Below are 72,089 nucleotides of genomic sequence, written 5' to 3'. Positions count from 1 at the left end.
TCAACGAGCTCGATCGCGCTCGTCTCTCGTCGATCGACGATCGCGATCGCGATCGTCGATCGACGAGCGTCGCTCGTCGGACGCTCGTCGGATGCTCGTCGGACGAGCGTTTCGCCGGATTTGATGTATTTTCTGGTAATGATTTTACCGAACCAAACACCAAAATTAATTTTCCGTAAAATGAATTTTGTGACAGCCAAACACATGAAAACGTTTTCCTTTCCGGAAAATAGCATTTCCGGAAAATAGAATATTTTCCGGAAATGATTTTACGCGAACCAAACACACCCTTAGTAGCTTCTACCTTTCTCTTCTCTGCCTTCCTTCTCTTTCTCTTAATTTTTTTTTTCTTCGTCTCCTTCTATCAACCAATAGCTCCTCTTATCTCTCCATAAATGAAAAAGCTCTTCTCACAACATTCACAAGCCAACTTCCTCTTCTTTCTCACATACCTCTTTGTCTCTCATCGCTCACAGCCAAAGCCTCCATTTCAACACTTGTTGTATTGACCCATACATCCAAAAGGACCACAACCACAAACAATCAACCGTGGTGAAGGTAAATTTTTTCATCCCTCTCTCAAAACCCCAAATGTTTTCAGTGTTTAATTGATTCTTTAATATTATGATTTAGTAATTACTGCTACTAGCATTATGTTAATGTGTTCGGTTGTTGAAAAAATTGAAATGTCATCCACTCATTGTAATTTGAATTCTAATATTTTGTTATTTAGTTGTTTAGATGTTTTGAATAGACTAGTCATTAGAATTGTAATTTTAAATATGCCTTTTGATTTGATAAATAGAGTTTAGCTGCATCTCCGTCTGTAAATTTGGAAAGTAATGATGATGTTGTTATTATGGATACTTGTACTAATCATCCTTCACTATCTTTAAGAATTACTTCAAATTCAACTAAGTTTAATACACCAAAATATGTTCTGAAAAGATATAAAAAAAACCACTTCTGATGTATGAGATGATTTTGTGGAATTGCTTATTGATGATGATGAGATATGTAAGACTATTTGTCAATGGTGTAAGAAAGATTATGTGGCAGATAGTCATAATGGAATAACAAGCTTATGTTGCCATCTTCTCAAATGTCCTAAATGAAATGAAGTAAAACAATATATTGAAAAAGAAGTGAATGTGTCACAAAGAAAGATAAGTCAAGTAGAGTTTCATGAGATGTTAGCTGAGGCTATTGTTAAACATAATTTACCATTGACATTGTTGAGTATGAAGGCATTAGAAGGATTTTCACATATCTAAATTCAATTGTTAAACATATTTCTAGAAATAGTACAAAAAATGAGGTTATTAAAGTTTACAAGAGAAAAATGACATTAGAAGTTGAAATCAATTCTTGATAGAATATGTTTGACTTTAGATTTTTGGACCTCTATTACAAGTGAGGGATATATTTGTCTTATAGCTCATTATGTAGATGAGAAATGGGAACTAAAAAATATCATCTTGAATTTTTGTCATATGTCACCTCCACACACAGGAACTCTTTTATCAAAGAAGATTTTAATTTTTTAGAAGATTAGGATATTGAGGAGAAATTATTTTCCATTACCTTAGATAATGCATCTAATGATGATAATTGCCAAACTTTCATTAAGAAAAGCTTAATGAGTGACGTTTATGGTTATGTGGTAGTATCTTTTTTCATGCGTTAGCCATATATTTAATTTTATTTTTCAAGAACGATTGAAAATAATAGATGCCTTAGTGATTAAGATCCAGGAAACTATGAAATATCTTAAAGAATCAAAGAGTAGAATGTGCAGATTTGATAAATGTGCCAAGATACTTGGTGTGAAGAGAACAAAAGGCTTACGTCTAGATGTGTTTACGAGATGGAATGCAACATATGACATTCTTGATAGTTCTATGAGATATTGTTTTGTGTTGAACTGTTTAGCATAGGATGATGCTAATTTCAAGCATTGTCCATCAAGGGATGAATGGAATATAATCGAAAGGATGACTCAGTTTTTGAAATCTTTTAATGAATTACAACTTTATTTTCTAGAATCAATTACCCCACAACAAATTTATATTTTCATGGAGTGTCTCAAATTGAATATCTCTTACTTGAGGAAATGGAGAGTCAAGATTCATTTATCAGTAATATGACAAAACAGATGAAATGTAAATTTGACAAATAATAGGATTGTTATAGTGTGGTACTAGCTTGAGTTATTGTTCTTGATCTAAGATATAAGTTAAATTTTGTGGACTTTAGTTTCAAGAAGATAGAGCCAATTGAACACATTGTTGAAATGAATGTGGAGTAAGTTCAAACACAATTGTATAAACTTTTTTTAGAATATGAATGTCTCAAGTCTATGGCTACTACAAATGTTTCATATTGTCTTGGGAGTTTTAGCCGTGGTGATATGGATGATCATGATGAAGATATGGAAGTATATTGAATTTTGTTTGGTATATGTTATGGTATTTTTTAATAATGAAATTATAATGTTGTTAGGTATTTTTTTTAATTGCAATTTTATGTAATGATTAGGAATTTGAGCATTATGAAAGTTATCATAGTACCAAAACAAAAAATTCTCAATTGGATTTGTATTTAAAAGAGCCTAGACTTAGCAAAAAGCAAAATCCAAAGTTGGAAGTTATCTCCTGATAAAAAGAACATTACAGTCGGTTTCTAGAGCTCTCTTTAATGGCACATGATCTCATTAGCATTCCTATAACTACTGTTGTATCTGAATCAAGTTTTAGCACAGGAAAACAAATTATTACTCCGTATGGATCACATCTTTTGCCTGAGAATGTGGAAGCTACCTTGTGCACTAAAAGTTGGTTATATTGATTTGAAAGTATTTTAATTTATTAATAGAATCATAGAAATTATACATTTTTAACTCTTTATTGATAAGTTTTGATTTGCTTTCATGGTACAATTAAGTTATATTAAAATATTATATTGTAGATGAAGATACTGGTGAAATTGGCTAACTTGAGCTGCAATTCGCAGGTATGAATATTTTTAGTGCTGAATCTACTACCAATGTTAAGTAGATTGAAATATAATTTTTATAAAATATTTACTTATTCTTCTTTACTTGAATTGTTATGTTTATTTTTAAAGATTTTTTTTTTTTTTTAAATTTAGTTTATCTTTCTATCTAATTTAACTTTATTATTATTTTAAATGCATTAGGAATTTGTGTACTTAAGAAGGCCGTTAACTTGACATGGTCTATGACATTTAGTTTTGTAATTTGTTTTTTTGTTCTATTATGGGAATGATATCATTAGTGAACTTTAAATTTGAAGTATGTAAAGAATTTTAGTCATGCTAAAAATTTAAAACTGTCTGAATTGCAAGGATATGGAAATCTTTATGTTTTTTGGTTTGTTTTTTTTTCCCTTCACATGTATAAAAGTAAATTAGTAACAAATAGTTTAACTATTTGATTTGATTCATTCTTTCTAAAAAGTTAACATTTATTTAGTTTTTTTTTTTTTAATGTGAAAAATATGGGCCAACCCTATTGACTCGACCCGTTTTCAACCCATTTAAAATGGCTCGTTTTTGGCTCGCAACATGAATGACCAGACCCAAACTCGATCTAACCCAACCGTTTGCCATGTTAGCATGCTTGTCTATGCATTCTCATCCTTCAATTGAATCCAATCAATTATGGATATAATCTGATGCGAACCTCAATCGACACGCTTTGAGACCCAACAAAAATATTGGAATACTTGCCCAAGAAAGCTAAAATTCATATTTTTGATAGAAACCCTGACCCAACGTTTATAATCGAAACGCGAACCAAAGGTATAAGTGTAACACCTTGACCCAATGATTATAATTGAATCACGAACCAAATGTATAAAGTTTGAACGTCACAAGGAAGAATCCCTGATAAGTTCACAATTCTTGAAGAACCAAAAGAAGAGCAAAGCCTCACCCTTTTTTTTTTTTTTTTTTTCTGATTTTTATTCAATAATTCTCCTCTATTACAATGAGTGCATGCTATTTATAAGACATGACTGAAAATAGAAAATCTAAAAACGTACTAAATAATAAAACCCTAAATAAAAGTTGATTTGATATGAAATTAGCAAATCCAAAATAGGAAAATAGCTAAAAAACGTTCTAAATAATAAAAGTCTAAAATTAAAGTAGATTTGGTTCGAAATTAGAAGCTCCAAAATAGGACAAATATCTATTAACTGAAATGGAGCGGGAAAATCAATCAGTCATTAATCCACGCCATAAATCAAGCTCAATTAAGCCAAATCAGCCTTCAATAGCTTGAATTAAATTTATTATGCCTTCATCTTCCTTTGGGCCGAGCTTGGAATGTCCTGCGTTTGAATTAGCCCAAATCTCTTGAATCAGCCCATTAAGTACTTCTTGGATCTTGCTTTAGTAATAGGCCCAACTGGAACATGCAATGGATCCTTGAATGCTTGTTGATTCTCATCATATTGACTCAACCCGTTTTCAACCCATTTAAAATGGCTCATTTTTGGCTCGCAACATGAATGACCCGACCCAAACTCGATCTGACCCAACTGTTTACCATGTTAGCATGCTTGTCCTATGCATTCTCATCCTTCAATTGAATCCAATCAATTATGGACATAATCCCATATTATAGAACCATGTGTGTTATATGAGGCATCAACTGCAACAAAATAAAAGTATACTTCATGGCTGAATATAGAACAAAGGAGATGAAATCAAAGAAATCATACATGCAAAGCCATTGAGACGTTAAAAGCTCTATAACTCGTAAAGTATCATGGGATATTCATAGTAGGTCGTGATCATATCAATCTACTATTGATTCGAAAATCTAGCAATGCGACAAAAATTACATAAAACAACATCTATGGAAGTAAGACCAAATTAATCGTTCACGAAAACATAAAACACACACACAAACACTTATTTTACATTAAAAATTTTCTAAGTCATAAATGAAGTAATGCTTCTTATAGAGGAGAAGATCTCACCACATTTCTAGCTAAAGGGTGAGTCAATTTGATTGGCCTTCTAGTGACAAGAATTGAAAATCAAATTGAAGAAAAAAGAGAGTTCTTCTCAAGAACCCTAAGAATCACAATTTAACAAGAAAGGTTAGTAGAACATTGAAAAATGTTTGAGGAAAAACAAGAACAAGACTTTCCAAAAAGGGGTTTGTTAAAAAAAAAAAAAAAAATCGATAAAATTTTGCTAAAGTTTTCCCTTTCTCCTAAGGGTCCGTTTGGGAGTTTATAAAAGAATGGAATAGAATAATCATTAAATGAATGGAATGGAATGGATTTAGTAGGGAAAGGAATGGAATTTAAAAATCTTGTTTAGATGTTATAAAATAAAGGAATAGAAAAGAATATAAGTAACACCGTTTGGAAGTGACATTGAAAGGAATGGAATATAATCATTTTATAATAACATTACTATTATACCCCTCATTTTAAAGAACATAAAAAATAATCAATCAGAACTTATAATTGCTTTGAAATGTTAAGTATTTAGTGGATGATGTGAAACTAGTTAGCCACAATTGGGTCTATGTTAGAGTATTGAATTACAATATAATTTTGTCAAGGTGAATAGATTGCATCACTCTAATCAATAATTTAACAGATGAAGATAATGGCATGAAAAATTGACAATAACACAATTTCTTTATTTCAATTTGCAAATTTTTTTTAGGGGCTGCTAGTTTTAGATTTGATCTTTTTTGGTTGGTGGGCTTTACAATGGATTTGATAATTTAATACATCTCCATCTCCCAATTTCTTATACTGAGCAACAACCCTCTAAGACTAGAGGTGATAAAACTATTAACATATCAATTTCTTGATATAAAACTAAAATAATTATAGTTTAAGGAAAAATAAAATTTTATTGTAGCTAAAAAACAAGTTATGTATATTTCTATGTTGTAAAGTAATTCACGCATTACATATTTATTCTCAACAAAATAAATATTGTCTAAAAATGCAAACAAATATCTTTTTTTTTTTAAAACTCCGGTAATGAGTCTTGTCAAAACAAAACAAAATAACATAATCCATTCCAAAACTAAGGTTGGCCAAAAAATCCCACATTTTTTAATTTTTAGACCTAGACATCAGTGTCAATAAGACACATTTGCGCTCATGATCTGGGCAACCAAAGAACATCTCCTTATATGTTGGATTTTCCATAAAAAATATGTTGACCTCAGTCTTTGATATTGGATCTAAGTTCAATATGCCCAAAGCAGTGTGAACTTCTGCTCTATATGACTTTGAAAAGCACGTTGCCATAACCTCAGTCGCCCTATCAATTGCTATTGATACATTATCAAATGACTGGGAAACTACATTCCCGAATTCATCATCTTCTACCAGTCGTCTTTTCTTGCTTTTAGAAGACATTGCATCTTGTGATGACATTTGAGAATGTGCAACATTAATTTCTGGTGACCTCTGATCATCTTCCACTTCAAAGTTCTCCAAAGAAACTTCATTTTGAGATATCAAATTATCAATCTCATCAATAGTGGTTGATGCAGCATACCTTGCACGTTTCTCCTTTGCAATTTCAGCATGATCACCTTTTACTCTATCTTTAGCCCAAAATTGTACCATCTTAGAGTAGTTGGGCATAGGTGTTGTCATCCACTTCTTGGCTGCAGGTTTAGATTGTTACAAACCAAGACAAATGGTTAAACAACAGATATAATTATGTAATACAAAATTAAACTCACAAAAAATGGTAATTTACCACTATGAGTGGCTCCCAAACTTCTGGTTCAGCTGTCCATATATTTAAAGAATCATTCCATCCAAAACCACTCAATCCATCTTTAAATATGTAATAGCATTCATGAAAATTCTTCTTCAGTGTCTTTTGTCGATTTTTCACCTTATCCTTGTTAATCTCCATGTAAAATTTTTCAACCAATTCTTTCACTATGTCATCATATGCCTTTGAGGTAAAAGTTCCATTAATTCTACCACCTATGATCACCTGATGTAAAAAAGTATCCACTAAAGTATCATCCATAATACTACTCCATTGTACATCTTTGCTTGGATCTCCACCATTCTTCTTTGATATCTTATCTATGCTATAATTAATAGGACAAAAAACATATATAAAATATTGTGTAAATATTAATATTAATTATCAAAAGATAGAGAGCAATATTAAAATGAAAAGAGAAATTTGTATAACATTTAGGTCTAAGTAATTGAAACATAACATAGTCTTAAACGACATGACAACAATAAATACAAAAGCTATCACATTTGGACACAGTTTTGCTACATGGCTAATGTTATAGAATCTCTTATAATATCTCCTTACCTAGCATTCTCATCATCTTCTCTTGGAGTAAGGGTCACACGTTCACGATGAGAATGTAAAACCTCTTCATCAACTTTAGCAATAAGACTTTCATCAGAATACATCCATTAAATAATTATGAAGTATGTAACATGCTAAAATGATTTCATTTTGTGTGTCAACACAATAACTAGGCTCTGTAGTACTTGTTATGATAGGAAATCTCTTTTAAAGTACACCAAATGCTCTTTCAATAGCATTGCACAATGATGCATGTCGCAAATTAAACAATTCTTTAACATTTTCAGGGGGACGAATAAAGTACTCTTTTAAATGATAACGCACTCCCCTAATACGTATTTGAATTCAATTTACTTTGTGGGATTTTCAAATTATCATTTCTAGTTAAAAACACTCTTTATTATTCTCGAATCTGAAGCAGTTCCTTCCCAACCCAATAATACGTACGTGAATTTCAAATCAAATGAGCATGCCGCCAACACATTTTGTGTTTGGTAACCCTTCCTACCCCGATATCTTGGTGCATCCTCATTAGACACTTTGACACGAATATATGTTCCATCAAGTGCCCCAATACAATCCTGAAATTAAAAATATCTCTCAAAGACATTTACCTTAAAATATACTTATACTAAACTACTATCAAATATATAATATATACATGATATATTTACCTTAAAATATGGATTGAACCTACTACTCTGTAATATTTCAACTGGCACTTGGGTTCCATCAGGTTGTCGAAGGAACTGATCCTCTAACATAATTATTAATCTTAACACATTATGAAAATGGCAACTAATAGTCTCACCGGAACAAAAAAAAAAAGGACATTGTACGGATCTTCATATTATGTGATAGAGTGTAAAGAAACTTGGCAACTTGCTCTTCAACCGTGGCACGTTATGTGTCTTAAAGATCACCGTCTCTTCGCAAAATGTCACACAAACCTTGAAAAGTTTGTGGACCCATGTATATTACATCATAGCATTTTTCACTAGATCTAAGTCAATGCATTATTTCATCATGAACTAATTGTCTTTCTATGGTTGATTGTGTAAGAATGTGGGGAACACGTCTTTTCAAATGTTGCCTTCGATGAATAATGTAGCACAAATAACGGTATGAAGCATGAACCAAGGCTAGTTGCCACATATATTCCGAAAAAATTATAGTCTTAAGTACTCCATTATTCAAATTCATCTAGGTAAAAAAAAAAAATAGTTATGTTATTAGTCGGAGTCCTAGTCAAAGAAATTATAGGCACATGTTCTATTCATTATAAAATCTGGACACTTCACAATATGCTTTTGATAGCTTTTAAACTGTAAATTAAATATTTTTTTATATTTTAACATATAATTAAATATATGAACAAGAAACAGTATAAGACTTGAATACATTGAAATGAATATAAAAATTAAAACAAGATTTAATGTGGTTCGGCCAACTATAATCCTACATCCACTAACAATGCCAAAAAAATGCAATATTAATGACATGATTTATAAACACTACCAATGCTTATAAACAAACCTTACACATTCAACTCAAACTAAATCCCAACACTCTCTTTCTCTCTTTTCTTTTTTGGTTTTGATTTTTTTTTTTAATGAATCAATCTTAATCACAATCCCAATACATCAATGTATACATTGGCTCTCTTAAATTTAAGATATAAATAGACTCTCAACACACATCTTCTGTACACGTGCATTTTTCAGCCCAAAATATAGAAAACTTGTTCCTCACACAAACCCACACCACATTCTTTAAATAACCTTCTCCTAATGTAGAACTCTCCTTGTAAGAATACTGCGTTGAGCCAAAGCAATATAAGCCTTAGAAGCAATGATACATTCCTCAAATTTGTTCATAAATTTGGAGAAGATTGTTCACGAAACAAAGATAGAAAATATATGACAAGACATGAACTAGGAGGCAAACATAACAGAACCTGTAGAAACATAAGAAAAAGAAAGACTTACTTGTGAGTAGTAACCAAAATTTGCAGTAGTTAAAGAATAACGTGTAACTATGTTGATGAACAATAGTAGCTTCAATGGTGTCTCACGAAACAGCAATAGCTTCACTTTGTAGCAAATAGGCAATAACGTGTGGCTATGTTTTTTTTTTTTTTTTCTTACAGCTGATTGAGAAAAGAATGGCTGATATTAAAGGGGTATTTTAGGAGTTTTAACAAAAATTTCATTAAACCTAAATCCATTCCCTTCCATTCCTCCCAATTTTGAGGGGAACAAAAATTTGAGGTTTGGAGGGAAAAGAGAGGAATGAGCATTCCCTCCTAACCATTCCATTCCCTCCCACTTAGACTCTGCTTGGGAGGAGGGAATGAAATGAAATGGATATTTTTAGAATATTCTTTCCTCTCTCTTGTTTGAGAGTTTTAACGGAGGGAATGGAAAGTTCATTCCCTTACTTGGGAGTTTAAGAGGGAGGAAATAAAATGGGTAGGAGGGAATACTCATTCTTCTCTATTCTTTGAAAACCTCAAATTTTCATTTCCCCTGAAATTGGGAGGAATGGGAGGGAATGAAATTAGATTTAATGATTTTTTTACTAAAACTTCCAAAATACCCCTATATATTCAACCATTTATTTTAAAATAGGGGTCTAATAGTAATATTGTCGTATAATGATTCCATTCCATTCCCTCCATGTTGCTCCCAAACAAGATTACTTAAGATTCCATTCATTTTCATTCCTTTCCATTCCTTTATTTTAAAACATCCAATCAAGATTACTTAATCCCATTCCATTCCATTCTTTTCTATTCATTTCCCTTACTTAAATATATTACATTACATTCCATTCATTTCCATTCCCTTATGATCATTTCATTCAATTCCATTCTATTCTTTTATAAACTCCCAAGCGGAGCTTTAAACTCTCAAACAAGAGAATGGACCTTTCATTTCTTCCGTTAAAACTCTCAAATAAGAGAGGGGAAGAATATTCTAAAAATATTTATTTTATTCTATTCCATTCCATTCCCTCCTCCCAAACAGACCCTTAGAAGTAAGAAGTGCCTCTTGATGTTAGAAATTTTTATTTATTTTCTAATTATATAAATTATGTTTTTTCAGATATGGGCATAAGAATGAATAAGGTATGGTTTGAAGCATTTTTTAGTTGTGATTGCCTTATATAATCTAATACTACTAATAACCTCAATACATACCAAGAATAGGGCTTTATTACTTTATTATCAAGGGACTTAAAATTATTAACAAATATAAAATATTGTTGTAGACATCAAAATTTTATGATGTATTTACAGTTGTTTGATTGATCATGATCAAATACTTGTGGTCAAATTAGTTTGCATTTGATGACGTGTTAATAGTGGACAATCAGCAAATGAAATCAAGCCACACGTCAAGTTTTTGAGTTACCATGACTCACATATAAATGACACGTGTCCAAGCCATGTGGCAGTATTAAATGAAGAAAGCCATGTAGCAATGTCAAAAGAAAAGACTCACATGAAAAATTCTTATTAAATGAAAGAACAAATTAAATTCAAATTTAAAATTGTAATTAACTCTCAATAAATGTTGAGAGAATATTCCAAATCAAATGCCATGGAGTTGCTTTTAAATAAAGGCCTCTCAAATGTAAAAAGGAGGAGAAACTTAGAGAGAAAAACCATCATGATACTCTACCAAAATAGAGAGTCATCTTTAAGTCCAAAAGAGCACCCTTGCTCCTTCAAAATCAAGGCTCATTTCCACTTCTTCAAATCAAAGTAGGGATTTTCCTTCAATTTAGTTCGAGATCAAGTCAATGGCCCTCAACTTCAAATCAAAGCTCAAATACATCCAATCACACATCCAACTTGGAGACATCCAAGTACGATTCAAGATCAAGCTTCATAGCCTTTTAGGTCGTAAAGTTCTTTGGAGATCGAATAAGAGGAGTTTTATTGTATTCTTTTACTGTAAAAAGTTATATAGAGGACCGTACTCACATATATACAAATTAATATAAATTAATAATTTGTTACACTATTTCGTAACCATGTGATTTATCTTTTTTACGAATTTTGTGTGTACCATTGCAATGTTTACACAAAACAAGGAAAGGAAAACAAAGTGTTAAAATAAATATAAAGATAGTCACCTTTCTATTTATTATAATCAAAATACACTAATTTCACTTTTCTATGCGAGAGAGACTTAGAAAGAAAAGGACAAAGGAGGATTAGGGATATGCCTAATGCTTCCTATCCATCATCAATCAAGATCAAACAAAAGAAGATAAAAAAGTTGGCTCTTGAACCCCACTTCTGTTAAGAAAGAACATAAATAATAATCTTTCCCCTTGAACCTCATGATACATGCAATCCAACATGGCATGCAACCACTCTGGACCCCACCCAAATGACCTCACACTCAACTGACTCAAGGCCAATCCAAGTGATGTTAGAGGTAACATTGTTAAAAAAAGAAAGGTTGGGTTAACGAATGTGTTTAGGGCATTTGGTAATAGAGTATTTAGGAAAATTTTGATACCAATTTTATGAGAAATATAAAAATAAAAGAGTTAATTGCAAATTACACCTCTAAAGTTTGGGGGTATTTGAATTTCACACCCTAAAGTTTCAAAATTTAGATTTTATCCCCTGAAATTTTGGAGTATTTAGATTTTATACTTTGACATTTTAGAATTTAAATTTTACTCTCTAAAGTTTTGGAGTATTTAGATTTTACATCTCAAAATTTTGAAATTTCAGAATGTAAAATCCAAATATCCCCCAAACTATAGAGAATAAAGTCCAAACATCCCTAAAATTAGAAGGTAAAATCCAATTTTGAAACGTCAGGGTATAAAATCCAAACACCTCCAAACTTTAGGGGGTAAAATCCAAATTTCAAAATTTTAGAGTGTAAAATCTAAACACCCCAAATTTTAGGGGTGCAATTTTCAATTTACCAACAATAAAAATGTGTCAAAGAAGTCAATTATTTTTTTTTCCATAAAAATTTATAAAAATATTTTACAAATAAAAAAAATATTCAAACTTATAAAATAAAAATTTAGAGAAGTCTACGGACACAAAAAATTTGATAAAAAATTTCGCTCCCGACTATTGTGACATATTGTTAGCAGTATCATTACTCTTTGTAAGAAAAAATCTAGTAGTACAAACTATTACATAATTTTATTGTCACAACTATGATTTGACATAATATGAATAGTAAAGACACAAATCACTCACAATTTACTGTGTCAATATTATATCAAAAAGTCATGTAATAATTTGTGGTAATAGAATTATTTGCAATGCTTTGACATTTTCAATCAAAAAAAAGTATCATATAAGACTAGCACGTACTTGTACACTACTCAGAGTAAAACTAACTCCAAAACTAACAACCATCATCACTCTCTTCCACTAACCATTTCCTCAAAAAACTTCCAAATGGCTCACGCAAACTCCACCGTCTTCTTTGCCTCTTCTTCCTTTGCCTTCCGCCACCGATCTAGGGTTTTCGCTCTCGATTTCGCTCCGATACTCAAGGTTTTCGGAGTTTCGAACAAGTGCTCCGAACTTGGATTCACTTTCTCCACTAAAAAGTAAGTCACTCGCTCCTGTTCTTTCGCTGTTTGGATGCCAAGAAAAAAAAAAAAAACTTCGTATGTGCATGTGCATGACGAAGCTCCGCTTTGATTTTCGTAAGATTTCATTTATTTTTTACTTTCTCTGTTTTCTCAGCAGCCAAACGGTGATATAATTGTAGTCTATTTGTAAATCTTACTCTGTTCAAAGTAGCCGATCTGATTGGATTGTTTCTGTTCAAAGTAGGTGATGTTCATTTCCATCAACTTCAGATAGATTAGATTTTTTTTTTTGGCTTTATCTGTTTTCTCAGCAACCAAACGGGGGATATGTGTACTAGATTTGTGAATTTTACTCTGTTCGTTTGGATTGTTTCGGTTCCTATTCCTGGATTCTGAAAATTGATCAATTTTGTTTTCTTTATATCTTCAATCATGAAGCAGAATGTTGATCAAATTAAAAAATAATATACAACGACCTGGTGCTGTGTTTGATTCCTGAGAATATGCTTTGAAAAGTTTTCAAAGTTAAATAATTGATCGTCTGTTTGGTTGCTGAGGAAAATAAATTTTTAATTAGTAGTTACTGAGGAAAATATTAAGGAAAAGAAAATAAAAGAAGGATCTATACTTTTGTGTTTTTAATAAAGAGAATATGTTCAAGTAAATAGTGTTAAATATTTGTTCTATTCTTAGTTGACTGAAGTATTTGGTCTTCTATTGTCCAACTAGTTTGCAGAACCTTAAAATTAAAGGTTTTCAATTAATTTTCAATGCCTGTGCTGAAATTTAAAACTTGGATATCTGGGTCTTAGGATTTTAATGACAGCTGAATTTAGCTCAGTACAATCACTTGGTCCAGCTGAGTTTATATGAATTTATATAAAAAAAAAAGAGTGATATCAGAATTTGTCTGTTTTCTCAGCAACCAAACGGGCGATATGTGTACTAGATTTGTGAATTTTACTTTGTTCGATTGGATTATTTTGGTTCCTATTCTTGGATTCTGAAAATTGATCAATTTTGTTTTGTTTATATCTTCAATTATGAAGCAACATGTTGATCCAATTAAAAATAATATACAACAACCTGGTGCTGTGTTTGATTCCTGAGAATATGCTTTGAAAAGTCTTCAAAGTTAAATAATTGATTGTCTGTTTGGTTACTGAGTAAAATAATTTTTTAATTAGTAGTTACTGAGGAAAATATTAAGGAAAAGAAAAGAAAAGAAGGATCTATACTTTTGTGTGTGTTTTTTTAACGTTTTTAATTAAGTGAATATATTCAAGTAAATGGTGTTAAATATTTGTTCTATTCTTAGTTGACTGAAGAATTTGGTCTTCTATTGTCCTCTACTTGTTTGCAGAACCTTAAAATTGAAGCTTTTCAATTAGTTTTCGATGCCCACGTTGAGATTTAAAACCTGGATATCTGGGTCCTAGGATTTTAATAACAGCTGAATTTAGCTTGGTACAATCACTAGGTCCATCTGAGTTTATATGAATAAAAATAAAAATAGTGATATCAGAGTTTGTCTTGTTCAAACTCCAATTGATTTTTCTTTTGATAGGTCAATTTTTTTTAATAATTGAAACGAGGCTACCTTGTAACAATAGTCACGAAGTAGCCTAAAAAATTACAAATGGAAAACTATCTACATATGGATTGAATCTATGAAAGAATGGATAGAGTTACTATCTGTGAGACCCGGCACAAAGGACCACTCATAACGAGAACTAACGAAGGACGCTTGCAACTGATTTATCAAGTGCAAGTTACTTTGCTGAGGCTAAAGCAGAAGCTGAAATATATTTTTTATTCTTTTATTTTACCGACAGAACATTTGGTTATGGATCCTCCTAACTCTTCCTGTCACAATCTCATAAAATATTCTGGATGGAATAATATGAAACTTTGTTTATATTTTTGGATGTTTGTGATTTATTCAGTGATGATGTAGTTGTAATTGCACTTCATGGTTTTTGACCCCGTTAATCAGTATACTTGTTGTAATAATTCTCTAGTATTGATGTATATTATATGATCTTTACGTGGTCTGGGTCTGGGTCTGATTTTGACCCTGAATGATTTGTTATCTAATATTGCTTCATCTGTTATGCAGGAACATTTTGTATGCATCTACTGATGGTTTGAATGCAGTTGGTTCAACCTCATTGGTCAGTAACATGATTCTTTCCACTTCATATGTTATGTATTTGACTTGTTGTTAGGAAAACTTTGAGTATGAAAAAGAAGCATATTATCATGATTATGGAGGTAGAGTTTTGTTTTCATGAACATTGATGCAATGATTGTAGTTGCTTGTACAATTGATTAATAATGTATAGAATCCTTTAAACCTACAATTTTTTTCCATATTTCTGCTTAAAACGACTGAATACATTGTTTGTTCAAGGGAAGAGTACCCACCAATGGAACAACTTGTTATTTGAGTCTTTCACGGTCATCATGCTTTTGGTGTTGTGGGATGTACTGATATTAAAAGATTTAGTTGAGAATTTTATTTCCTCGCAGTTATTTACTTTTCACATTTTCTTGGGATAATGATAAATAACCCACCAGTGGGTTATCTGAAGCTGACCCAAATCAGATTTTGCATTTAAGGCATATTTTTACTAGGTTTAAAGCTCTCTGATCTAAAGGTTAAGCTGGGAAAGTCCGAGCTAGTAGTTGGTGATGTGAATAATCTGGAGGAATTAGGCAACTATTTTGGGGTGTAAAATGTCGATCTTACCAATGAAATATTTAGGTCTTCCTTTGGGTACCAAATTCAAAGCAAAGACTATCTAGAACACCATTTTGGAGAAGATGGACAAAAGACTGGCAGGATGGAAACAACTTTATCTCTCAAAGGGAGATTTAATTACCTTGATCAAAAGCACTATTTCAAACATGCCTACTAGTAGATGTGGATCACCGCATTGAAGAGTTATGGCAAGATTTAGTAAATGCCATTTTGTTAAATAAAATTTGTGAAGTTTTTAAAGCTCTTTTGGGGAAGTGATTAAGATTGTGGAGGAGGGTAGTAGATAAGAAGTATAATACTATGTGGGGTGGATGGTGAACTAATGTTGTTAATGGAGAGATTGTAGAGGAGTATGGTACTTTGTGGAAACATATTCAAAGAGATTGGGAAAAGTTTTTGTGATTCATCAAGTTTGAGGTGGGTGATGATACCAAAGTTAGATTTTTGTATGAAATTTGATGTGGTGATCTTTTGAAGGAGGCTTTCCTGGAGCTATTTCATCTTGTGCATGTAGGGAAGATTCAATAGCATGTCACATGCAGTATTGCAATGGCTTTGTTCTTTTGGTTTTGTATTATACATGACTGGGAGATGGAGATGATAATATTTGTTGGACATCAGCTGCATAAAAGGGGTTTGAGGTCAAATATTACTATAGAGCTTTAGTTCCTAATGGAGATGTGAATTTCCCATGGAAAAGTATCTGGAAGGCTAAGGTCCCAACCAGAGTTGCGTTTTTTTTTTTTTTTTTTGGGACAGCAGGAGAATCTTAACAATAGAAAATTTGAGAAAAAGGAATATTATTTTAGTAAATTGGTATTGTATTTGCAAAAGAAATTGGTAGACAGTTGATAGTTACTCATTTCACTGTTCTATGGTCAGAGAGTTGTGGACTATGGTTTTAAGCTTATTTGAGGTATAATGGGTGGTGTAAAGGTGTAATATATTTGCTATAATGTTGGCAAGGCCATTTTGGTTGACATCAGAACATAGAAATTTTTGAAAGGCAATTCCTCATTGAAATAGCTGTTTTTTCAGATCGTTGCTTGAAGATGACAATGTTTGGAGTATTTTATATTTCAAACTTATTAGATTCGATTGGTCATTGTAATTTCATAATTTATATGTGGGTGTACATATTGTATACTTCCTGTTTACTCGGGCTACACTCTTTATCTTACTAGAATTTGTTACTTACTGAAAAGAAAAGGAAATATAACCCACTAGTGGTTTAGGGTGATTTCACTTTACCTACCCATGATTTGTAACACTTTACTGACGAAAATGTTTCCCTTTCAAATTAAAACTTGGAATGCTTAGATTTTATTTATTTTTGATTGGTAAGTTACACCCACCTAGTGGGTCTTGAATTTATAACCTCACATTCCAATCCATTATTATGGGAGAAGGAAGTGCCAGTTGAGTATAGCTCATTGGCTTAGATTAATAAGGTAATAACAAGGCCTTCATGTGTGGAGAGTAAAGGACCAAACTAAAACGTATATGATGAAACCCTAGATAACTTTAATTTATTTTGTACATTTACAAAATAAATTTAATTCAGCTATAGTATTTTAACATTGCCCACGTAATTGCATCACTAGATGCATTGTTTGGTTGTCTTTTTCTTCTTCTTCTTCTTCTTCTTCTTTTTTTTTTCTTTTTTTGGAATCTGTAAGTATGGTCAACTTTGGAAGTATTAGGATGTAATCCTTTTGGTTTGGTTTTTCTTAAAGGATAAATTTCTGTAAGTTGGTGGGATAATTGTAATGCAGAAGTCCGAACAAGATGCTGATTATGTCCCTATGCCAAAAGTCCATATAGATCAAGATTCAGATTCTGATGCAACGATTGTACAGCTCAGCTTTGGAGATCGCCTTGGAGCTCTCCTTGACACGGTAAAGTGGCTACTGGCAACTTATGCTATTCACTCTCTGTGAAGAAACTAGTATAAGATAACGTACATCATGAATTTCTAAATTACTGTACATGAAACATACTTGGGGTTGCTATCACATTGTGAAGGAATGTGGGACAGGCTGAAACTGCAATCTTTTTTTTTTATGAAGAAAATTTTCTTAGTTGGGTTTCTTAAAAATTGCTAGCCAGTTAGATTCTCAAATAGGGCCATGTTTGATATGCTGGAATTCCACAGATTAATATCTATATATATATATATATTTTTTTTTTTTTTTTTTAATTGAAAAGCGGGAACTTAAAGGATTACTAGAAATTAAGCAAATTTGGTGGGCGTTATTGGTAGAAAACACATTAACTGAGCACCAACTGTGCTGTTCTTGCTTAGTAATTTAGAATCACTAATGAAGACCTTTAGTACACTGCCTGTGTACTTTCTTGTCCTTTTCCTTCTTCTTTTTATTTTTTATTTTTTATTATTTATTTTTATTTTCTATAAATATAAAAAGAAGTAATTCAGAATCACTAATGATAAGTAAAGGAGGCCTCATAGTAGGGTCATAACTGAGCATTGCTCTCCCTTTTTGATGAATTTAATACTAATAGATTCTTGAAAACTGTTAAAGCTAATGAGTTTCCTTGGTTTATTATGCTTGGGCAGATGAAATCATTGAAAGATTTGGGATTGGATGTGTCAAAAGGAACTGTTGCCACTGAGGGATCTGTCAAACAAACAAAATTTTTCATTAAGCGATTGTAAGTTAACCCTTCCCACCTATTTTTTATCCTTGTTTACCATCCCTCAAGCTGTGGTAGATAAGATTAGAACGGATCCAAAGAAATTTCTTGTGGGAAGTTCTGAGGAAGCTTTCAAATTTCCACTTGTTGCTTGGAATAAGGTGTGTTGGCCAGTTGAGGTAGGAGGTTTGGGGATACGGAGGATTGGCTTGTTTAATCAAGCCTTGCTTGGAAAATGGTTATGGCGGTTTGGATGTGAAACCAATCGTTTATGGTGTCAGGTTATAGCTACCAAGTATGGAGAGACTAGTGGAGTCTGGTGCACTAGAGTTGGTAGAGGTTCGCAGGGGTGTGGAATGTGGAAGAATATTAGAAAAGGTGCAGAGAGTTTCTTTGGTTATGCGTTGTATGTGGTGGGAGAGGGTCTTCGTATTCGATTCTGGTATGACCTTTGGTGTGGACACATTCCCGTAAAAGATCTTTAGCCTGATCTTTTCTCTTGTGCTTTGGGTAAAGATGTCTAGATTTCTGAGTTGATTACTATTACATCAGATGGTGGTAGTAGGAGTTGGAATATTCAATTCCACCGGGCTCCTGATGATTGGGAGGTGGAGAGAGTGGATGCTTTTTATGAGCATATTTATTCCAAAATGCGAAGGGGTGTGGCGGTTGATAGTTTGTTTTGGAAGTTAACTCCGAATGGTGTTTTTGATGTGTGCTCATTTTATAATTCCTTATCTGCTCCTCCTACCATTTCTTTCCCTTGGAAGTGTATTTGGAGTTCTAAGGTACCTAAAAGAGTTTCTTTCTTTTTATGGACAGCAGCTCGGGATAGTATTCTTACTATTGATAACCTTGTAAAAAGGAACCTGCCTTTGGTTAATTTGTGTTGTTTGTGCCGCTGTGATGGAGAAACAGTGGATCATCTTTTACTTTATTGTAAGTTCGCAAATGCCTTGCAGAGTGAAATTTTTTTTGACGTTTGGTATACAGTGGGTGATGACAAGGACGGTTGTTTCTCTTCTTTGTGCATGGGAGAATTATTTGGGGATACACTCTTCTTTGATTTGGAATATGGTGCCAGCTTGTTTGATGTGGCTAATTTGGAGGGAACGAAATACCCGCACTTTTGAGGATGTTGAAAAATCTGTTGATCTTTTGAAGTCTCTGCTAGTTGGGACATTGTTTGGGTGGTCTTGTATTTGGGGTTTTATGCAATGTATTTCCGTATTTGATTTTCTACAATCTATTTCTGTTCTTTGTGACTTTTTTTTTTTTTGGTATTTGTATTTGTTTCAAGTACAGCCTGTTCTTCATTGTGAACATGATGTACTTTTTATTAATGAAATATCTATTACCTATCAAAAAAAAAAGTTATCCCTTACATGGCGGTAAAGGGAATTTGTTAATTAGTCAAGTGGTTAATTTTTCTTCATCTGCAACCAAAATTCTTTATTCTTTTCCTCTAATTTTCAACCATTAGAGACAAATATCTCTCTTCTAAAAGTAGTATGTGCAATTAGTCCAACCTGTTGCAAGACAAAAAATTTGTTGTCACTTCTAGATTGGATGAGGCTAAAACGTAATTAGTCAAGGGCCCTGCTTTAGCTTGTCGAAGACTATAACGTAATTTTTTTTTCATAAGGGGGATCCTAAAACCTATTTTGTGTGGATTTTTTTTAAGCATCAGAAGCTTTGCTCTCAAATTGATGTCAATCCTGTAGTTGTGCGTAATACCTTTTCTTTGTATATCTTTAGGCTTCTTTGTGTTAATTATTATGTACATGAAGTAGTCTTTTTTCAATAAAATATTATTACTTTTAAGAAATAAAATAAAAAGTCAAGCAGGTCAGCAACAACGGTTGGACAAAAACATGTATTTTAACCAAAATTCAATGGGTAATTGAAGCTAGTCAGTTCACATTCTTAAAAGTCCTGTCATACTGCAATATATCCATAAGTCTAGTCAGTTCATCTATTGGATGTTGATATATAAACTTCTGAGCCAAACAGAATATTTTGAAGCTAATAGTGTAGAGAAACTAGTTGCACTTTCACATTGTTCTTATTGTTTCTATTCTTAAACCCTTTTTTTTTGTTTGCATCAAGAATTTGTGAGTGGAGATTAATAAGACGCTTTACATAATTTTCTATACTGACAATACTACCAACACTAGATATCAGAATACAGAAAAATTCACATCAGCCCAATGGTCTACTTATTGTACTGGTACTTGTTTACTGCAAGTTTTTAGCATTTACAGATTGAATTTGGTTATGCTAGAGACACTGGGCGCAAAGTTGAAGATCCTGATATGTTAGAGAGGATTCGACTTACCATCATTAACAATCTTTTGGAGTATCATCCCGTGAGTACACTCTACAATATTTAAGTTCTATTTTTGTTTTATCCTTCGGAGTTTTGAGGGATGCAAGTTGGAGAGAATTTTCTTCCCCCAGTTATCTTACATTTCTGACAATTGGTTTTTCATCAGCAAGTGTCAATTTTTATTCTTAATTTCTTGTAGGAATGTAGCGTGCAACTGGCTCTGGGTGAGGCTTTTGGAATAAAAGCTCCAGAGAAAAAGGTGATTTGTTGAATATCCTTTAATATTAGAACCTTATCTTCTTAGTAAAATTTCTTTTTTATGCTTCTCTACATTGGACATCTTTTTCAGAGATTGAGCTTCCAGTACGGAAATGCATTTCATTCAGGTCCATGGTGAAACTATGTAACTGAACTACATTGGTTTTGATTCTAACGTGCAAATAATAGATTTCTGTCATTGTGGTGTGCAAGTATTTTTGGTTAGCCAATGAAATTGTTATTAGAAAAAAAAAATTGAGGCTTGGAGTGGAATAAGCCTTGGCTTGTGTCTTCCGTATAATTGTGGTAGAGACGTCTACCTAGTCTCATGGGTGATAGTGTGAATCAATTGATGGCAAAAATGGTTGAAAACTTGTATGTGTATTTACATACATACATGTACATGAGCACGTGTACAATTCCTTTCATGATTGTCACTTTGAAAGCATTCTATATCCACAGATGTGAAATAAAGAAGAAATATATTGCATGCTTGACTGTAAATGCTAGAAGGGACACCTATATGTCCATTTACTCCCCCAGCCCCTCTCTCTTGTCTTCAAGTTCTGCTACTACCCATTCTCATAAGGAAAAAGTTTACTCCAAACCGGTTTGGAATCCTCTTGTATTCCCATGTTTGGTTGCAATTAACTCATAGGAGCAGACATTTGGATTCCTACCAAACCTCACTTTTGTGGGAATGTGGATTCACTCTTATAAAGGTGGGTATCAATATTCCCATGGCATGAAAAAGTTATATTTTCTTTAAAGTGATAGTTTTATCCCCTCTTTAATACCCTTTAACTATCAAAAATATGAATCTCCACTCATTTGCATGATATCAATGCACATAGGGAGGGCATCATTTTGATTAATAAGGCATGATGTTTTGATAAATAATGAAACGAGAGTTTGAAATTATTATTTTGGTCTTGTACGTGTCATTCAGAAATATTTGACTATTATTTTGTGAAATTGACTTTATTCATAGCCGATATTATCTTTCTCACTAATTATTTGTAGGGAGCCATATAAAATTGATGTATACACTTGATATTGTATTTATAAACCCAAAAATATTACAAAAAGAATAAATAATTCCTATAAGATTCCTAGGAATAAACCAAACATGGGGATCTCATACATCCAGGAATCTTATTAGATTTTTAATTTTTTTAAAATTGAGAATCTTATTGGATTCCTAATCAAACCAGACTTGAGTATGTTTACATCCCAAAGCATCTAGATTATTAGGCATCACATTCTTAGGAATATAGATGTTGGGGAGCAATATTAGATTATTTGAACCAAATGTGACATTTTAGCTTATTACTGGTCTTTTTTATTTCCCATGTGCCATGGATGAGGCATATTTAACAAAATATATTTAGTCATACGATATTGATCAATCAGAGGTTTCACGGCTAGAATCTAGCGAGCAAAACTAACTTCTATTTAATGTGCCTTTTGTACTGTAGAAATTTCAATTGAAGTTATTGATTTGTTCTGCAGCTTGATATTGATATTGCAACTCACATACAAGTCAAGGAAGATGGACCTAAGAGGAGGTTTTACTATCTTTTAGCATTTTGATTAATTGGTCTTTTTCTAATTTTTTTTTTTCTCTTCTGGTTCTATCTTTGCATGACTCACCCAGTTGGGAGGTCATGATCTGAATGAAGTTTTGACACTTATTTGAAAGAATGGGTGCATTGATGTATCATCTCATAATGCATCTTGCTCTGCAATTTACAGCTTACTTTACATAGAGACCGCAGATAGACCTGGATTACTGGTAGAAATTATCAAAATCATTGCTGATATTAACATTGATGTGGAATCAGCAGAGATTGATACAGAAGTATGCTTTCCTCTCTCTCTCTCTCTCTCTCACACACACACACATATTTTGCTAGATCAAGTTCTCATCTCTCATCTTGCAGGGACTGGTAGCCAAAGATAAGTTTCATGTCAGCTACAGAGGGGCAGCATTAAACAGTTCCTTGTCTCAGGTAATTAGTTAGGTATCAACATGCTGGACACTTGGAAGTTTCCTTCCTGTTGTTGAGCAATTACTAATTTTTTTTTTCTTCAACTTGTATTTTCTAGGTTTAGAAAAAGTTAGATTTTATCTTTTAAAAAATTAAGCCATTTTTAAGACACTTATGATACAATATATTTGAATGTGCAGGTATTGGTGAATTGTCTACGCTATTATCTCCGAAGGCCAGAAACTGACATAGACAGTTACTAATACGAACCATTTCTTGGCTGTAAACCCAAAATAACTGTTCTTGTACTAAATCATCCTTGAGCTATAAAAGTCCCCTGTTTAAGGTGTGCTACCAGATCATCTTTGAGCTATAAAAGTCCCCTGTTTAAGTTGTGTTTCAAGAACTTCAGCTATGGTAATCTAATTGCATTTTGGGATACTTTGCCATTAACTCTGGTCTAGTTACTTTGAAAATGAGAAGTTGTAAATAGTATGTAAAATATTGGCACTAGCCATTTGTGCAGTTTTACCCTCCAAGGACAACTTTTTCCACAACTTGCTGTTTTGGCAAATTGTGATTACTGATTAAAGCAATATTGCTTTCACTTTATCTATCAATGACAACTTAAATTATGCACCAATCATAATGAACCATATTAATAGTTATGCAAAAAGTTTGTGAAAAATGATGTGTGATGTCTTAGACATTGATTTGCCCAAGCCCCAATACGCATGCTAACTTGCAGGAACAAAAGGATGAAAAACTAGTTGGTGCGTTAGTGTGGTGTAATTAGGACTCTAAATCTGGCTTTCAAGCATTGGTGCGTTAATATTTGCTTTTGTTTTTCATGTTTCCCAATTTAGACGTAGTAAACAGGCACAAGGAAAACTATACAGTTTTTGTGATAATAGCACACATGCGTGCATACAGATTTGCTCTTCTTTTATTATTATTTTTATTTAGTTTTCTTTTCCGAAAGGGAAAAAAGAAAAAGAAAAAGAGAAGACACAGTCGAGTTTGTTTGTTAGTTTGTTAGTACATTGTCTCTATCTGCAGCATATTCTTTTGCATCTAGGAGGTATTTATATAATTTGTTCGGAAGAAAAGTATTAAATGCATACCTGCTATATAGAAAGTTTATCCCAAATGGAAACTCCAATAATAGGTAAACTAGCAAAGTTGTAGGACCTATTCGGTTCTAACATGACATCTCCATCTTCATCGACCTTGAGTAGGCTCTATTCATGTATGGTTTGAATAAAGTGTTTTCTCAGTTGAAAAATGAGAAACCTCAATCTCCGGTCTCAAACTTAAGTTTTGCATAAAGCTTTTATCTCATGTTTTTGTTGCATGCAGTGGAAACATAAAATCCTTTTTTTCATATTGCTAGTGTGGATGACCATAAAGTATCTCAAAGGGAGTCATTTTAGTTGTTTGGCAAGAAATATTATACTCAATATCCATACTTTGCCCATGGAAGCCGAAGTACCCATTATTTATGTCTTGAGCTTGCAAAACCAAATAAGTAGTATGTTGTGTTGCAAGCTTGAGGGGAGTGGGCGATCTGGCTGTGGGTGTTTTGACTTTTGAGAGGAGAAAGAAAAAACGAATAAGATGATAATGAATATTTTAGTAGAATGCGTGACAAATGAGTGGGATGAATTCTATATTTGAAACGTATGTAACAAGCTTCGCTTTATTAAAAAAATTTGTTTATTTATTTTTTTATTTTATTTTATTTATTTATTTATTTATTTTTTTATATATACAACTAAATTTTAAACTTTAGCACATATCTTTGGAAAAAAAAATACCAAGACACCCCCCATGAACTTTGGACTAGTGGCCAATACAACCCTAAACTTTTATTTTAACTAATTTTCTCCTTGAACTTTGTACATATGCCTAATTGAACCATCTATTAAGTTTTTTGTTTAAATCACTAATGTCACTCATACGATTCCATTCTGACCGAAATTCAAGATTCGGCTGATATGGATGCTGAGCTCGGTGAAGAAAAAAAAATAAAAAATAAAGAAGAAGACAAAGAAGAAGAGGAGATGACGATAAGAATAGAGATTAGAGGAGAACTGGAGAATAGTTTGTTTTTGATGTCTGATGAGTGATGAGAGTGGAGATAAAACTTGATAAATGTGAGATTTGAAAGCTCATTCCTGTGGGTACCTGTGAGGTGAACATGTGGTTGTGAACTTTTTTGGGTTTTTTTTTTATTTTTTATTTTTTTTTATTGTTTTATTTAATTTCCTTAAAGCTTGCACGCCACACAATTTTTTGCCATTCATAAGCAATAACATTGTTGGAGAAATTGAGACAAGAGAGTGGCTGCATTGCTGGAACTACCCTCTGTCTCCCACAAATTCAAGTTGAAGTCGTCAGTCGTCACTACCCTCTTTGCTGAAACCGGTGTTTTTGGTTATATTTGTTGTTCGGGTATTTCTTTGGTGAGGAGGAAGGGAATTTTTTGTGTTTTGGTTTTTGCTTGTAGGAGGTTGATAGTGAGTTTCCTTCTTGAGATTTCTTCTCTGTATTTGTTGAGAACCTCTAGAATTGTTTCTTTGGGTTTTTGTTTTGGGTATTAATGGAGGGTGGTTTTCTGGTTGTGGAGGCTGTGAGTGGGTCTTTGATAGTGAGAAGGGAGGATAAGGTTGGTGGTGGTTTCTCTCTCTTCTTCAATTTGTTGGACGTTAGAGATCTTCAGCAAATTCATCAAATTTTTGTACTATTTGGAGAATGAACAGTGACTTTTACTTTTATTTACCCACTTTTTCAAATACATTCCAACAGATTCTCTATCTCACTTAAATATTATTTTTTCATTCATTATTTATTCTTTTTTTAACAACTACACATCTTCCAACATTTTTTTATTCAACACATAATTATTATAATAGAAAAAATGTATTTGAAGAATGAACAGTAGCCCATCAGACTTGATGGGCTACTGTTCATTAACCAAAAAAAAAAATCCAGCTATACCGAAGCTGTTGGAGCATATACAGTACACAAAATCTCCAAATTTTAGCTAATAAAGCCGGATACCGATGCTCTTGGAGATGCTCTTAGTGATTTAAACAGCAAAATTAACGAATGGTTCAATTTGGTAGCTGTATAAAGTTCAAGGATTAAATTGGGCTAAAATAAAAGTTCAGGGGTGTCTTGGTATTTTTTAATTTATCTTTAAATATATTATTTTTATTTTAAAATAAATGATTACTATCAATTTTTTAAAAAAATATATTGAATTAAATGGACTTTAAAATAAATTTAAAAAATCTATATCTTTTTGTTTGACGGACAAAGACATGCATGTGAGGGTGTTCTCAAAGTGTCCATGTTTGACAGGCTGTAGGAATGGTATTATTCTTGTGAACTACTGTAACCAAAAAAAAAAAAAAAAAACAATGTCATTCTTCTTTTTTATTTATTTCCCCCATTTGTAGCAGTTGGAAAGTTCATGGATTTAAGTCAATTTTACAATATTACATTAAAAAAAGAAGTGTTTAGGTGAGGGATTTGTTTAGCATACCAAAATCTTTTGATATACGCGTTGTGCAATTATGTAAGCCATGAACACAACTCAACATCACTTTAATTAATCAGTCAATCAATCCTCCCACTAGAAAATGCCAACAGGCCTAGGCAAAAAAAAAAGCAATGCTATCCTCTCTGGACGTGCTAGTCTTTGTCCCCAAGCGAAGTCCACCATGAATTAGAAAACCACTGTCTATCTATACTCTATATATATATATATATATATATAGCAAGAAATTCATACTTATTATTCATCCAGTAATTAATAGGCTTATACTTCTCTCCGATTGGGGCAACAATTTCCTCTCAAAGACCATTCTTGATCCATAACCAAAGAATGCAAACAATGATCCAGAAAATTACACTTTTTTTAGCTTTTGTTCTCCTCCACAACCATGTAGTCTTTGCTTCTGACCCTGATCCAGTCCTAGACTACTGCGTAGCCATCAAAGAATCTGCAACTAGTAACCCCTCATGCAAGAACTCATCAGCTGTCACAGTTGAAGATTTCATATTCTCAGGCATAAAGACTCCTGGAAACTATCGGAAAACTGGCTTCGCATCTGTGGCAGTAAATTCAAATGTCTTTCCGGGATTAAACACGCTTGGTATGTCATTTGTAAGGGCAGACTTTGATGTTGATGGAATCAATGTGCCACATTTCCATCCTAGAGCAACTGAGACTGCTTTTGTGCTGGAGGGAAGGATTTATTCTGGATTCATCGATACTAGCAACCGGATTTTTGCCAAAGTGATCGAGAAAGGCGAGGTCATGGTGTTTCCTAGAGGTGTAGTACACTTTCAAATGAATGTTGGAGATAAACCAGCGACCATTTTAGGGAGTTTCGACAGCCAAAACCCAGGATTGCAGAGGCTCCCAACTGCAATTTTTGGTTCTGGAATTAAGGAAGAGCTTTTGGAGAAGGTTTTCGGATTGAGTTCTAAGGATATTGCCAAGTTGAGGAAGAGGTTTGCTCCCCACTGATTGAGCTGTGCACTCAAGTCAAACTTGTTTAAAATACTTCAAAAGTGCAGCATATGTTACGAGCTAAGTTATGTCTGCAAAAAATAATGTAATAACAGCATCTATATAATATTTATGACTTATAATTTTGGTGATTATTAGTGGACAGTTATGATATTTGGTGCTGCTTAGTGATTGTTATTATCCAGTTTTTTGAGACATCCGCAGGTTATTTCAATTAGTTGCTAGATTGATTGTTCTTCTTGATGTGGGGTACAAAACAATGCTATAAATTCAAGTAGCAAGATGATACATTGGTTAGGAGTGTTTTACAAGGCAAGAAATTCAAATGATTTTCTTTGAAGTTAAACTATACCATACCTATCAAGATTTTCATAGCTTTTTTAATTTACTTTTTTGGGGACTAAGATTTTCATATTTTACTCATTACATTGGTTACTCTGTTTTTATTCATCTTCTTATGACTTTGAAAGTAGGGACAGAGCCTAAACCTCAAGTTAGGGGGCCCAAAAAAAAAATCATTATGAAACTTCAAATAAACATTAATTTAGAATTAACAAACTGTTAACAAATATAAAGACACAAAATTGTTATTTCCTAATACATTATAACATTATAATGCAATCATTTATGAAAAGTGAATTCAATATGTTTTTTTAAATCTTCAAAATCATTTGATAATTTAATCCGAACTAAATGTCTCAATGATGTTCCTTTCAATAAATAACATCAAATCGTCTGTCAAAAACTCATCTTTCATTTTGTTGCAAAGTTAGTTTTGATGACATTTATAACTAAAAAGGCTGGCCAGTAGAATCTAGAAGAGTAAGTACAAGTGGGTAGTATTCTAATTTTCTAGTTCTCACTATCAAGTGGGTAGTATTCTGATTTTCTAGTTCATACTGAAGTACCGTACCACTAATAATAATAACAATAATAATTATAATAATAGTAATTAATAATTTTCATTGACATTTAAAATAAAGGGGTAATTATAATAAATTCACTCGTGGTTTGACCCAAATTCACAAGCTTATCTGTTTGAAAAATGTCACTTTACTCACCTGACATTTGATCAGTTAGCACCACATAATCATCCACAGATTTAACTTTCATCTTTATCATTCCCATTGCTTATAGTTTTCTTTCTCCAGACTCTTCCTCTCAAATCTCTTTTTCACTCTCTCTCTCTCTCTCACTAACGCAAAAATCATATCAGAACTCAGAGTACTCTCTTCAACACTACGTAAACAGAGGCATAGAATTTTCCTCACAAATCATAGCCATTCTCTGGTGAAATTGCTATTGACGATTTTGCTGTTGAGTTAATTTTTATGGGCATGCTAATTTTTTGGATTTTAGCAGTGGTGGAGCCACATGTAGACCCGGTGACCCCCAAAACTTCTAAATATTTTTTAGTTCCCCATATTATATAATATACTTACAAATATAGCCTAACAAAAAATACTACTTGACCTCTCAATTTTTTTTTTAATGTTTAAACTTTAGCGTAAGTTATAATCCTCCCAAAATATATGTCAAGTGTATATATATATATGGGTAGTATATTTTTGTGTGTATAAAATGTAAAAATATCTCTCCAACTATGATTTCTTTCTTAATATACCATTTAATTTTCAATTATTTTGATCATGTGTGTACAATTTTTAATTGATTTACTCACAATCTTGATGCAATATACTGTAACCAAATTGTTAAAAGGTAAAGTACATGATCATGAGATTTGAGAATTAAATATATAGACACATTCACAGGCAAAATTTGCCAAATAGTAGATTTTTAGAAAAATTTTTGCTACATAGTATGCGGATGAAACATTTTAGTTAGTTGGACTATTTTTGAAAATCAAGTTTAAGAAACTCGAGTTCCAACTCTTAGATGAAGTCTGAAAAGGACCCAAAAAAAAAAAAAAAAAGTGGAACTCGAGTCTAAGAAACTCGAGTTCCATTTGTACAGAACTCAAGTTTCCTAAACTCGAGTTCTGTGTGAAAAAACTTGGAACTCGGGTTTCAGAAACTCGAGTTCCATTTTTTTTTTTGAAAACAGTCTAACTAACTAAAATGTTTGACGCGCATACTATTCACCAAAAAATTTTCTAAAATCAGTCTGAATAGCAAATTTTGCCCACAATCACACTTATATAATATTCTTTTCAACCAAAAAAGATTTCTAATCAATAAATAAAATGTAAAAGAAGTGTTGGAGTAATTACATACAATTTATAAGCACACCCCCCAGTGGTGGCACCACGTTAAGCTCAGGGTGTTCCTAGGAACACCCTGACCTGAAAAAAAATAATTGTATATAATAATTAAAATTTTTTATTTGTTTACCCTTAAAAAAAATTAGGAACACCCTTAATCAAAATTAGAAACACCCTCATGCCTGATGCCCCCAATCACAAGAGCCAAAAAAAAAAAAAAAAAAAACAAACAAACAGATGGCAAGCCCAACATCAAGCCCACCTGCAAGCCCAATAGATTATAGAGGTAGCAAACCCATGGATTCTCAAAAAAAAAAAAAAAAAAAAAAAACCAAACCCCAATATATGTTGCAAATCACTAAATCAGAAAATCACAAAAGCAAACCTAAAGACAAAAACATCAACAGGCAACGCTGCAACACAAGCTAATAGACGAATCGGGCATCGTTGTATCGGAGATTGGTCAGCCAAGCTCTAGTCCAGAGCACATCGCATCGAGATTCGGGCATCGGAGATTGTCGATTGGTCACGTCGCTCGCTCGCCGATCGAAGATCGCTTGTCGCTCGCTCCTCAGACTCAGGCCTCCTTGCTCTGGTGCTCCCTCAAGATATTTCATTTTACTAACTTCTCTCTCTTTTTCTCTCTCTCTCTGTCTCTCTGTATCTCTCTCTCTCTCTCTCTCTCTCTCTCTCTCTCTGAAATCACTGAAATGAAATGAATGAGAGTCTCTCTCTCTCTCTCTCTCTCTCTCTCTTTATTCTTTAAGACTAACTTTATTCGATTCTTTTGAATTGTGATTGGCTGAAGCTTTAACTTTATTAATATTTTGCCCTGTTTTTGAATTTTTGGCTTTATCTTATCTGTTGGTGTTGGTGTTAGTGAGATATTAATTGTCTTTTAGTGTAATGTGTATTGTGCAACTAATAAACAATAATTTAATTAACCAATAATTAATTGGGGAAAACAACTAATAAACAATAATTAATAATTTAATTAACCAATACATTATAAAAGACTAACAAATTAAATTATGTTAGGCTAAACAATAATTAATAATTTTATAATTAATGAAACAACAATATAACAAATTATAGTTTATAAAAGACAAAAGAATTAATGAAACAACTAAACAATAATAATTAATAATTTTATTAATATTTCAAATGAACTTATAGTTTATTATTTATTCTTTTACTACCCTGAGAAAAATTTCTAGGAACTTATAAGAACACTTTAGGAAAATTCTTAGAGCCGCCACTACCTCCCTCCTTCTCTCTCCAAGAAGATCTTCTAGCTCTGCCACTAGATTTTAGATCCATAAATTTTTTTTATAACCTTTAAGAGAGGCAACAATATTGTTGAGGAGGACCGAGTGCAATTTTATTGCACAAACAAAATTGAGAAGGGTCCTAGCCCTATGCTAAAGAATGACTATATCACTATTTGAAAATATTATAATTTAGAGCGATGATAATTACACGTTACTTAAAGTACACAAGGTACAATTGTACACACAAATCACTTTTTGCATGGGCATCAATTTTCTCCCTAGCACCACTGTCTCTCTCCCGTGGAACAATATATGTATATATAGGAAAAGCACTACTAATTGCCACCGGACAGTATGATTTTAGAGAGAATCATAAAAGGCTACGCTAAAAATCCCCACTTTTAGTGCACGTTCCAACCTCCAACCCACATTATTATTCTCGCATGCTGTTTTGATTGGAGAAGCAAAAGGTTCTCAAAGTGAAGTGTACAGCAAGGTAGCTACCACTACAAAAGGTGAATGATAAATAAACAATATGATTTTTGTATGGATTTTGTTAATGAGCATTCATTTAAGAAATACTTCTAGGAAATTTTTATATAGAGAGAAAACATTTTTGATTGATTTTCACAAAAAAAAAAAAAAAACAATTTTGATTTTTTTGACAATATTTTATATATTTTTTCATAAAAGTGGTGTCCAAGTTTTTATTTATTTATATGATTTATTAATAAATGCCCTAAATGCATATAGACCCTTTCTTAAAATTTATACATAAATACACATTATAATCAAAACAATTTCTTTGTTATCAAGATGAAAAATAATCTTTTTTTTTTCAAGAACTCAAAAGGTGAGGTAAAGAAAACATTCATTCTTAAATAGCATTAATGTATATTAGAAAGTGACAATTATGCCAACGAGGTTGGTTCAGTTGGTAAGGTTCAAATGCTTTGCCCAAAAGGCCTAGGTTTGACCGTTTGAGAGCCTCCCCTCACCTAAACTTTTATTTGACCAAAAAAAAAAAATTACAAATATTATCAAAGTATATTTGAAATTGACAATTATTACATAAACAAACTTTATTAAAATCCAAAATTTCTCATCTTGTATCTTAAAAAGTATCACCTATCTAAAAATCTAAAAATGATACCAAATTCATAAGAAAGAGGACCTGTGATGGGAATCAAATCACTAAATCATATCAATTCAAATCAAAGCAAGAAAGAATAAGAGTCATGCCTTAGTGGTTTCTACATAAGATCATTTTTGTTGTGGAAGGGTCTTATCCTAATTTTTTTTCCTTTCAATGTTCAGACTAAAAATCTTTTTCAAATCCTCTGTTCTTGACAGGTTATGCCCTCAGGAAAGATTGAGATAAACTCTAGTAAGTTAGTAACAGTTACAATGTGGTTGAGTTGTTTTGGTGAAAAGAAGTCAGGTGCTCAGAATGTTAAGGTGATGGGAGGGAAAGATTTTGAAGATCCTGGATTATGGTTTTGAAGTAGCAAATAGAGAGGATAAAGGGGGTCTCATCAGCTAGTGTATGGGATGGATAGTTATGGGGATATGGTTGAGTTGTGGTAAATTGGCTGGATTGAGAGGTCAAGGGTAGAGTGTTAGTATATACGTTAATCTAGCTTATTGGACTTGGACCCAGTGTTACACAAAGAATATATGTTAATATACAGATTTTTCAATTTCTCTCTCTTTATATTCTTAACAAGTAGGATAACATAATTGTGGAATGGCAAGGACGGTTGTAATTGAGCCAATAATTTGCTATCAAAAGCAGTTTTGGGATTAAGGATTTGTAGAGTCTGTTTTATTTGTTCAAGAGTTGCAATATGTGATTCTAGTGAAAAACAGCACCATATCTTTGTACATCCCAAAATGAATATATATATATTGTCTATGATGTTAATAAGTGCTGTTATGAAGTGATGCTTGCTAATCTACAAAACTCTTTGGCCACAAAAATGAATAACATTTTATGAACTTATAATCAGTGGATAATCATAATGGTGCTAGTGTTAGCTATATAAATATGCTATTATATTAATAACAAATTATGGAAAATTAACAAGGAAAATATCATAATAGGCCTCAGGTTTATACATGGTTTCAAATTATGTATCAAGTTCTTAATTTTGTCAAATAAGGTCAATTTTGTGAAATTATTTTTATTTGAAACTTTTTATTTTATTAATTTTGTTATTCTGGGTAGAAATAGAATAGAGAAAAGCGGAAAATTATTCATATTATGAAGTTTCACCTAGATCTTGTTCACATAAATCAATTTGGTCATTATTGGACAAAGAGGGTAGAGAAATATAGATCCAATTAGAGAGAGAAAGCTTCACATATATTGAGAAAGAGATTGCTAGAAAATCAAAATTAATTATGTGAAATACAAATTTTGTCAATAATTTCTTATTTATCTTTGCTTGGTAACTATCTAAAATAATAAAAATGAATAACACAAATGAAGATGAGCTTCAAATTGAATCAGTTTCATAATTCTAAGATTCTAATTGACAAAATTAAACACCGAACACTTAATTTGAAATAGGATATAAAGTATAAACTTTTGAGATTTTTATATAACTTTTCCAATAAATCATGTTCATAGCATCGTACCTGTTAAGAATATAAAGTGTGAGAAAGACTGAATAGTCTGTATATTGATGTGTATAAAACAATGTACAATAGAGAGCCTTATATAGGCTAGATATGTGTGCAGTACAAGTAAAAGGAGTAAACTACAAGTACAGTATACTGGGCTAAAGCCCAATGGGCTAAACTAGTCTAAGCTATACACTAACATCCCCCCTCAAACTCGAGGTGGCAAGGAGGAAGCCAATTGGAGTTTGGATATAAGATCTCGAAGGCGACCAGGCGGGTGAGTCTTGGTAAAGATATCAGCAAGCTGGTCAGCAGAGGAGATGGAGAATAACTGGAGATTTCCTTTCTTAAGATGCTGGCGAGTGATGTGGCAGTCGATCTCAATATGCTTAGTGCGTTCATGGAAGACATCATTATGAGCAATGTAGATAGCACTACGATTGTCACAATAAAGAGGAGTGGCAGTGGGCTGTGGAGCATCCATGTCAGCCAAGAGCCAGCGAAGCCAAACAAGCTCACAAGTGGTGTTGGCAAGGGCACGATACTCAGCCTCAGTACTAGAACGGGAAACCACATCCTGCTTCTTGCTGCGCCACGAGACCAGAGAAGTACCTAACAAGAAACAGAAACCTGTGATAGAGCATCGATCAGTTGGATCACCTGCCCAGTCAGCATCTGAATAAGCATGAAGCTCGAGAGAAGATCGAGAGGAGTAATGCAGACCATGATAAAGTGTGCCTTTGACATATCGGAGAATCCGAAGAACAGCAGCATAGTGGACAGAACGAGGTGCATCCATGAACTTACTAACCATACCCACGGCATGTGAAATATCTGGACGAGTAACAGTGAGATAGATCAAACTGCCAACCAACTGACAATAGCGAGTAGCATCGGATATAGGTTCACCGTCCAAGGGTGTGAGCTTTGCATTGTATTCCAAAGGAGTGGAAACAGTCTTGTTATCAGTGACACCGGCTTTGGAGAGAAGATCAGAAGCATATTTAGCCTGGGAAAGATAGTATCCATCAGAGGATGAGGTAACCTCAAGCCCAAGAAAATAGCTGAGAGTGCCCAAATCTTTCATCTCAAAATGCTGACTAAGGAAGTTCTGAAGAGAGCGGATACCTGCAGAATCATCTCCAGTAATAATCATATCATCAACATAAAGAAGAATAAGAGTGATACCAGCAGAGGATCTTCGAACAAAGAGAGCAGTGTCATGAGGACTCGAAGTGAAACCCTGTTGAGCAACAACTGAGCTAAACTTTTCAAACCAAGCTCGAGGAGCTTGCTTGAGGCCATAAAGAGCACGGCGAAGGCGGCAAACTTGATTGCCTGAGTGTGGATAGCCAGGGGGTGGTTGCATGTACACTTCTTCATGGAGGTCTCCATTAAGGAAAGCATTCTTCACATCCATTTGATAAAGAGGCCAATGGCGAACAGCAGCCACAGCAATGAGACATCTAACAGATGTAAGACGAGCAACAGGAGCAAATGTTTCCTCATAGTCAATACCATACTCCTGAGTAAATCCCTTGGCAACTAGGCGAGCCTTGTATCGTTCAACAGATCCATCAGCCTTGGTCTTGATCTTGTAAACCCATCTACAACCTACTACAGACTGACCAGGAGGCAAATCAACCACATCCCACGTGTGATTCTTATGAAGGGCATCTAGTTCTTCATTCATAGCTTGCTGCCAAAGAGAGTTAGTATGAGCCTCACGATAGGTGTGAGGTTCATAGAGAGTGGCAAGAGCAAAAGAGCAATGATAATCAGTGAGATAAGGGGGAGGAATGCTTACCCGAGTGGAACGACGAAGTTCAGGACCAATAGGAGACTCAGGAGAGGGTGGTGCCACAGGATCCAAGACAGGCGGGTCATATGCCGAAGACAGAACCGGAGATGAGTCGTCTGGAGAGGCAGTCGATGCTGAAGAATCCTCCACAAGTTCAGGATAGAGAGGGAGGAAAAGATCAGTAAAAATGGGAGACTCTGAGGAAGAAGATGTAGGAAACTGCTGAAGGCTCGTGAAAGGACGATGTTCCCAAAACTCAACATGACGGGAGACACGAAGGCGATGAGAAATGGGATCATAGCAGCGAAACCCTTTTTGAGACACACCATAACCAAGGAAACAACAGAGACGAGTACGAGGTTGGAGCTTTGTTCGTTCATGAGGAGGAAGAGAGACAAAGCAAGCACAACCAAAAACCCGAAGAGAGGAGTAGTCAAGAGTTTGACCATAGAGAAGCTCAAATGGTGATTTGTTGTGTGTAGTTGGTGAAGGAATACGATTAATAGTGTGCACAGCAGTGAGTGCGGCCTCACCCCAAAATTGCTCAGGAAGAGAGGCAGAAATGAGAAGGGTGCGGACAACATCAAGAATGTGACGATGTTTTCGTTCTGCACGACCATTTTGTTGAGAGGTGTAAGGACAAGACCGCTGAGGAAGAGTACCATGCCTGTCTAAAAAGGATAGGAAAGATTTATCATTATATTCTTGAGCATTATCTGATCGAAAGACTTTAACGGTGCGATTGAACTGTGTTTCAATCATTTTATGAAATGTTTGATAAATAGACACAAGTTCAGACCTATGGTGAAGCAGATAAATCCAAGTATACCGAGAAAAATCATCCACAAATATGACAAAATATTTAGATCCCCCCTCAGTGGGAACAGGTGCAGGACCCCAAATATCAGAATGTATAAGATCAAAAGGAGCAGAAGAAAATGAGTCACTTTTATTAAATGGCAATTTTGTTTGTTTGCCAAAATGACAGGAAGTACAATCAAATTTTGAAAACTGAACTGAACCTAAATGACTTTGAGAAGCTAATAATTGAAGACGAGATAAGGATGGATGACCAAGACGAGCATGCCATAGATCAGGTGAGGAGGTGGCAGTGGTAGCAGCTGCAGAAACAACTTGTGAAGGAATCTTCAAGTCATGAACCTCAAACATGCGACCAACCTTACGGCCTGTCCCAAGCACTTGACCCGTCCGGGGATCCTGCACATCCACACCATGATTAGTAAATAGAAGATCTACGCCTAATTCGCAAAGTTGACCAACAGAAAGCAAATTGAGGGATAACTTTGGAATATGAAAAGTGTCACTAAGGGATAAACAAGGAGAAGAGATTGTTCCTTTATGACTAACGGGCATAGGAGTTCCATCAGCAGTGTAAATGGTGATTGGATGTTCTAAGGATGCCTTATCAGAAAATTGGGATTCATCAGGAGTCATATGGTTACAACATGCAGTATCAAAAAAACCAAGGTTGTTTACCTGAGGTGACAGAAAGGGCAGTGGAAGTGCGGGATAAAACCTGTTGAACTACTGCCTCAATATCAGCCGTAGTAAGTGAGGAAGCCAAAGATGGACCTGTAGGAACCGATGGATCTGAAGGACATACAACAACTGCCTGAGGAAGAGAAGCTTTATTCTGCTCTTGCACAAATTTCTGTAACTTACGACAAACAGAGATGTCATGGCCTTTGGCACGGCAAAACTTGCAGTGAGCACCTTTGGAAGACTGAGAGGTGGGACGCCCGGAGTTTATTCGCGGAGGAGCAGTGAATGCAATAATGGGAGGCTGTGGTGAGGGTGTAGCCAAGACATGATCAGATGATGTCATGTGATAAGTGGGCCGACGATTCTCCTCAGAAATGAGCTCCTTTATTGCAGCATCAAGAGAAGGAGTAGGAGACCGACTAAGTAGAGAAGCCCTAGTAGGCTCAAAATCCTCACGTAAACCCATCATGAAGTGCATAAATCTACGGTGATCCCGATATTTGACAAAGAGCTCAATGTCCTTAGAACACACCAGTGGAGGATCTGCAGCAGAGAGTTGTTCCCACATAGTAGAAGTCTGAGAATAAAAATCAGAAATAGACTGACCTGTCTCTTGGCGCATTTGATAAAGCTTTGATTCAATGTGAAACTCCAAGCTTGAATCATTAGTGCAGTTATAACGATCGACCAAAAATTTCCAAGCAGCCTCAGCAGTTTCAAGACGAGGAAGAAGATTATGAATGGAGGGAATAGAGGTATAGATAAACCAAGATAAGATCTTACTCTGAATACTCTCCCATTCTTCTAGACGTTCTTCATAATCATCTGTTGTAACAGCAGTCTTGGAAGACTCTTCAGCAGCTGTGGCTTTGGACTTAGGGTTTGGTACTGGCTTAGGAATTGAACCAGTCACATATCTCCACAGTTTACGACCCTTGAGAAAGACGGTCATATTCTGAGACCATGCATGATAGCTAGTAGGACCATCCAACATGATGGTGATAGGACGTATGATATCTCGTTCACTTTGTTGAGCCATAATGAAGAAAATGACCAAAAAGTGATATTTAGATACCTCAAATGCAGAAACGAAGCCCAAAATCAGAATCTACGTGAAAAACTGAGCAAGATAGGTCCTGTTGAAAATTTTGACTTGGTCAACGGTCAACGGTCAAGTCAAAGTCAACGGTCAAGTCTGGTCCAGTCAACGGCTGACGTGTGCTGACGTGGTAGGGCGACGTCATACTAGGGCTGACGTGGCAGTTCGCGAAACGAAGCTGGCGCGTGGGGCGCGTGTAAGCACGTGTGGCACGTGGAGGAAGTCTGGTCTGGCGCGTGGGCCGCGTGAGTGCGAGTGACGGCACGTGGTGGCGTGTGGCGGCGCGTAGAGCGCGTGCTCGTGAGGCAGAAAATTCAGGCGGCGCGTGGAGGCGCGTGTGATGTGTTTTCTGGCCGTTCTTGGTTGGGTTTTGCTCGGGATTGTCTGTTTTGTCACTCAATGCCTTTGCTTTGACAGTTGGATGAGCAGAACAATGAGATCCGAGATTTGCTGGGACTGTGGGCGTGACGGCGGTGACTCGCTTCTGACAGTGGCTACTGGATGAAGGCGAGGGCAGCGGAAGAACGCCGGAGATGTCCACAGGAACCAGAAAGTCAGAGGATTGGCTCTGATACCATGTTAAGAATATAAAGTGTGAGAAAGACTGAATAGTCTGTATATTGATGTGTATAAAACAATGTACAATAGAGAGCCTTATATAGGCTAGATATGTGTGCAGTACAAGTAAAAGGAGTAAACTACAAGTACAGTATACTGGGCTAAAGCCCAATGGGCTAAACTAGTCTAAGCTATACACTAAAAGTACCTAAGGTATAAATCATGTTTTCTATTTTAAGGATAATTAAATTTGATGCAATCATGTATATGAATTTAATCAAACTTTTAAGATAGGTTCTATAAGCAATTACATAAGACGAGGGGACAAAATTATGGTACAGTGCTTATAAGGGGCTATTACTTTAAATATGTTTTTTCTCTTAAAATTCAGTCATGTAACTATATTTAACTTAAAATACAATGAGAAAAAAGTTATATAGCTTAATGAGTAAAATTTAAAGAACAATATTTAAGTATTTTTCCAAAAAAAAAAAAAAAAAAAATCTAAGTATTGATTTGTGGATTTCAAAAGAATGGGGTCCACCCCATGCATCCCAGCTGATATGCGTTGACCAATTTATGTTTTAGACTTTAGAAAGTAAACGACAGACAAAGCCAACAAACTTCATTTCCACTGCTTTTGAAACTCTCTCATATCACAGGAACATGGCAAAGAAACCTGTCAAGTACTAGTGGTACAGGTACTCTGTCTCACTCACTCTCTGTGTTTTATGTACGTATGTATATAATATATTTAAGAATGTAATTCTGAATTGAGTGTTGGGTACGTACAAGGTGGACGCGTTCACTGACTCAGCTTTCAAGCAGCAGTGTGTTTTTTAGAAGAACAGAGAGATGAGCAATGGTTGCAAGCTGTGGCCGCTGAGTTCAACACCCCAATGACTTGTTACTTGACTCGGTCAACTGGGTCCGACTCTCTTGGCTCGCCCAATCCTAGGTTCCGTATCAGATATTTCACTCCATTCGCTGAGGTCACTTCTTATTTTCACTTCTACTTTTAAAAACAGTTTGTTTCCTAGTTCTATCTTTGGAAGATGTTCTTAGTCACATAGAATAATATGGAAGAAAAAAAAAAATACAAGAGACCGAACTTAACTAACCACTAAGGCTTTGTTGTTGTTGTTGCCTTAGGGGGTGTTCTTAGTTCATCTTATTTTATTTAAATTTTAGACTTTTGGATTAAGAATTATAGTCAAATGATTAAATTTGCTACTTCTTTTTAAAACAAGTAGCTATTTATCTTGTTTTATAATTTCATGCGGTGGGCTCAACTTATTTCGGTGAAGTCCAAGTTACATGTGAGATGAGAGAAAGTGTTGAAATAATAGTGTATTGGACAATTCTGTGTTTGGTCTCACTTATTTGAGGGAGTCTAGATCACACATGAGATAGAATGATAGAAGAAGCCAAGAAGGGTTAAATGATGATAAAAAAGTTTATTACTATACTTCTAAAAAAAAAAATTGTGATAGGGAGCATTATTTTACTTGTATGTGATTTAAGTGCATTATCTTTGTTAGATTCAATCATAGGATTAGATATAACTTGTTGTATTTACGATTGTTTGTTTACTCATAAAATTGAACAGCATATCATGATCTAATTGCATGCAAGTGTTTTCCTACGTTTTATATTGATATGAAATGATTAGTGCTGCATTTTGGGTTCTAATTGGCGTGTGCCTGCCTTAATCATTTATCTAATTGAGGTTTTTATAATATACTAACTGCTAAGAAATTATTGATCAGAAGTAATTAATACAATAAATATTTTGAATGCCTTTTTGCAGATTGAGCCTCAAACTCGGATCGAAGATCGGTCTTCCTTGCCTCGACGTGCTGCCTGACGGCGCCGCCCCTCAGCCTCAAGCCTCCTTGCTCCCTCAACCTCAAAGTATTTCATCTCTGTCTTAGTCTCTCTGCTCTTTATCTAAAGAGTGAAGAATGAAAGTGAAAAAATTGAAATTATGAAATGAGACTCAGACTCTCTCTCTCTCTCTCTCAGACTTTGAACTGTGATTGTCTGTTACTTTTGCCTTTTGCTTAGCTTTACTTTATAAATTTTTATTAATATTTGCCCTTGTTTTCGGAGTTATCCGTTAGTGTTGGTGTTAGTGAGATAAATTAATTGTCTTTTAGTGTTGGTGTTGGTGTCTTTTGGTGAGATACAATTAATTGGCTTTATCTGATTGACTCTAGTCTTGTAATTGGGGGCCATGGGGTATTGGGGCTTGTGTGTTGAATTGGGGGGTGGATGGGGGCATGGGGCCAGGGTAAATGCACATGGGGTGTGTGGCTGTGTGCTAGTGCAGCAGTGCAACTAATAAACAATCATTTAATTAACCAATAATTAATTGGGGAAGCAACTAATAAACAATAATTAATAATTTAATTAATCAATACATTATAAAAGACAAACAAATTAAATTATGTTACTATGTTAAGTTAAACAACAATTAATAATTTTATAATTAATGAAACAACAATATAACAAATTATAGTTTATAAAGACAAACAAATTAATAAAACAACTAAACAACAATAATTAATAAGGATTTACTAGAAAAATTCTGGGGAAAAATTCTAGTAAGAATTTTCTAGTAAGGATATAACAAAACAGTGCTTCTTAAGGAACTCTCTGGGAAAAATTCCTAGAGCCGCCACTGCTTGAATGGTGCTTTTGTGATTGATATAAAGAAAACTACTATTAATGATATCCTCTTTGTAATGTTCTTGAAATCAACTTTATATTTGTTTTCCTTTTCTTCTGTACATTAGTTAGTATCTTATTTATCTTCAATGATATATGCATTCCAAAACTTTCAAAAGATTAATGTTTACTTAAAATGAATGACATGAACAATTAATTTGGTGTCTCATTGGTTGATCCAAGTGAAAACCATGACTTTCTTGCTCAAATCTTTGGACTTGGATGTTCTTTGTAAGTACTCAAGAGTCAAGCTTATCAATTTTGCAGGTTGTACTCCCATCAGGAGAAAGTATGGTTAAAATACAGCCAGTGTCTGATACTATACGTAAATGTCCTGGAATGGAGATAATAGTTTCAGGGGTTGCTCCCTCAGGGTCTGGGTTTGATTTTTACAGTCGGTTCTTTTGCCCAAAACTTGGGATCAATGAGGTAAACTATGTCAGCCTTTGGTCTCAGCATATTGCTATGTTTGTGAAGTGCATGATGTTATAGCTAAATATCTATTGCATCTCTTTACTGTGCTAATAATATATTTTATAATTTTGTTAGCATGATCTCTTGAGATATATAATTCAACAAGTTGTGGAAGGGACTTTTGTAAGGTCAATAATGTTTAATGTAATAATTATTGCTTGAAGTTGAAGAATGGAATTATGATGCTAATGCCATAAACAAAAAAGAGATGTTATTTAACCTCATTTTATCCTTACTCTTTCCGGCTCCTGTTTGTGGAAATGCATATTATGCCTTGGCACCATACTGGAGCAAGAAACTGGGGAAGTGTGATTTTGTTGCGTATCAGGTATTTTCACCATCTCTATCGCAAACTCATAATTGTAATTTTGTCTTGGTCGTAATAAATAACAATGTTTACTCCGTTCAGGCATCATCTAGAAGTGGAGTGCTAAACATTCATCTAGACGAACAAAACGAGAGAGTACTACTGCGAGGAAAAGCTGTCACTGTCATGGAAGGGTCTCTTTTAGTTTAAACATTTTTGAATTAAAACACTATATTGCATATGTTTTACAATTGAAATAAATGTCTATAACTGTATGGAAGAATCCCCTGGAGCTGGAGTTGAAATTTCAGATTGTATAGCTTTTTTGCTGAAAAGATTGTATAACTGATTTAAGTTCTTGTTTGTATGTATATATATTACAAGGAAGAAGCCTAAATAGCTAGAGAGTGTGCGGTAAGATTTACATGCCTTAGAACAACCTCGTTTTTTCCCAACTGTCAGAGAACTAGGTGGCTACCATTGATATTCTCATCATTATTTTAACAACTTGTAAAGATGATAAGTTATGATTATATTAAATTAATATCTATTTCACGAGTCTATTACTCATACCATTTTTATAATATACTAATTACAACAAGTCAAATAATACCAACAATTATGAAAAATGTTATATGGATAGACTTATTGTTAAGTACATGGTATTTAATGCTCAATTAATCTTATATTTGAAAGATTTTTATTTTATTTTATTTTTTATTCATGCATTATGCAGGCATAGATTTTGACCCGCAACCTAACCCTTCACCAATTTGAGGAGAAAACTCCATTTTAGACAGAATAACCTTAGAAGGTTTTATTTTTCTAGTACTTCTTTCTTTATTTTCTCTGTTCCCTTTCTTTTAGCACTTTTAAATATAAGTACACATAAAACTTTCAAATAGGATAAAAGTTCACCACAAACTTTCAACCTTTTACTTGAAGTCACATGTATGTATAGAGAGCTATAAATTAACATCTAGCATTTTTAATTTACAAAGGACACCTGATGATTCAATATCTTTTGGAAATTAGAGTCACATTCAAGACATATAAAGCATTATCCATCTCATAACACTAAACATCACAAGACACAGCACCATAATTAACCATGACAGGCACTAAGATTACAAAACAAACACGAATTAAAAAGTCATTCTAACAAACCTCACCTAATTTATCTTACAGAGCTCATTCTTTGAGCAAATCATTCAACAACTCATTCCAGATATCAGGCACCCCAGGAAGGCACCAATGGCTGCAGTCAGAGGAAAAGTCCCTTGGATGCTGCTTCTCTGCTTGGTCCATTACCCTTCCATACACAGAAGGGTGCCCATCTCTTCGAAGGGCTGACATTGTCGTAATATCCTGAAGATATACTGGAAATCTCATCCTTCTCAACACCCCTTGTAGTACTAGCATTTGTCCAGGAACATGCTGGTGGCTCAAGAAAGCTAGAGGCTGCTTTTGGTTATAGCATTTCCATCCATTTTCTCTGCCAAAAAATGAAAAGATATATCAAATTAAAATGACTTCCACAGAAAATAAAAGAAATAAATAAGGGCTTGGCTTGTATCCATTATACTAGATGTGACACAAATATGACATATGTCCAAAATTGGTCACATGTCAACCTTATATCTCATTTAGTGCATTAGACGCGACACAGACATGACACGTGTCCAAAATTAGTTACGTGTCGTATCCTGTCCAATGCACTATTTTGCCCAATATTAAAAAAAGAAAAAAAAAAAAAAGAAGAAAAAAAAGTGAAGTATATGATTTGCATTAGAAATTTCATTAAGTACCTGTTATGTCTAGGTGACATGCTTCGGAAAATGACTTTGGTTTTGCGAGGGTCTAGATTCAAGTCTACCCATCTAGCCCATGTTGTGAGTCCTTTCTCGTATGCAACCATTGGATTCATACTTTTAAATAGGCCATTTCCCTCCATGAAATAGTCCCACCTAAAATTGTTTGTAATCCTCACTTAGAATCATGAATTCTTATGATCAAAAGATGAATAAATAAATAACAAAAAAATTAGAATCATGAAAGTATGAAACCCTTGAGCATACTATTGCATGATAAATAAAATTGAATTCAATCATTACACAGAAAGCCTTTTAATGACAAGATTTAAACTATATCGTTAGTGAATTTATTTGATTACTTAGGAACTGGATGAGTTAAACTCGCATGCCTGGCCATTTAAAAACACCTGTATCCCCTTCTTACCCACAAAAAAAAAAAAAAAAAAAAAACACCTGTATCCAAAAATTGGCAGTAATTTTAATATTTCCCTTTTCCATTTTATATACAGAATATATTGAAATGCCAAAATGCAAAATTTTCTCTAGCCTCACTAACTATTAAACTTCCCACACATACGGACAAAGAATTTAGGGCAAATTAGACTCCTCTCCCTTGAGGTTTGGGGGAATGACATTTATCCCTAAACCTGAAAGGAAAAAAACGCTCCTCTTCCTTAACGTTTGAAGAAAATAACATTTCACCCATTCCGTTAACATTATCAATAAAATATTCCAAATTGTTAACAGATTCTTTTTCCACAGTTTAACCATTGTTAGTAAAAAGGCATTCATATAAAAACATGGAAAGAGCATATTATAAAACATGTTAAAACATATTTTTTAGTTGATTTTAGTCTTTTTTTTTTTTTTTTTTTGGTAAACTAGTTGCTTTTAGTCACACCTTACCAATTGATATTATTTAAGTTTGATGATTCTTGGATTTTTTAATTGCCCATCTCAGGCTCTCACCAATGCTCTGCTTCAAAATTTATGAGATAAACGTGGAGGGTAATTCTGGATTTAGCAAAACTTTTAAGGGTAAATGGAGTGTAATTTTAGAAATCTGTCCTTAACCAAAGGGCAGGTTAGTATACAATATTTTTAACTTTAATTTAATTTTGTTTGGTTAAATGAATGTTAATGGGGAAAATGTTTTTTCTCTTCAGATTTTTGGGGGGAGTGTCATTTCCTCAAACCTCAAGAAAATGAGTGTAATTTTCTCAATAATTTAATGAAGAGTGAAAAAGGAGTGGGTGTTGAGAAATTTGTCTTACGAACTCCATTGATCAGAATGAGTCCACCAGTGAGCTGAATCAAACACAAGGATGTCAACCCCTCTCCAATACTTAGCATTATCTTCTATCAGATCCAAATGTAAGATTCTCTTGTTTTGAGGCCCTTTCTTCAATTCCACTAGTAGTGGTGCCCAGCTAAACTCAATTGATGTCTCAAAATCCTGTATTTGAATATTATATACCAGTGTTACATATAATTGAAGGGCAATTATGATAAACAAGTTCAAAAAGGTTATCATCTTTATGTATAAAATTACCATAGCATGGAAGGCCATGGAAGGACCACTGTACGTCACTCTCTTTCTACCAGTTGGAATAACTCCTTGTACTAAGCAGACAAGAGATTCCCATTGATTCCTCATTATAGAGTCACCCACCAGCATTATTCTTTTCCTTCTCATTCTTCCAAGAAAATTCAATGCATCAAATCTGTACCATGATGATTACTCTATTTTTAGCAAATATAAATGTGAATGAGTAGTACTTGTTCATTTGTTGCCACAACCAGGATATAATTGACAACATATAACAAATATAACAAACACTAAGCAGAATTGTGATGGCAACAGTATGGAGAAAATGCAATAGCTAATATGCAACATGTCAGGCATGTTTTGCTTATCAACATTGTCACAATTAGCATAGAAAATGAATAGCACCCTCAGTGATTAATCACTGATATGTCTTAAAGTATATATACTATGTGAACTAATTTACACATTTTTTTCTCCATGTACCTTGGAATAGAACAACCTTGAGGCTTCCACTTCCACTTCTCATAGTCAGAATCCGGCCGTCCATTTTTCTGACAAGTCACTGCTGTACTAAGATATGGGCAACTTGAGTCATAGAGAGGATAGGATAGATCATAAACCCATTTGCCAGTAGAAAAGTCACATTTGTTTCTTGAATCATGGCGGCTCTGCACCATGATTACTTCGTTGTCTTCCTCGTTGAGCCATGACTCGTCGTCTAGCTCAAGTTCCGATGATTCACCATGAAACAAGCATAGAAAGATACTGAGGAAGAGGATAAAGCAGAGGAGTTGAAACTTTGGTTTAGCCATTGATGCGAAAGGGAAGCTTGGAGTGAAGGTTCCCAAGTGAAGAAGCACCTTTTAAGTTGGAAGGACGTTATGTTGACTCTAGTGTTCCATTAAGGCATGACTTGCGCTGAGTGGACCACATGCAGTGTTCTTTACTTCTTTTTACTCATTGCCGTTGTTTCCTCTAATTGATGTCTATGATTTCTTGTCATCATTGGAGCGACCACCACATAGGATATACATGGTAATGGTAGTAACGTCTTCTCAGTAACTGATCAATGTTTGATAATTGTGTAAACTTTGTTATTACCCTTTAATGAAATGAAAATGTTCTAGCTCGATATTTTGACAAAATAAATGTTTGATATGGTTTAAGTATTAATTCTTTTTGGATAATTTTAAAATGAGAGGAGGATTCAAATCCTAAAAGTCTGTTTGGTTTCAAAAAGTGGTGTATCTACTTTTTATTTTCTGTATTCTATATTTAAATCCTGAATTTGAATTAAGGGTGTCCAGATCTGACCTACACCCGCCGAATCAACCAAACCGCTTGACCCTTACCCAATTTCAACCCAAACTGATGTCCCGTCAGTCAGTAGTAGGTTTCCGCCTCCAAGAACTGACGCAAGCGAGTAGAGTGGTGGGTTTTCTTCTCCAAAACCTGAGCTAACTGATGCTATATACGAAATCCAACCAACTTCGGCAAGATCAAAGCTCGAATCTAAGGAGATCCAGCTAGATCTGGTGAGATTTAGCTAGATCCAGCCAAATCACAGCAAAATTCGGCGATTTTTTGCTGATTCTAGTGACATTTGCAGACTCTGGTGACTTCCACCACTGATAGAACTAACTTGAGCACCACCCAAACCCAAAATCGACTTAACCGATTGATGTTGGTGGTCGGTTTTAGGTCCCTCTGCCCTCCACCCAATGCTAGTGGGTTGGGTCCAAAACTGAACCGGCCCGACTCGTGGACAGTCCTAATTTGAATATAGAAAAAAACACTAATTTTCACATTTGGTAAATTGTTTTGGATACATAATTTGGGTATAGAATATATTATATCTAAGTCTAGTTATTGTTTTCTTTTTTTTGTTTTAAATGTAACTTTTCTTGCTTACACACAATCGCATCACTCAAAAAAATATTTTTGTGTTTTCACAATATTTACGAATATGCCACCATATTTGTATTCATAGAAAATGAAAATGCTGAAAAGTTATTTTCATTTTTTGTATTCAAATCCAACTTTTAGGATATTGAAAATGAAAATTGAGTACAAATGTTAAAACCAAACCAATTTTTTAGTAGTGGATCTCACAAAAAACTAAAAATAAATACAGTGCATTTTTTTTTCACCTAACCAAATAGCTTCTAAACATTTCTGTTGAAAACATCAGTTAATGTCATTAAATTACAAGACCCTCAATTAGTTTAGGTATTGTAAAGTGAAAATTTTGTTTAATTGAGCTTTTCTAGTAAAACGAATATTGATGATTATATGAGAGTACTTAAAAGAAATAACAAGAGTCGAGCCTCTTTATTCTTTTTCTTTCTTAGAAAACTTTTCAAATCCAAAAAAAAACTCACGTCCTATCATTAATGTTACATGAAGTTACGATAAATGAAGTGCCAATAGGACTTAATTATATCACAATCCTGTGTCATTTTTATGAGGAAACCGAACTTGCAGGTGTCTTTCTTTTTCTTTTCCCTTTTTATATCATAAGTCCCGCCATGTTCTCTACTGTATGGTGATGTTTAGGACTTTCTCTTTATTGTGTTTTATGGATTTAAAAGAGAGAAAGATAAAGCAAAAGAGTTAGGTTGGTTTTTGGTGGTTAAAATAGAAACACTTAATGATAAAAAAGAAAAGAAGAAGCTTTAGACCCGAGAGTTACGGGCATGTAGGCCATGGGATAATGACTTCTATTGCTTCTTTCGATGTCAAAAAAGATTAAAGGGATGACCACACAACCAAAGTGAGCACTGAGCATGCTCCAACTGAAGAACCACTGCACATTGTTATTATATATCTTTCTCTCTTTTAAGTCAAAAGTTTTACCCAACCCTCATAATAAAAAAAAAAAAAGTTTTACCTAACCATACCTAGGCATTATGACCATGGAAATTTATTCCCCCATTCATCGACAATGGTGCGAACTATACTAAATGGTAAAAATGCTCAAATATGGTAAATAAAAAGAACTATTGGGGTTAGTTTGGCAAAAATTAAAAAGTTAGCTTATTTTACTATTCAGTTTATTTTTGCTACTATTCATGGATTCCACTACACTTTTTGGTACTATTCATGAGTCTTACTGTACTATTTCAGCTAACTTATACATTTATCTATAGTACTTTCAGTAAAAAGTTTTTAATTTCAACAAAATAAATGGATCCCAAACACACCCTTTGGTGTGCGTTTTGCTTCAAATTAAAAAACCAGCTTATTTTTATTACTATTCATATGCCTTATTGCATTTTTTGATATTATTCATGGGTTTCACTGTATTATTTTTGCTAACTTTTACCTTTATTTATACTACTTTCAATAAAAAGTTTTCAGTTTTAGCAAAATAAGCAGATCCCAAATAAACATTTACTCTACGGAATAGTTTTGAAATTAATGATGGAAATTAATTTTACTAAATGAACTCTTGCTTGGAGGTGTGCATAGGAGGATTACCGAATGCGAGCCTACCAAAGAATGGAATGGAATGGATAATTCATAAAATAATGGAATGAAAATTGTCTATTTTCTTAATAAGTTTGGGAGTTTATTAAAAAAAATGAAAAAAAAAATAGTTTAGTTTTTACCATTCACCTCTTTTTTTTTTCTTTTTTCTTTTTTCACAAAATAAGGATAAATTTGGTGTTTAATTTCTATTGATTAAAGTATAGGTGTTCCACCCGCTACTCATTCAATCTCTTTTAAAATTTTACTACACTTCCATGTAATTTAATTTGAATGTCTCTGAAATGGGCCCCAAATTTTTTTCTTCAATTGAGTGCATCTCTATTCTTAAGAAGCAGTAAGTTCTACTTAGCTCAATTGGTAAGGTTTTTTTTTTTTAATTTTTTAATTTTTTTTATTGTTGAATAAAATTTTTAATTTAAATCCTGTTTATACTAAAAGCCAATTGATCTCTTAACCTAATAATAAATAACAATTATCATAAAACATGTATCATAAGTTTAAGTCCTATCAAGGTTTGCCGTCCATAACAAGGTTCCTAATCAACTTTTCTAAAGTGGATCCCACTGTAACAATGTAATGCAATCTTCTGTTGTTGTGTTTGATCTATTATGATTGGAGTGCATAACGTGGGTGGCAATCTTCTTCCTTCTCAATCTAAGTAAAAGGGAAATTTGATTCCAATTCGTTCTTTTATTTTTTATTTATTTATTTATTTTTAAAGATAGATAATGGGGAAGGGGGAGCTAGGTAAGGTTCAAACTATGACATTATCACTTGAACTTTTTTTTTTTTTTTTGAGAGAGAGAGTTTTAACCTATGACGTCATTCCTGATAATAGTTTTTTATCATCAGACCAAGACACTTATCGGTTTTTGGTGTAGGCGAAGATTGAACCTCAAATCTTTTATTCAACCATCAGAAACTTTATCAATTGAGCTAATTGGAACCCACATTATCACTTGAACCTTAATCTTAATCAATTAAGAAACTTTATTAACTGGACCAATGACACCTTTAATGCAATGTAATATTTTTACTCGTGACACCTCTAAGGTAATGTAATTTTTTTTCTCTGTTAATCTTAGTAAATAGGATTTTTGTTTTTGGTTGCTATTATGGGCCCTTTGAACACTTCCTATTCCCTTGAGTGTGTATAGTCCTCTTGTAGTTCCAAGGGGTGGCAATTCTTATTCACGTGTTGGGTTCGTATCGTGTTAACTCATAAGTATCCGACTATATAAGTTAACATTAACCCGACATGTTTATTAAACGGGTTAAGATTCCTCAATCCTAACACGACCCATTTATTAAACAGATTAGTCATGTCAACCTATTTATCATATTTTATCAAAATGAAAAAAAAATTATGAAAAAACAAAAAAATAAATATTTTGAATATTAAATTCAGAACTAATGAGTAATTGTATCACAAATAATTATTCAAAACTAAAGTATATCCTAATATCACAAATAATTAATTACAATATGTCAAAAAAAATTATAATAAAGCACAACAACTAATAAGTTTAAATACCAAATTTAAGCGAAAAAGATCCCAAATTTCTCTTTTTTTCTGAGACTAAGCTAGACAGGGATGGCTTTCAGAGATTGAAGAGGAAGTTAAATGTTCAGCATGGTATAGAAGTTCCTGGAGTGCTCTTTTGCCCAAGCCGTTTGGCTGCAATCTTCACACTTGAGGGATTTCAGCTTGCTGGATGATATGGAAATACAGAAATAAACTGGTCTTTAACAACTATGCACCTTCCCATAAAGATCTTTGGTCTCGGGCAGACTTGTACAGAGTGGAGTTTATGGAAGTGCAAGAGAGAAATATGCAAGTAGGAGGTAAGTCAGCAGCTACTTGGAAGCTTCCTCGGTCAGACTCAATTCACAAGGTAAATGTGGCTATTTCCCAATCCAAGAAGTCTGCATCAGTGGGTTTTGGCTTGATTATCCGAAACAAAAAGGGTGAAGTGCTAGCTGCTTTATGTGACCGTGTGGACAAGAAGATGAATCAACTTTGTACAGCAGCTTTTGTAATGAGGAAAGCGTTGCTTTTCTGTCAAAGCATCAGTTTTTCTAAAGTAGAGGTGGAATGCAATTATGCTGAACTAGTGGAATTGTTAAATTCTGACAGGATTTGCTCATTGGAGGTTGCATGGACCCCTGAAGATATTTCTTGTATTAGAGAAAGTTTTGTTTTTATTTCTTTTTTTTAGTATTTCTCTACAATGTAATCATGCTGCATTGGCTCTAGTTAGTGATGTAAAAGAGGAAGAAGAGGCCATTGTTTGGTTAGAAGAATGCCCATATTTTCTCTTCCCCATTGTACAAAGTGATTTACAGTAATAAAGCTTACTATCGTTTCCTCTCCAAAAAAAAAAAAAAAGTTTAAATACCTAGAGTTTGAAGGATATATTGGTAAAATGTTATTTAATTAAACGGGTCATACAGGTCAAACGGGTTTTATGTGTTGAACACTATCCCAACTCGTTTATTAAATGGGTCAGCTGTGTCAACCTGAATATAACATGAACCCATAAAGTTTCAACTCATAACCTGCTAATTTCATGTCGTGTTAGGTTCGCGGGTCGTATTCAATTTTGCCACTTCCAATTCTAATTTCTTTACTAATTGATTTGATGATACCTTTAATGTAATATAATTAGTTTTTATTTTTATTTTTAGAATACTAAGTATTTTTAATACACACACATGGGGAGAGGGGAGAAGGTCTTAAAGAAACTGGCAGTGGTGCATATTCAAAAGGGTCTGTAACATAATTAGTTTTATCAAATAAATATAATTTTCCATGAAGAGAAACATTTTTATTGGGGTTGACCGTAATACCCCTAAGGCATCCAAATTAAAAAAATACTCCCGTAAATTGTAACATCCAAGAATACTAAAATGCCCATAAAACCTATCAAATGAAAAATATATCCCATTAGACTTAAAAAATAATATAAATACTGCCAAAATTTCCAGAATTCTACTAAAGCCTTCAAAATGATCAAAATAAAATAACTTCAAAAACTTAAAACGATGAAAATACTCCTAAAATCTCTAAAATTCTCAAAATATCTTGAAAATTCATTAAAAAAATATCTATAAAATCTCCAAAATAACTAAAAACCCTTAAAACCACCAAATGAATAAAATACTTCTAAACCTACAAAATGAAAAAAAGAAAAAAAAAAGAGATCAAATACCTTTAGAACCTCCAATATGGTTGAAATATGGGTTGATTGAATTGACCTTCCCTGAGATTCTTCGTTATTACACTTACCTCCCCTCTAGTTTGAAATGAGATATTCACCTCCCTTAAAATGCAAACTATTTACATTGCCCTTCACTTGATGAATAAAAAAAGGTTTTAAAAAAAATCTTGAATTTCCTATCTGCCCTCCGCTTAAATTGTCCTCTACACCCTCTTGAATAGGAATTCTAGATTTATTAATGTTTTTATTTTTAGAAGCCCCTTTTTCAATTATCCGAGAAAAGTCAATGTAAATAGTTTGCATTTTAGGAAAGTTGGGGGTCTTATTCCAAACAAAATCGGGAGGTAAGTGTAATAACACAAAACCTTAGAAGATGTCATTGCAATTTTTCATTGGATTGAAAATGCCTATAATACTACCAAAATAACAAAAATCCCCCTAGAACAATTGGAATAGAGACAAAATCTCTTGAAACCTTAAAAATGACTACAAAATACATCAAAACTTCAAGAATCACTCCCAATCTAAAAAAACTTGTACAAAACAACTTTCAAGTTTTTAGAGATTTCAAGTGCATGTAATTATCAATATGAATGCGTAATTATGTAAATTCATTAGTTGGGCCTTGCCCATAATAAATACTAAACATGTTAGGTGGATAATGGACATTAACTATTTACTTAGGCCTCATTTTTTTAATAACAATTTTTTTATATTATAATTTAACTGAGTTTATTGATACTTTTTATTAATTTTTCTTAGTAATTTTTTTAACACTTATACTCTTAGTTTATTTTTTTGAATAGAATTTACACTCTTATTAGCATAATTTTTAATATTTTTCTTCAAGTTCTGCTCGTTTTTAGTTTGATTTTAGTTGTTATGTATTAACATTTTTGAAGTGATAAATACAAGAAAATTTAAAGTTATTATTTAATATTATATAAAAATACAAGAAATTTTTTTTGATTTTTTGATATATAAGTTATCCTTGGAAAATGTGAAATTGTTACCCAATCCAAACGCTCACAAAATATACTTTCAGATGAAAGAAAAATTCAACATAAAACATGTCACACCATGACAAAAAAGAAAAAAGAAAAAAGAAAAAAGAAAAATTGAAACCCTATACTCTTAGAATAAAACGACACCGTATGCCCTTTTGCCCATCTTACAGCACTTGTAATTCAATAACGGCTACCAAATTTAGGGTTTAACGACAAAACCCTTTAAACCCTTCTCTCTCTCTCTCTCTCTGTGAAATCTCAGAGCTTCGATTCGATACCAATGGCGGCCTTCAACTACTTCAAGAACATGTACGACGTGGATATGAAGCCCCGCCTCCTTCGCACGCTCATCAAAGAGCGCGTCCCCGACGATAAGCACCCGTTCGAGAACCCGGCGGAGCTCTCCACCGTCGTTTCGTTGATCAAAACCCACGGCCTCTTATCAGAGTCCTTCAGCAAATCCACCGACCAAAAGCTTGTCGATAACTGGAAATCCGCCGTCGATTACTGGGTCGAGCGCGTGCTCTTGCTCGTCTCTAGCAATATGGTACTCATCAATATAATAAATTATTCTATTTATATGTGGATTTTTTATTTTTATTTTTAATAAAAAATTAGAATGTGATATATGTATATATTGCTTAGCGCAACTGGTTATGGCGGGTGGGCTCAGTGGCTGAGGTTTTAGAGGTTACATGTATATATGGGTACAATATAGTACACTTTCTTAGGGGCAATACATTCGGTTCCCAATTAAATTCTTATACATATCTACAATTCTACACTTCATTTGTTAATGCAATCATGTGTTTGAATTTAGCTGGGAAACATAAACTATAACACCTAGGGAACTATACATAAGTTTTGCCCCATATATATAAGTTGTTTTAGGTCCACAACATTTGCCACAAGGCCCACAACTTGCTGAAGTGGTCGATAGACAAACACTTTCACATGAATCCACCCCTTTTTCTCCACCGCTCATAGTCAATTACATCAAAGTTGTGGCAAAAGTTTGGACAAGTCACAAGAGTGAAAATTTTCTTTATGTGATCTTATAGATAATGGTGATACAAACCCATAGGTAAAACTCACCCTTGAAAATTGGCTTGCAAGGGGAGAGTGCCTAAGAGCTTATATACAGATGGTGGGACCCTAGGATCATAATAAATGACTTCACTAGTGCAAGCTTTTTACTTGTACCGGGCTCAGTTGAATTGGTTATATTATGTTTGTTTTTTACTTGAACCAAGTTAGGTGCAATTATTTGAAGTATATGTAGTAATTTTGCTTGTGAATTGTCTTGGTGAATGGGGCATAAAAGTAATGGAGGCTCTTAAAGAGCATTTCGTTGATTTTTGGAGCTGATAGGTCTGAACTTTAGCATTGATGGTGGTTAGGGCTTCGATTTAATTTCATGGCCTTGTTCTGGTGAGCCTTTGGATGGCGCGGGAAACACATCGGAGGGACATAATTTCTGTGGCACATCGAAGTGCATTTGGGTGGGTTGAAATTAATTAAAGGAAATATAGAAAGAGATGTGGAAGTGAGACGAGACAAAGAGAGAGAAGACACAAGGGTTACATGGTTTAGCCTTGACAGCCTACGTCCATGGTGTAAAGTCTTGATGGCCGCATCTTTATTATGTGATGAAGTACATGATAGAGAGAGCCCTAGTAGGGTATATATTGATTGATTTGGTTAGTGTGGAAGGAGTGAAACAGTCGCACATTTGAGGAGATTGAAAGATCTATTGTTCAATTGAAGTCTTTGCTGCTTCGTACCTTGCTTGATTTGTCTTGGACATGGGGTTTTACTAATTGTACTTCAATTTCTGATTTCCAATGTTTCCTTAGATTTTCTGTTTGAGTTTATTGTATTTTTATAAGATGCTGTTTGTTCATCATCATGAACACTTCTCAATTTCAATAAAATTCTATTAATATATATATATATATATATATATATATGCTACAGGTCTCAGGTTAGGTGTAGATGGGCTTTACACTAAAATAAGATAAACCCAATATATCTTTAACACTCCCCCTCAAACTCAAGGTAAAGGCTTGATGATTACTGCCTTGAGTTTGAAATAAGCTTGTGAAGATCTTGAACGATCTGGGTAGCTCGGATACCATGTTGGAATTTGAAATGAAATGGAGAAATACTGTAGTGAGCGTGATCGAAAGGCTGATTTAATGGAGTATTGATGGAAGAAAAAGACAAAACTTGTCATTGAGCCAAGATCAGATTTTGCTTTGATAACATGTTGAAATTAATTGAAGGAAATAGAGAAAGAGACGCGGAAGCGAGACAAGAGACAGAAAGATAAGACATGAGGGTTATGTGGGATGGCCTTGATAGCCTACGTCCAGAGTGTAAATCCCTTGACAGTTACATCTTTATTATGTGATGAAGTACATGATAAAGTGAACCCTAGTGGGGTAAATATTGATGCTACAGGTCTAGGGTTAGATTTAGATGGGATTTACACTAAAATAATATAAACCCAATATATTTTGAACAGGGTAGATGGGTTAGGTCCTGTAAGAGTCAATCCTATCACATGTCAGCCATTTGTGCTTGAAGTATTGAATTGGGACTACTTATCTGATGGGTATCACGTAAGAGATCAAATTTATGAAAAATCAATTGTATTTGATGACTATTTGGGCTATGACACATTTTGAGAATTTCCAGGGTAGAAGAAATGTATGAAAGATGTGAATTGCATGGCTTATTTTTATGAAATTGTTCTGCAGTAAATGTGATGGATGTATTAGGATTCACCTATGGTGGAATCTTTTTTCAATGTTAATATGGCTAGGTTTTTTTTGGTGAATGGAGGACATAGGATTGATGTCATTGGAGGGAGCAATGCAAAAAATATTGTCTGACTTAACTATTAGTTAATAGTTAATAGTTACCTTGTGAGGGGGAAAATAAAGAGATTATTATTTTGATAAGTATAGTTGCTTTATTGAAGAAAAAACAAAAACTTTATGTTCGCAATGATGAACACAATGGGTCAAGAAAAATACACAGCAAAGCTAAGAGAGTCATGAAACTCTAGAACAGAGGTACAATGAGTAAAGCCCCAAACCCGAGATCACCCAAACAGCTTGCGAATTAATAATGATTTTAACTGTTCAAGGGATCTTTTGACATTCTAAAATGTGCGAGAATTGCTAAAGAGAAATTACATATTTTTCATTTTACTAGATTGTAGATCTTCCTCAAATGTTTGCTTATTTTTTTGTATGATGTTCTAGCCAGATAAATGTTGGGCAGGAATCTGCTTGCTGGGAATGACTTGTCAAGAATGTAGCTCTGATCGTTTCTTGGCATCATACACTCTTTGGTTCCACAAGCTTCTACCTTATATTCAGGTATATAAGTCTAGTTCTATCATGCATTGTAATAGTCATATTAAAATCATTTATGTCCATCTAAGAATTTATGCTTATTAACTATTAAAAAGTCTATAGAACTCTTCATTATTATGGTATATTTATTAAATATGAAGCAATGTATGGGGCACTTACATTCAGCTTAAGCCAGAACTAATTATGACATATTTCTACCTTACTTGCCAGTCAGCTTCTCTAAGGCTGATGATTTTAAGGCTAGACTCTGATAATATGCTTGCATCTTAGACTTGGATTTTTGATACAATCGATTGTACACCATGCTATATTAGATAGTAATTATGAAAATGAATGTCCATTCTCCTTTGTGGGTTATTATAGGAACCGTTCTGGTTACTGAATTTTGCACATCATATCTAATTAAGCCATCTTACCCAGTCTACACTTCTTTAATAAATTTCTAGGACAAGTGTCTTAAATCACTATTCTTTTATAGAGCACTAATACGCTGAGAAACTTCTTGCAGTTAAAGATTGTGACTTGCCTCTTAATGTGCCAAACTATTGTCTTTATTTCAGTGCCAAAAGTTAAATTTTAATTAAAATTTTAAATTCCTTATAAATCTCTATTGAAATGGCTGCCATATCTTTTGTTCTACTCAGTCACCAGGAGATTCTCATTTTGTAAAGGTGGCTTCTTGTGCTTCAGTATCAGATCTGTTTACAAGGTTAGATATCCTTTTTTTTTTTTTTTTTGATAAGTACAAGGTTAGGTATCCTTTCTTAGCATTATATACACACTATTTCTTCTGGATGATGTGGAACCTCACCAAGGCAAGGCCTTGTGGACCCACCCTTGGGGAGTAAACCACGGATACATGGCCCCACCCACTAGAACTGTGTATCAGGTAATCCAGGTGTACTCCTAGTGGGGATTGAACCTAGGATGTCTGAGTTTATAGCTTGTCCCAAGCCTCCAACCACTAGGCTGCACCCTGATGGGTGTATATGTGTACACACACACACACACACACACACACATGCTAACTGAGGCCTAAAGTTAATTTTAGATATTGTTTTGTAATTCTTTGTAACTAATGCCTAGTTCCCAAATTATGCATGAACTAGGGAAGGCTAATGAGTGTAATGTAAGTTTAGAAGGTAATAGGCTGCGGTTGATTTTTTGGGTGACTTGTGAAAAGAATGGGACACAAAAGGTGGATGCAGATTTCTGATCAGCTGCCTTGAGGTGAGTTGCGTACTTCTTGGGGTTAAAATATTAGAATTCAGCTTAGGTTGCATTGCTTTGAGAAAAATAGAAATGGGAGTGTGAAATAAAGGCTTGGGAAGGAGTTTGGAAACTTGTAAGTGGTTCGGGGTTGTCAAGAATATTGGGCTTGAAGGACCCGGGGTGTTTCCTTGAGGTGAGATGCGTACTCCTTGGAAAATATTATAATTAAGCTTAAATTGCATTGCTTTGAGAAAAATAGAAATGGGAGTGTGAAATAAAGGCTTGGGAAGGAGTCTGGAACCTTGTAAGTGGTTCAGGGTTGTCAAGAATATTGGGCTACCATTTTGGGCTTGAAGGACCTGGGGTGTTTCAAATGGTATTTGAGCAATGTCCTACTCATTGGTGGCACCACACATGCCATGAGCCGTACTGCATGATGGGTTGTGTGTGCAAGAGCGCATGTGTGCTCCGTGGTGGAACCCAAGTTACCAACACTCTCTCTCTTGGTGCTATCTAGAGCTACCATTGTTTGATGATAGAGTTGGTACCTTGGGGGTTCATGAATAGCACGTGACTGGGTGTATGGTTTAATTTCTGCTCTTTCTAGATACAATTCAGAGCTACCATTCTTTGATTTGGGACTTGGTAACTTTGAGAGCTCATGAAGAGGACGCGACATCTCCAAAAAAAATTTTCATTTGATATAGCATGGGCATACTTTTGGCCGGAAATGAAGCTTCAACAGTGTGCCTGGATTGTGATAAAAGGCACTTTCAAATAATAAAGGCTGATAATAATTTTTTTAGGTGCATTTGTGTGCACGTTCACAGTACAATAAGCTTTCTTAAAGTACATAATTTGTATTGTTGTCTTCTAAGGAGCCAATTAGATAGTGGCAAAATTTCTCATAATGTGGATCGATTAAATTTCATTGACCAGATGCATTTGGATTGTGTGTGACTACCCTGTTTTGTCTAAATTTCAAATGGAAGGTGGTGGCTTATGGGATTCCTCACTCTGGTTATTAGTTGTCTCAATTCTAATTGGGGTAGATATTTCCTTATTAAAACAGCTGGTAGCTACCTATGATTTTCGAAGACTGCTTTTATATCACTGATGCATGACTTCTATATTGAACCTTGCTTTATCTACTTTTATGCTATGAAATCATATATTCTGATTAGCAACATATAATTCTTAATGTCTGTCTATAATACTTGTAGCCTATATGTGTTAGTGTTATTATGAGTTCATAACTTGTGAAGCTTTTTGCTTTCCTGGATTAGGTTGGGCGGTTTTCCAAATATAAAGAAGGATGGGACTTCCCATGCTGGGAAACTTATACAACCAGTTTTGAAGTTATTAAATGATGATAGTTCAGAGGCTATATGGGTAAGTAGTATAGTTAGAACTTCTAAATTAATTAATTTGTTTTACAATACTGCTTCAGTCCTCAAGGTTTGCTGGAGGAAATCCATTAATATTTATTATTTCACATTTTTTAAATTCATCAATGTAAAAATTTTCACTTAAAAACTGAATCACACTCTTTCAATCTCCATTGAACACTACCTTTAAAGGTTTTTTTTTTTGGTTACATTTGGGGCTGGAATCTAAAATTGAGATGATAGAATTGTTGAATTATTAGATAAAGAGGATATTTTAGTCTTGAAGAGGCTATTTTAGTCTTGAAGTATTTTTTCAAGTTTGTGTTTTCTCAGTTATCATAATCCACTCTCTCTCTCTTGCACACACACGCACACAGGTAAAGGAAACTTAACAGCATAAGGCTCTTTCTTGAAAACTGTTGGGGTCAGAGATGTATTTTCTACTTTATGGCCCATTAATGTTTATCTGTGCGTGTGACTAATTATTTTCCACAATATTATTTTATCATATTGCATAAAGATGTCATCTTTGTTTATCATTATTGCTCTAATTAATTCACACATCAAGTGGCATATTTTCAGTCTTCAAGTTTTATGTATCATCTCCATCTTGGTGCATGCAGGAAGGAGCAATTCAAATGTTATGCACTATTATAACTTATTTTCCAGCTTCTGTGCATCGTCATTATGATAGTGTAAGTTTCTTATCCTTTGTTGCAAGACCTCCAACTATCAATATCAGTGTTGAACAGGCCAAATATTTTGTGAATGTCGATATATATTTTCCATGTATACATAAAATGAGATGCATAAATTGAACTATTGGCACCACATTCTATAGTACTACGTCATCTTTTGAATGAAATAAGAGCAGGGTTCATATCTGCATGTGGTGGTAGATCATCTGCTACTCCTCGGATGCGAAAGTAATTATGCATAAATCTCATACTGTAGAAGCTTTGAATAGATTATATACTAATTCCTTTTGTTTGAAAATATAGAAGAAAGGGGTCTGTGCACCGATATATTCCATAAAAGGGCCAAGCCATGATAAAGCTTTATGTGCACTTTATAATGAAATCAAATGTCAAATTGGAAATATATGCTATGTAAATAGTAAACCTCAACTTTTCACGAAAGATAATCTAATTTTCAATGTTTTTATGAAGGAATTTCCATTTGATGCTTAAGTTCCATTCAAGTGATCACATAAGTAATCATAAATTTTCTATTTCCGGGTTAATGCTATATGTAACTATTAGAATTATGGTTAAATGATTAAATTTACCATATCCTAATAGTTTAAGGTTTTGAGAGAATCGGTATTTTATCATCGTATCAGAACAAGAGATCCTAAGTTTAATCCTTGTCTCTATTCTACCTCCCATTTAAAATGTTAAAAATCCCATATGTTGAGCCCCACTTAGTAAGGGGGAGTTTAGGCCCACAAGTGAGGGGGAGCGTTAGAATTATGATTAAATGAATTTATTTTTTTGATAAGTAAGAAAGATGTACATTCAAAAAACTGCTTTATGCAAAGTAGCATGAAGCAAAATAAAAACTACAAAGAATAAAGAAAAGCAGAAACAGAAAGGAAAATCTAATTACAAAGAAAAAGAGAGCTAAGGAATAGAGGGAGAGAATCGCTACATAAGAGTCGCCAAGCCGTAGATCAATAAAAAATGGAACCAGTGAAAAGAGCAAGTAGCTGGTCATCAGATCTATCTAAGTCGGCAAAGGTCCGCTGATTGCGTTCCTTCCAAATACATCACATCAAACACAACGGAATTAATTCCAAAAATAAATTCACCATTTCCTAGCAGCTTTAGCTTCGGGGACAATTGGTAACTTTATTAGTAATGTATTTGTATAATTACACTTTTTATAAAGATATTCAGTATATTTTTGTAAGATATGATTTAAAACATTGTTTTTCTCCTTTTTATAAGTAAGATATTTTATTGGAAGAAAGGAGAGCTTGTAATGGTGAACTTCCTTGAAGAATTTACAAACGGACATCCATATGGTCCAAAAAATTAACTATAAAGATATGATTTGATACACACCATGAACACAACTTAATCAAGATCAAGCATGATACAAAATTTGACCCTATGCCTTAGTGATTTCACGTAAGTCCCACTTCATTATAAATATCCACCATGAGTCAAGTGCTCCGTCATAGTTTCACTCTTTGTATCGGCTGTTACTGATGTCTTATTTCTTCGCTGTTACACTTAGTGTTATAGAATCTTAAAAACAATAGTTATAGCAGGAGCACCTCATATTAGAAGCATCTACTACAAAATATTAGATGGTTGTAAACTCAATAATGATGGGTACTCATTACTCTTTGCAGGCTGAAGTTGCTATTGCTTCAAAACTTTTGTCAGGAAAATGCGGTGTTGATATGCTGAAGGTAACATTGTTCTTTTTGCTTAGTATGAGCTGTTTCTGGCATATGACTAAGATGTATTTGAACTTGTTCTGAGGTATTTCTGTTTGGTCTTCAAAATTCAGAAGCTTGCTCATTGCCTAGCATTGCTGCCAAAATCAAGAGGAGATGAGGATAGCTGGTCCTTAATGATACAGAAGATTTTATTATTATTAAATGCGCACCTGAATGATGCCTTCCAAGGTCTAGAAGAAGGTACATTTGAATTCAATCTTGGTTATTCTGGAACTAGTTTTGGGACTTGAAAGTGACATCTTACACATCTTGCAGAAGGTAAATGTAAGGAAGCTGTTAGATTATTGGTTCCGCCAGGAAAAGATCTCCCGCCGCCCTTGGGAGCTCAGATATTGTCAGGAGAAGCCTCAGACAATTCAACAAGGAAGTCTGAGCAATCACTGATGTCCAGTGTCTCTATGCTGATGGTCTGCTGTTGTACAATGCTTACAAGTTCATACCCTGTGCAGGTAGAGTTAACTCCTTAAGAAACTTTACTGAAAAACAGGAATGTAGATCTACTTTGTTTACTTAGCAAAAAAGGAATGTAGATCTACATACCATACTTAAAATGTTTATGGATGTGAAAATTTTAAGATATGTCGAATGTGCTGGTTAGTAGGTAAATGTTCCTGTTCGATCATTATTAGTCCTTGTTGAGAGAGTATTGATGGTGGATGGATCGGTGCCACACGCTTTATCAGCCTTCATGACTTCCATGCAGCAAGAGCTCATATGTTCAGAACTTCCAGTTCTGCACTTACATAGTTTGGAACTCCTCATTGCAATCATAAAGGGTACACGCAGGTAAGTCACAATTCTTTTCCTATATAGTATGTATATATGTCTTGATTATTAATTTGTAAACTAGTTGCTAACACATGCAATGCATGGGAACGTTCGAATATATATATATATATATATATATATGAAACATATTTAATTAATAAGTGCTAATAATAAAAAGTCAGATTAGAGAATGTGTAGAAAAAACTTAACTAATTCAATTAGAATTCTTTTAGGGAAGATCAAACATGATTTAATCCCCCTCCTCCCCTGGGTCTCTACACAGTTCCATCATTGTATTTAAATAAGGCTCCAACAATAGTGTGAGAAGTGCATTTGAATAAAATTTCTGATTAGAGATGTTTCCTTACAGCTTGTTGGTAATTCCAAATACCCTTAGGGACTTGTCAAAAACTTTCCAAGCACCCTTGGTTGGTGAAGCCTTGGGTTTTTGGTCTGTTTTTTCTTTCTATTACTTATTTTTGAACTCTGTTCTACATCACTTCTTAACATGATTGTTGCTTGAAAAGTTTCTAATGATACTTTGGAAAGATTCTGCCAGCTTTAAAACAATCCTAACCTATATAAACCAGGGAAGGTTTTAGGGGCTTTTGAATTCTTGTTCTGTCACCTTCAATATATGTTCACAGTTGTTTTTCTTACCTTTACTGTTTCTCAATGTCTTTTTAATGTTGAAACTCACTTTCTGCCCATGTCATTATGTTCATTTGCAGTCAACTATTACCATATGCTGCTTCTATTGTGCGTCTGATTACAGCATATTTCAAGCGATGTGCATTGCCAGAATTGAGGATAAAGGTCTACTCAATCACAAGGATATTGCTGATATCCATGGGTGTTGGTATGTAGTAATTCCTTAAAGAATCTTTGAATCACTTTTTTGTTTATAATACTGCAAAGTTGCCAAGTGCTAATATTCATGTACAGAGCACCAGTGCTTTGTTGTTGCCAAAGAAGTGCTAATACTTGAAACTTAATATTCAACTAGTTCTATAGATTAGAAATTCTGTGCAGCTAAAATTAAATCCTTTGACTTTTATTTGTCCTAGTAAATGGAAAATCCTAACAAATCCATTAACTTCATTTTCAAGGAGTGCATTGTTGTTGTAAAACTGCATTATGACAATACAGTATATTTTCTGAAAAGCTTATAAATACATATGTAAATTCTTAAATTCAATTGTCAACGTTGTTCCAAACTTTAAAATTGGTCAGATAGTTAATATTATAATATTATTCTTGAGTGTTATGGATATAGGTGATTTGACATACCGGGTGGCCTCTGAACATTTTATTTTATTTTTTGCTTTTACAAATGTATTTTATAATTTATACACCCTTGCAAAATAGCCCTATATAATTCTTGGAGAAAAATAAATTAGCCCATGCTGGCCCTACGAGTGAACCTTAAGTCTCCCCAAAAAACTAATATACACAGCCATGAAACAAGACACAGCCAATCCTCAGGGAAACGAGAAGCAAAGTAGACTCAACAAATGGCGTACCTCCCTTTGTCTGCAAAATTTTAGAGGCCACGGGACCATCAAGCTGAATACCATACTTCCCTTAAGCTTGTAATGAAACCTTCAAACTGTTAAAAACCAGAAACTTTTTTATTTGGCTAAAATGCAAAATTGACCCTCTTAAGTTTCTTCATATTTCATTTTAGTCCTCTAACTTTGCTTTCGTTTATTTCAGTCCTCTAACTTTCAAGTTTATTTAATTAGGGCTTTTCTATCAACTTTTTCTATATGTTGTGGTTAATTTTAAATCTTTTTAATTTTCTTCAAATTTTTAAATTAAAAAAATTCAATTATTGATTGAAAATTTTTTTCCAATTTTTTTTTTTTCAAAAAATTTTAACAAAAGTTGATGGAAAAACCTTAATTGAATAAATCTGAAATTTAGAGGATTGAAATGAACAAAAACAAAGTTAGAGGACTAAAATGAAATCTAAAAAAACCTAGAGGGTCAGTTTTGCATTTTAGCCTTTTTATTTTCATAGTAGGTATTTGGTAGATAGCAGCTAAGCAACACCAGCAAGCCTGAAATTATTCTACTTTTAAAGCACTAATTATTCTTCTTATCCAGCACTATTGACTTGTTTTGTTGTAGATTTGAGGGAAGTTAAATAAGTATAAGGATTTAGCTTTACTTTGACATTTCGCTGTTGAATTTGTCAATATGTTTGTAAGGGTGGAATTAGTAGCTCAAAGATGCAAGGAATATATATATATATATATATATTTTTTTTTTGTTTTCCTCAATGTCCTGGCCACTTTTATGATATGGCTGTGTTGGTTATTAAATTTGGAGGGGGTCTTTGATGAGGTAACTAGCCTATTTTTCTGTTTGCCAGCAGTTATTTTGTCATGGTGTTAAGGGTGAAATTTTTTTTTGGGTCTTTATGTGCTGTTGTGCGTATTGTTTACTGTTGCTTTGGACAATTGTTAACTTAGTATAGTTGTGTCTTTTAGGTTCAGTCTTTCTACATCATGGATTTATTGTTGTTTTTGTTTACCGTAGATGATCTCTTTTATCATGCAACAACAACAAAGTCTTAGTTCCAAATTTTTTTGAGTTAGCTATGAATCTTCAATAGATTAGTTAGGGTCAGTCACATGTACTATTTTTCTCCATTTTATTATATCTAAAATCATATTAATCATAGTCTCTATTACTTCCTTTTTTTTTTTTTTTTTTTTTGATAAGTAAGAATGCAATTTTATTAAAATCAAATGTACTTTATGTTCACGATGATGAACACCAAGTGTCAAAAAAGTACAGAAGTCTCAAAAGGAAAATCTAAGAGAAACTAGAAACTTTAAAATAGAAAAACATTGTGTGAAACCCAAAATCCGGGACCAATCAAACAAAGTTTTAATTGATCCGAACAGCTCTCCATATCTTCAAAATCCGGGACTACTTCTACTAACGTTATTTTTGGTCTTCTTTTACCTTTTTCTACTTCTTCAACTTGAATCAACTTGCTCTTTCTTACTAGTGCATTAAATTGTTCATTATCTCTTTTACCATAAAAGATATAAATAAAGATGTTGAGAATATATTTCCTACATCTGATTAATATGACAAATATGTTAAAACATGGAAATATAGTCACAATCAACATTTTGAGGATAAACTTTATAGTTAAACAAGAAGAGTTATTATACAATTCACACAATTTGAGGTATCATAATCTTCCCCACTTAAATCCTTGATGTCTCTATTTGGACTTGGGTTGTGTTGTGGTGCCCTAAAGCCACATGACATTACTAGTTTCACTTTAATACCATTTGCCATTATCATAGAAAAGCGCTAGCTGCATCTCCTTTATACCATAAAAGGACTATTCACAATTAGTACTTCTCATAATTGTTTATATATCCAGATAAACCAATTAAAAACCCAATGTGAGATTCAACACACGCCCATACAATGCAATGTAATAAAATCCACACAATCTTGGGTATCATAGCTAGAGTATGTTACAGGTTTGCATTTTTCTATTTTCTCTTTTGAAAAAGTAAATATAATTTTTATTGAGTTAATAAACATAGAAGAATAACTTAAGTACACTGGCTGTGTGCCAAAGCATTCTCCTAGCATTACATCGGACATTATTTGTTCAATAGGAGAGGTCCCTCAAAAGTATATGTATCCCTTTTGTCATATAGTTCATCCAGGGTTGTGTATTAGCTTTTAACTATCGAGTGACTGGCATCACCCTGCTTCTATCCTCATTTACTTTTTATCTTAAAATTAATTTCTTGTACGCTCTTGTGTGCATTGCATATGTGCAGCATGGATTTTCTAGTATTTTCTTATGTTGTTGTAGTTTTCATGGTTTCACATTTTGTGGTTTTACTAATTCATCATCATATCATGATCAGGGATGGCTGTATGTCTTGCACAGGAAGTTATCAACAATGCATTTGTTGATTTGAATCTCATTACTAATGAGAGTGTTGGAGCATCTGCTAGTACTAACCTGAAGGCCTCTTCTGAAGCATTGCTGCAGCCATGCCATAGAAAAAGGAAACATGGTACTTCAACTGGATATCCTGAGGAACAGCATGACCTTAGTGGTTTGCCAGTTGCAGCCCCTAAGATCCACGTAATTTCTCCAATTTCTGTGAAGATAGCTGCACTTGAGGCATTAGAAGCACTTCTCACTGTGGTATGTGTTTTGTGTGTATGAAGAATGTCATATCAGGGTAACTAAATAAATTAGAATTAAGTTATCCTCAGACATCCTAACAATCAATAGTTACAACTGGCAGGTTTTTCCATTTAATCATTTTGTGTTATTGTTCTTGCATTTGTTGTCACCCTACTGAAGCTGTATCAAGTAGGCTGCTAGTGGAAAAGTTTCAATTGTCCTATTTGGATTTGTTTTTTTTTTAAGATTTCCAAAATTTCCCTGCTAATGTCACTATTTATTTTTCTGAAGCTGGTGGTATGTAAATCTTTTAGGACTTAGAAAACTATATGGAGATCTCAACCACCATATTATGTAGGCATTCCCTCATTAGCTTTCAAACATGTATTTATGCATATTCTGGTAGATGTAAACATAAGTACCTATACTAATTCATGTCAATTCCTGGATATAGGGCTGACTGACATTGTAGAGAGAATGATTATTATTATTTAATAATATTTAGAGGTAGAATCTTTACTTACACCTCCAGAAGTTCATTTTATCCAGTGCCTGAGGCTGATCATTGAAAATGCTGTCCTATTAACTTATTTACAAGGGACAGAGAGAATGACCCAACAACTGATGACTCCCTAGATATCTTGTCAAATACTAAAATTATTATGGTGTCTTGGTTCTTGTAGTTTGCTTTAACGCTTTAGCAGGTGAAAATGCATTCGGAAAATGTCAAATAAGTCTTCAAAACTGATGTTTCATGGTTCTCTGAGCACATGAATTCTGTTGAGTCCTGCTTGTACATTTGCCATGTGTTGTACTATTAACCATATTGACTCACATGGGTCTCTTCTATAAAGTTCCAGTCCAAGACATTCCTCTTGCCCAAATAGGTTGTTCTATTTCATATTTTAAATTTGATGGAGGTTCTAGTAACTGGGAAAGCTTCAATCAGTACATCAGTCTGCACTTTGACATTACACCTTTTAGCAATTACATTGAAGCTAATTGTAATCCTGCTAATAATCTCTGGCAGCTAGAAATTTAAACTTATATTTCTTATCAAAAATGTTTTTTTTCCTCCCTAAAGTTCACACGAAGCTTGTTTTGCGTCCTTGAACTATTGAAAATGTACACTAAAGTAGCTTTTTTCAATAGTTTAGGGATGAAAAAAGATCATTTTAATGTTTTGAGAACAGAAAGTGTAACGTTTTCAATAGTTTAGGGATGTCTAAAAGGAAAACAAGACATTTAAATTGGGACAGGAGTATTACTTATGAAAGAAAAAAGTACTAATGTTAGCAGTCATTGCCATTATTGCATTGCTAGTATGCCTTCAGTTTTTTTAGCCGGATTGCATAGTGCACCTGGTCTAAATTATTTCCCTCTATACTCTAATATAAGAAATTTGCATTCTAGCGAGGTCATTTGTGTTCTTAATCTACATATGAAGAAAATATTTAAATCCTTACATGAGCAACTTGCTGTTAGTAATTCTTGATTTTCACCTGGAATGAATAATATTTTGTGCTAAATGTTTTGTAATTTTCCCAGGGTGGTTCTTTGAGATCTGAATCTTGGCGATCAGATGTTGATCTGCTTTTGATAAAAACAGCGACAAATTCTTTGAAATGGGGATGGGCCAGCGAGGAGAAAAACATTTTCCAGCAGAATGAACCTACTGGAATATGGGTAGATTTTCAGCTTGCAGCATTGCGTGCACTTTTGTCATCTCTTCTTTCCTCAGTTCGTGTCCGCCCCCCATATTTAAGCCAGGGTCTCGAACTTTTTCGTAGAGGTAAGCTTCTTCAGCAATGGGCATTGTCCTTTTCCTCATCATTGATATCATCACATTAATAATAATAGCAGCGGTATGTATTGACATTTGCAGACAAATGTGTGAGTTGATAATACTTGCAATGCTTTGAATTGACAATCAGAGAACATGTTTACTTGACAATTAGCTCAACCATGCTTTCCTTAACAAGGATATTTGATAATTGTGAATAATATTAAAGATGACTGAGCGAATAAATTCTAGCTTAAACAGCATCTCTTTCCATTTTAAAAACAATGTGGAGGAGGTTGTGTGTTCAAAACTTGCCAGGTGCATACATATATCCCAATCAAAAAAAGAAGAAAATAAAAAGGAGAAAATAAAGATGACTAAATTGAAGTAGTGGGAAAGACATTTTATAAATTAGTGCATTAAAGTAAAGAGCCTAGATGGCCGCATAGATAATTTAAAAAATGAGGATTTATATAAATGCTTAGTCTTGTGCTATGGAGACATTTGCAGGGGGAGCAAAATGGATTCTTAATTTCTCATAGAGGGGCAGTATGCCTGCCTTCCAGCAAAATGCAGAAAACTCGTCACAACAATTAAAGAGTGTGAGAGATAAAAGTCAGGGAAAAGTACTTAAATGTATTTTTACATATGGGCACTCATGTTTTTTTAAAAACAACAACAATAAAGTCTTAGTCCAAAATTTCGTAATTCATTGAGCTAATTATGTCTTCCAGGTTCCCTTCCTTTATCTTCTTCTAGGCATAAAAAGTGACCAAGTTTATCAAACCTTAAATTCTTCACCCTCCTAAGTAAAATGTATATCCTATAGGCTGTAACAGGAATTGTCTCATGGTGAGTCTACTGTAAAGTTACAATTGTCCTGATCAAAGTAAAATTTTCTTCTAAAAAATCTGTTTAGTTTTAGAGATGTGACAGGATTCAGAGCTTATCTATCTCAGAAATGGTATGTCAATCATAAGCCGGACACAGCCTCCTATGAAATTGTCTGTGGTATTTATAAAATAATGCAGTGAAAGGTTTTGGAAGTATATAAATTTACTACTGGATCTATATGGAGCAGAGTGGTAAAAGGAGATGCAGAACCAAGCCTGAACTCTCTCTCATACACACCAAAAATAAAAAAACTTAATCCTTATCAAACTTTAATTCCTCTTAATGGCTAGGGAGAAAGCATAATTTGACAAGGCACTTTTATTATGAGTAAAATAGCTTTAGCATAGTGATGATGTGTGCATTTGAAGTAATGTGGGCTGCTTTGGTCCTTTCAATGTGCTATGTAATATGTTTCATCTAGTTCTTTTGACCAATTTCTTTTAACCACATGAAAATGGATTGCAGGCAAGCAAGAAACTGGAACAAAACTTGCTGAATTCTGCGCTCATGCTCTTTTAGCCTTGGAGGTGCTTATACATCCCAGAGCCCTTCCACTTACCGATTTCTCCCCAACTAGTTGCTACTCTGAACAAGTTAAATTTTCTGGAAGTATGTATTCTGGTGGTCTGAACCATGGTGGACCATTTACAAGTGGCATACAGGGGATAAGGGACAATATTTCAGACTCGGATCATGATGACCTGTATGAAAGCTGGCTGGAGAATGGCAAAGAAACTGCAGATATAATGTATACTGAAGAGCCTATGTTTGGAGGTGAGGAAAACCTTAATGTGGAGGGTTCATCAGGTACAAAAGTTCCAGAGGAAAAGGGGCTGGAGCCAGATGCTACTAATGTAAATGTGAGGATGGAAGGCAATGAGGATGAGATTATGGTTGAGACTGATCAATCTCATGAATCCGTAGCACAAGTTCAGGAACCCGTTTCTTCCAGAGGCGCCACAGTTCCTGAGTCAATTGGTGCTTCTTTGGGCACAGAGAGTGCATCAGATCATGCAGGTAATGTATTTACATCAGGCCAGGATGTCTTGGTAGCTAAAGGCGATGGATTTGTGAATACTGATGCTGCAATAGCAATTTCTGAGAAAATTACAGGAGATGGGTTAGATTTTGATGGTCCTGAAATTCTTTGGGAGAATTCAGAGTCTGACGATGAATAAGCTGGGGCCTTTGTTGATTTATTTTAGGAATATGAAAAGGGATGAGTAAAAGATTAGTGTATTTGTATTCAGCAGAAGTTACAAGAACCTAGATACTAGATTGTAGCTAATTAGCCTCAGCTCAAATGTCATTCCCTTCTCTTGTAAGACTAAAGTGGAAGGTGACTTTGTGGGTTTAAAGATTCACTGAGTATGCCAATAGTTTATACCCAAAAAAAAAAAAAAAAAAATCCTAAATTGTCATTTTATGTAATTCATTAGTCTATATAATTCAGGTTAGAAAAAAACACATTTTTAACATTTATATAATTTAATTACTTTACAACCAAAAGCAAGTTCTATGTAATTTATTCTAGATTTTTAAGAATTATTTATTTATTTCTTGTTTGTGGTCTATCTAATAAATTCCTCACTCCAAGGTAGCACCTGGCACATTGTATGTCCTGAATCATTTGTATTAGCGAGAAAGCTCGTTTTCTATCATTTTTGCTATTCAATTCATACTTAATAATATCTGCCATAAATGAAAAATTATTAAATCTACGTCCCTACATTACATTCAAAGATTAAGTTACCGAGTGTGAAGGTGTTAAAACACCTATTTTTCCTGGTCCTAACATAATACATTCAAAGATTATGTATAAAATACAATTAATTGAAACGCACAAATAAATTAAAAAAAATGAAGGAAATTAATGTAGTTCACGTTATCATCCATCACAACAATTAAAATTGACATAAACATCAAGAGAAATCTACTAAAATCCATTATGCTACATAATTTCTTCTTAAAAAAATGAGAAGGTTATTCAATTTATTTTATATGTCAATTTTTTACAAAAACTACTATTTTATATGAATATTTGGTGAATTTCACGTGAGAAAGATGCATTAACCTAATCTACATGTCGTGTGAATAATGCTTAAAAATGAAAATCAAATTTAAAATTTTGTTTTTCTCATTATGTTATATTTTGAAAATAAAATTACTACATGCTAGAATTTTAAACATTATGTATGTGAAACATTTTTTTTTATATAATAAATATGTATGGAAAAATGAAATTATTCACATAAAATAACATATCATAAAATTATTCGCATAAAAAAATTCATAGAATTATGCTCTATATAATTGCATTGCAGTGGTTATGTTTTCTACCTTTTAGTAAAAAAAAAAAAAAAAAAGTATTATACTATTGTAGTTTTCCATAGCCTAGACTAGCATTTCATAAACATTATTATTCTGAATCCCTAATCTAGTTTGTAACGTAGCATGTGCTGCATATTGATTGAAAATGTTATGATACGTGATGCAAAGGTGCAAATCACCATGCAAAGAATGAGTTGACAAATGTATACCACTAAAATTGTACTACAACCAGGGGCGGAGCCACATAGTGGCTTGGGGGGGCCATGGCCCCTGCAAAAAAAAAAAAAAAATTTCCTATTAGACTATGAAGAAAAAATAAATGGGCCCCCCCAACATTAGACAGCCGGCCCCCCCTACCCATTTCTCACCCATTCTCTCAGCCCTCAATCAAAAATTAGGAACACCCTCAAATTAAAAAAAAAAATAAAAAAAATGTAACAGAGCCAAGCCCACGGCGTGCCCAATAGATTACAAAGGTAGCTCGCCCACGGCAAGCCCACGGATTCTCAACCAAAAAAAATAA

General features: G+C 33.8%; 4 protein-coding genes and 1 long non-coding RNA gene across 5 annotated transcripts; 4 read left to right on the top strand and 1 right to left on the bottom strand.

Moving 5' to 3' along the window:
- The first annotated feature begins 12,714 nt into the window (after positions 1-12,714).
- Positions 12,715-23,551, top strand: LOC126722480 (ACT domain-containing protein ACR12). The gene is made up of 10 exons (XM_050425637.1): positions 12,715-12,957; positions 15,062-15,116; positions 17,482-17,604; positions 18,285-18,379; positions 20,646-20,730; positions 20,890-20,949; positions 22,461-22,516; positions 22,704-22,809; positions 22,892-22,960; positions 23,140-23,551. The coding sequence occupies exons 1-10, from the start codon at positions 12,803-12,805 to the stop codon at positions 23,200-23,202; spliced, it is 867 nt and encodes a 288-aa protein (XP_050281594.1). The 5' UTR covers positions 12,715-12,802; the 3' UTR covers positions 23,203-23,551.
- A 3,044-nt stretch (positions 23,552-26,595) lies between these two features.
- Positions 26,596-27,616, top strand: LOC126722476 (germin-like protein subfamily 3 member 2). The gene has a single exon (XM_050425634.1). The coding sequence runs from the start codon at positions 26,832-26,834 to the stop codon at positions 27,477-27,479; it is 648 nt and encodes a 215-aa protein (XP_050281591.1). The 5' UTR covers positions 26,596-26,831; the 3' UTR covers positions 27,480-27,616.
- An 11,563-nt stretch (positions 27,617-39,179) lies between these two features.
- LOC126722470 (uncharacterized) lies at positions 39,180-42,621 on the top strand. Its single transcript, XR_007654002.1, has 5 exons — positions 39,180-39,261; positions 39,356-39,552; positions 40,371-40,474; positions 41,558-42,092; positions 42,174-42,621. It is a non-coding gene; the product is annotated as an uncharacterized LOC126722470 (long non-coding RNA).
- A 460-nt stretch (positions 42,622-43,081) lies between these two features.
- Positions 43,082-46,380, bottom strand: LOC126722468 (protein trichome birefringence-like 36). The gene is made up of 5 exons (XM_050425627.1): positions 45,918-46,380; positions 45,438-45,609; positions 45,160-45,341; positions 43,880-44,038; positions 43,082-43,566 (listed from the first exon to the last, which is right to left on the bottom strand). The coding sequence occupies exons 1-5, from the start codon at positions 46,244-46,246 to the stop codon at positions 43,263-43,265; spliced, it is 1,146 nt and encodes a 381-aa protein (XP_050281584.1). The 5' UTR covers positions 46,247-46,380; the 3' UTR covers positions 43,082-43,262.
- A 6,956-nt stretch (positions 46,381-53,336) lies between these two features.
- On the top strand, positions 53,337-70,857 carry LOC126722466 (uncharacterized). The gene is made up of 13 exons (XM_050425625.1): positions 53,337-53,701; positions 56,427-56,543; positions 57,185-57,249; positions 59,039-59,144; positions 59,764-59,835; positions 61,500-61,559; positions 61,661-61,790; positions 61,866-62,059; positions 62,212-62,396; positions 63,110-63,237; positions 66,290-66,576; positions 68,107-68,350; positions 69,701-70,857. The coding sequence occupies exons 1-13, from the start codon at positions 53,435-53,437 to the stop codon at positions 70,411-70,413; spliced, it is 2,568 nt and encodes an 855-aa protein (XP_050281582.1). The 5' UTR covers positions 53,337-53,434; the 3' UTR covers positions 70,414-70,857.
- Positions 70,858-72,089: the final 1,232 nt, after the last annotated feature.

The sequence above is a fragment of the Quercus robur genome, chromosome 4 (assembly GCF_932294415.1).
Source record: "Quercus robur chromosome 4, dhQueRobu3.1, whole genome shotgun sequence".
In the NCBI taxonomy this organism is placed as follows: Eukaryota; Viridiplantae; Streptophyta; class Magnoliopsida; order Fagales; family Fagaceae; genus Quercus; species Quercus robur.
Note: the sequence above shows the minus strand (reverse complement) of the source record. Positions and strands in the feature narration are given on the sequence as shown.

What these genes read in the sequence shown, in the direction of transcription:
- LOC126722480 (XM_050425637.1), top strand. Translation starts at nt 12,803, where the DNA reads ATGGCTCACGCAAACTCCACCGTCTTCTTTGCCTCTTCTTCCTTTGCC. An exon ending in TTGGAGCTCTCCTTGACACG is followed by an intron (nt 17,605 to 18,284) that starts GTAAAGTGGCTA and finishes ATGCTTGGGCAG; the next exon opens with ATGAAATCATTGAAAGATTT. An exon ending in TAAAAGCTCCAGAGAAAAAG is followed by an intron (nt 20,950 to 22,460) that starts GTGATTTGTTGA and finishes TTTGTTCTGCAG; the next exon opens with CTTGATATTGATATTGCAAC.
- LOC126722476 (XM_050425634.1), top strand. Translation starts at nt 26,832, where the DNA reads ATGCAAACAATGATCCAGAAAATTACACTTTTTTTAGCTTTTGTTCTC.
- LOC126722468 (XM_050425627.1), bottom strand. Translation starts at nt 46,246, where the DNA reads ATGGCTAAACCAAAGTTTCAACTCCTCTGCTTTATCCTCTTCCTCAGT. An exon ending in CAAGGTTGTTCTATTCCAAG is followed by an intron (nt 45,610 to 45,917) that starts GTACATGGAGAA and finishes ATCATGGTACAG; the next exon opens with ATTTGATGCATTGAATTTTC. An exon ending in CCATGGCCTTCCATGCTATG is followed by an intron (nt 45,342 to 45,437) that starts GTAATTTTATAC and finishes ATTCAAATACAG; the next exon opens with GATTTTGAGACATCAATTGA.
- LOC126722466 (XM_050425625.1), top strand. Translation starts at nt 53,435, where the DNA reads ATGGCGGCCTTCAACTACTTCAAGAACATGTACGACGTGGATATGAAG. An exon ending in AGCTTCTACCTTATATTCAG is followed by an intron (nt 56,544 to 57,184) that starts GTATATAAGTCT and finishes TGTTCTACTCAG; the next exon opens with TCACCAGGAGATTCTCATTT. An exon ending in CTTCCAAGGTCTAGAAGAAG is followed by an intron (nt 61,791 to 61,865) that starts GTACATTTGAAT and finishes CACATCTTGCAG; the next exon opens with AAGGTAAATGTAAGGAAGCT.